The 56,411-nt window shown below is 43.6% G+C and overlaps 1 protein-coding gene across 4 annotated transcripts; it reads left to right on the top strand.

Annotated features, from left to right (window-relative positions):
* Nucleotides 1-17,534: 17,534 nt before the first annotated feature.
* Nucleotides 17,535-48,300, top strand: LOC115860028 (protein argonaute-1). 4 transcript variants are annotated; one of them, XM_030869406.2, is made up of 19 exons: nucleotides 17,535-17,762; nucleotides 22,715-22,898; nucleotides 25,163-25,283; nucleotides 25,716-25,897; nucleotides 26,296-26,432; nucleotides 26,657-26,791; nucleotides 26,942-27,029; nucleotides 27,688-27,835; nucleotides 31,893-32,012; nucleotides 32,384-32,506; nucleotides 32,642-32,775; nucleotides 35,921-36,105; nucleotides 41,382-41,541; nucleotides 41,727-41,817; nucleotides 42,915-43,109; nucleotides 45,299-45,433; nucleotides 46,047-46,148; nucleotides 46,477-46,676; nucleotides 46,915-48,300. In XM_030869406.2, the coding sequence occupies exons 1-19, from the start codon at nucleotides 17,738-17,740 to the stop codon at nucleotides 47,021-47,023; spliced, it is 2,574 nt and encodes an 857-aa protein (XP_030725266.1). In that variant the 5' UTR covers nucleotides 17,535-17,737; the 3' UTR covers nucleotides 47,024-48,300. The 4 variants fall into 4 exon arrangements, with proteins under 4 accessions (XP_030725266.1, XP_030725258.1, XP_060163885.1 ...); XM_030869398.2 differs by having other exon boundaries at nucleotides 32,384-32,515; XM_060307902.1 differs by lacking the exons at nucleotides 46,047-46,148; nucleotides 46,477-46,676; nucleotides 46,915-48,300 and adding an exon at nucleotides 45,657-46,016 and having other exon boundaries at nucleotides 32,384-32,515.
* Nucleotides 48,301-56,411: the final 8,111 nt, after the last annotated feature.

The raw sequence follows: 56,411 nt of genomic DNA, 5'->3' as shown, positions 1-56,411 counted from the left end.
CTAGTTGCAGCGAGCGGGGGCTACTCTTTGTTACGGTGTGCGGGCTTCTCCTTGTGGTGGCTTCTCTTGTTGCGGAGAACGGGCTCTAGGTACGTGGGCTTCAGTAGTTGCGGCATGCAGGCTCAGTAGTTGTGGCACATGGACTCTGGTGCGCAGGCTCAGTAGTTGTGGCGCACGGGCCTAGTTGCTCCGCAGCATGTGGGATCTTCCCAGACCAGGGCTCGAACCCGTGTCCCCTGCATTGGCAGGCAGATTCTTATCCACTGCACCACCAGGGAAGTCCCTTAATATTTATTTTATTTATTTACTTATTTGGTTGCTCCAGGTCTTAGTTGTGGCTTGCGGGCTCCATAGTTGTGGCTTGGCGGCTCCTTAGTTGTGGCATGCGAACTCTTAGTTGAGGCATGCATGTGGGATCTAGTTCCCTGGCCAGGCATCAAATCTGGGCCCCCTGCATTGGGAGCTCAGAGTCTTAACCACTGCGCCACGAGAAGTCCCCCAAATTGTATTTTATATTCTCGGAAAGATAAAAGAAGATACTGCATTCATTAAACAAGAGGAGACTATAACAATAGGAACAACTTAAATTAAAAGAAAATATTAAAATAGCAAAAATTTTAAAAATCATAAGTGAAACAAATGAAATCCATAGACTCCCACAGATATTTAAGGAAGTCATGCTTGAACTCCCCTCCACCCTAAACTTTGCTCACCAGTGATCCTGTCTCTTCTAATTCTGAACTCCAGTCTCTGTGATCTCTTTCCTTGACCCTGCTCCTGGCCCCTGGACTTGGTTGGCATTTGGACTTGGTTTCTCTCATGTTTAATCCTGCTTTCTCTAACTTCCTTCACTTGGTTGCCCTCAGAGTCTCGGTGTCCCATGTAACATTAACCCCCACCCCGAACCCACATGTGTGTGTGTCGGGGGAGGCAATTCAGACATCAGCAATAGTGAAAAGTTAAGAAAATTCTTGTTAAAAAGATACCAAACACAATGGCAATCGATTTTACATATCACCTTTCAATGCACATACATTTTTATATAGTTGTAATCTTAATGCGTACAGGATTTTGTGTTCTGTTATTTCATTAACTATTACATAACGAACAGTTACCCTTTTTCAAGACTGAAGTCATGTCATTTTGTGGTCATAGTTCATTAGGCAAGCATTTATTGAATACCTATTGCCTACTTAACATTGTGTTAAGCATCGGGGCTACAAAGGTAAGTATGGGTTTTTCTTCATGCTTTTGAGACTTTTGCATATTTAGAGGGAGGAGGAGGAGGAGGATGGAGAAGGCTATATCAACAAAGGAGAGCAGCTAAGTATTGCCACATGCATCACAGGAAGTGCAAGCAAGGACACATGGGAGGGAATGTCAGGAAGTTGTCATGAACACAGGAAGCAAGTAACTTCACCAGTCTGATGGAGGAGGTGTTGAGGTTTTAGGGGATTAATAAATCATACCCCCTTCCCTACAACAGTTCAGAACCAACTGAAAAATAGCCATAGATATCAGATAGTTGGATGAAGAGCAAGATGTCAGTTTTATTGCTGATAAGACTTAGATAAGAGGACTTGCTTAGAAGTGAGGGCAAATGGGAGTGTAACATTCCCCTTTACTTAACATGCTTGCCTTCCTAGTCATAGTAAGCACAGGAAAACCTTGGTTTTCCACAAAGGGAAGAGTCTACTTTTCCAAATGTACTGATTAAGCAATTTAGGATAAAATGGAAAAAAATTAAATCCCATTTAAATAGCATCAAAAATAAAAAGTGTTTAGGAACCAATTTGAAAAAAATGTGCAAGATCTATACATTGAAAACTAGAAAACATTGCTGAAAGAAATTAAAGACCTACATAAATGAAGAGATGCAATACGATCATGGATCAGAAGACTTGATAGTGTTATGGTGTTATTTGTACCCAAATTGATCTATAAATAAATTCCAATAAAAACTCCAGCAAGCTTTTTTCGTAGAAATTTATTGCTAATTCTAAAATTTATTTGGAAATTCAAAGGACCTAGAATAGCCAAAAACAACTTTGAAAAGAAAAACATATTTGGAACTTATCTGTGGAGGATGTAGTCTAAGATGGCCTTATGGTCCCCACATCCTGGTGTTAAGGCATTTGTATAATCCCTCCCCTGTTGAGTGTGGACAGGGCCTGTGACTTGCTTGTAACCAATAAAATACGGCAAACGTGATGGGATGTGATTTTTGTGATTACCTTAATTTATATACGATTCTGTTTGCTAGCAGACTCACTAGAAAGTCCTCCCCACCACCACCACCACCTCGCCCCGTCTCTCTCTCTCTCTCTCCCTTTCGGCTGTGTTGGGGATGCCAATGTGGCAAGGAGTTGTGATGTGAATGGGCTCTAGGACCTGAGGTTGGCCTCCAGCCACCAGTCAACAAAAACAGAAGCTCTTGGTTATACAGTTGCAGTGAACCAAATGACAAACACAGGAGCTGGAAAGTGGATTTTTTTTCCTAGTCAAGCCTCCAGATGAGAACCCAGCCCAGCCCACACTTTGACTATAGCCTGTGAGATGCTAAGCAGATGATCTAAGACATGCCTGGATCCTTAACCCACAGCAACTATGAGATAATAAACGTATATTGTTTTAAGCCTCCAAACTTGTGGTAATTTGTTATGCAGCAATAGGTAACGAATACACTACCTGATTCAAGACTTATTATAAAGCTACAATAATCAAGACAGTTGGCATCAAGATAGATATATGGAACAGAATAAAGTGTCCAATTGCATAAATGGCTAATTGATTTTCAACACAAGTTCCAGGGCATATTAACTGAAGGAATCTTTTCAAAAACTGGATAGACTTGTGCAAAAAAAAGATGAACTGATGAACCTGACCTTTACCTTTCACCATATATAAAAAGTAGCTCAAAAAGGATGATAGAACTAAATGTAAAAGCTAAAACTGTAAAACTTCTAGAAGAATACATGGAAGAAAATCTCAGTGACCCGGAGTTTTAAAACATAACACAAAAAGCATCAACTACAAAAGAAAAAACAATCAATAAATTGGATTTCATGAAAATTGAAAATCTTGCTCTTCATAAGACACTGCTATGAAAATGAACAGGCAAGCCATAACCTAAAAGAAAATATTTGAAAAATGTATATCTGATAAAGGACTTTATGTAGAATATATGAAGAATTCCTACAACTTAAGAAGACAAATAACCCAATTAAAAATGATTGACAGATTTGAACAGACACTTCACCTAAGAAAATATACAAATGAGGATCTCCCTGGTGGTCCAGCGGTTAAGACTCAGCGCTCCCAATGCAGGGGCCCCGGGTTCAATCCCTGGTCAGGGAACTAGATCCCAAATGCCGTGCCGCAACTAAGACCCGGCGCAGCCAAATAAATACATTTTTTAAAAAAAGAAAAGAAAATATGCAAATGGAAAATAAACATAATTTGTCATTAGGAAAGTGTAAATTGAAACCACAATGAGATACCACCGTACTCCCACTGGAATGACTAAAATTAAAAAGATTGTGGGTACCAACTGTTCAGGAGGATGTGGAGCAACTGGAATTCTCATAACACTTGTGAGAATGTAAAGTGAGGCAGTCACTTTGGAAAGCAGGTTGGCTACTTTTTAAAAAGTTCTTTAAGTTCTTTTAAAGTTATGCACCTACCCTAAATCCCAGTCATTTGACTCCTAGGTGTTTACCCAAGCAAATGTCCCAAAGACTTGTAGACAAATGTTTATAGCAGTTTTGTTTGTTTGTTTTTTTGCGGTACACGGGCCTCTCACTGTTGTGGCCTCTCCCGTTGCGGAGCACGGGCTCTGGACGCGCAGGCTCAGCGGCCATGGCTCACGGGCCCAGCCGCTCCGCGGCATGTGGGATCTTCCTGGACCGGGGCACGAACCCGTGTCCCCTGCATCGGCAGGCAGACTCTCAGCCATTGCGCCACCAGGGAAGCCCGTTTACAGCAGTTTTATTTGTAATGTTCTCAAACTGAAAACAACACAAATGCCCACCAACATGAGAATGAATAAACAAGTGGTCATATATCCACATAATGGAATACTCTTCAGCATTGAAAAGCAATGAACTCTTTCTTTTTTAAAATTTTATTTCTTTATCTATCTATCTATTTATTTATTTTTGGCTGCATTGGGTCCTCGTTGCTGTGCACGGGCCCTCTCCAGTTGCGGTGAGCAGGGACTACTCTTCGTTGCGGTGCCCGGGCTTCTCACTGCCGTGGCCTCTCCTGCTGCGGAGTGCGGGCTCTAGGCTTGCAGGCTTCGGTAGTTGTGGCATGCAGGCTCAGCAGTTGTGGCACACGGGCTCAGTTGCTCCGCGGCATGTGGGATCCTCCCGGACCAGGGCTCGAACCCGTGTCCCCTGCATTGGCAGGTGGATTCCTAACCACTGCCTCACCAGGGAAGCCAGCAATGAACTCTTGATACACACAACTACATAGGTGAATCTCAAAATAATTATGGTAAGAGAAAGAAGCAGCAAAAAAAAAAAAAAGAATTTATTCCAGTTATATAAAATACGAGAAAATGAAAACTAATCTTTGATGACAGAAAGAAGATCAGTGGTGGCAGGAGGGGAAGGCAAGGAGTGACAAGACGTAGGATTACCGAGGGTCAGGAGGAAACTTTTGAGGGTGATGGATATGTTAATTGTCTTTTTTTTTTTTTTTTTATGGTACACGGGCCTCTCACTGTTGTGGCCTCTCCCGTTGCGGAGCACAGGCTCCGGACGCGCAGGCTCAACGGCCATGGCTCACGGGCCCAGCTGCTCCACGGCATGGAGGATCTTCCCGGACCGGGGCGTGAACCCATGTCCCCTGCATCGGCAGGCGGACTCTCAACCACTGCGCCACCAGGGAAGCCCTGTTCATTGTCTTGATTGTAGTGATGGGGTAACGTGTATACTTATGTCAAAACTCATCAGATTGCCCACTTGCAGTTTATTGAATGTCAATTAAACCTCTGCAGAATGGTGAGTGAGCGGTTGCAAAAAGGCCAGCTTTCTGCAACCCTGAGGCTCTGAAATGAGGGGTGGGAGGAGGGGCTAGGTCGCGCATGCTCAGTCCTTCCTCCACGCTCACCAATCAGATCCCGGCTGGGCGACCTGACTAGTTGCAGACGCCGATAGACCTGAGAGGCCGCCATGATGAGAAGGAGCCACGTGAGAGGTGCGCAGCCGGGATGCCTGAGGCCTTCCAGAACTCGGTGAGTTTATATCCTGAGGGCACAGAAGCGCCATGGAAGTACTCTAAGCAGGCAAGTGATTTAAGCGGGTGTTCATTTTGAAACGATATTTTGAAGCTCTGTGGAAAATGGGCTCGAGAGGGTGGGGAACGACGCGTCGGGAGGCTGTGGTAATTTTTTTCTTTCTCTTCGTTGGTCTCCTTATTCAACCACGAACTCTTGGAGGGATAGGACTCTTTTGTACTTATCACCAAAGTACCCCTTCCCCACATGCGCCTCGGCCCCATGGCTGGTGGTCAGTAAGTTTTTGTTGAACGGGTTGAGTAATCCCAGGTCACACAAGCTTGTAAGTAAGAGCCGCGTTCGGCTTTAGCACTTTTGGACTCCAAACCCTGAGGTCTTTCTTTCCAAGCATAATGACAATCTAAAAAAAATTTTGGGTGTTCCTTTTGGGATTCAGTAGTCGAATCAATGAGTGACTTCCCTGAAATGCCTGCCATCAGTAATGAGGGGTTTCCAAGGGTGAGTGGAGAGATTGGTGTATTTTTAAAAATTATGCAAGATTGATTCAACGAATATTATGTACCTACTCTTCTCTGGGCACTGCATTTGGCTCTGGGTATTTCAGTGAGGAGGGTGGGCATAGTCCCTGCCGTCACGAAAAACAGACAAAATAATAAACAAGAAAGTGTGCTAAGTGCTCTAAGATCTTTCTTTCTCTGAAATTTTGAAATTTTACTGTGATCTGCTCTTGTGTGAGTTTTTTTTTCTCCTTTTTTTCCCTCTCAGTGGGTTGAGCACAGAATTGCCCCCTACAGGAAACTAAGCCTTTTAGGTCTGAGAAAGTTTTTTTGTATTAGATCTTTGATAATTTCTTCTCTTCCATTGTTTCCCTCCTCTCTCCTGAATTGGATCTTCTGTTGTTCAGCTGTGGGACCTAATGAGTGGCACCTCTAATTTTATTTCATTCTCTCTTCTATTTTCCATCTCTGCTTTTTGTTCTACTTTATGGGGTCATTTTCTCAACTTTATCTTTCGTGTATGAATTTAAAATGTTAGTTATCTTAATATTTTACTGTAAATTGGTCCTGTTGTTGTAGTCTCCTCCTGTTAAATGAGTTCAGTATCTTATTTTTCTGAGAATGTAAAATGCAGTTTGGGGGGAGGTTTTCTTGTGTTCCATTTGCGTGGTCTATATTGCCTTTGAGTTGTGTTTACAGTTTGTTTTGTTCTCTGACTTTCATGTTGGGGCCTCTCCTCAAATAATATTAGCTAACATTTATTGAGCACTTACAGCATTGTGGGCAAGTTTAAGCTCTTACAAATATTAACTTATTTAATCATCATAATAACTAATGAAGTAGGTGCTACTACCTTCAATTTATAAATGCTGAAATGAAGGAAATGAGAGCTTGAGTAATTTAACAAAGGTCACACAGTTGGAAAGTGGTGGAGCCAAGATATTAACTAACCAAGGCAGTCTGGGACATGTGTTCTTTTTTTTTTTTTAATAATTTTTTTAATTTATTTTTTTTGGCTGCATTGGGTCTTCATTGCTGCATCCTCCACAGATAAGGCTTTCTCTAGTTGTGGTGAATGGGGGCTACTCTTTGTTGAGGTATGTGGGCTTCTCATTGCAATGGCTTCTCTCGTTACGGAGCATGGGCTCTAGGGCGTGCAGGCTTCAGTGGTTGTGGCTCACAGGCTCTAGAGCGCAGGCTCAGTAGTTGTGGCGCACAGGCTTAGTTGCTCCATGGCATGTGGGATCTTCCCTGACCAGGGCTTGAACCTGTGTCCCCTGCATTGGCAGGCAGATTCTTTTTAAAAATTTTTTTTAATTAATTAATTTATTTTGGGCTGTGTTGGGTCTTCATTGCTGCACACGGGCTTTCTCTAGTTGCAGTGAGCAGGGACTACTCTTCATTGCCGTGCGCGGGCTTCTCGCTGCGGTGGCTTCTCTTGTTGCAGAGCATGAGCTCTAGGCATGTGGGCTTCAGTAGTTGTGGCATGCAGTCTCTAGAGCGCAGGCTCAGTAGTTGTGGCACACAGGCTTAGTTGGTCCGCAGCATGTGGGATCTTCCTGGACCAGGGCTCGAACCCGTGTCCCCTGCATTGGCAGGCGGATTCTTAACCACTGCGCCACCAGGGAAATCCGGCAGGCAGATAGATTCTTAACCACTGTGCCACCAGGGAAGTCCCCTAGGACATGTGTTCTTAACCACTATTCTGCACTGCCTCTTATTGATTGATTGATTGATGTACAGTTGATATACAATGTTGTGTTAGTTTCTGGTATACAGCAAAGTGATTCAGTTTTACATATATATATGCACACACACATACATATGCATACACATATATATGTATATTCTTTTTCAGATTCTTTACTATTATAGGTTATTTCAAGATACTGAATAGAGTTCCCTGTGCTATATAGTAGAACCTTGTTGTTTATCTATCTTATGTATAGTAGTGTGTATCTGTTAATCCCAAGCTCCTAATTTATCCCTATCCCCCTTCCCTTTTGGTAACCATAAGTTTGTTTTCTATGTCTGTGAGTCTGTTTCTGTTTTATAAATAAGTTCATTTGTATCTTTTTTTAGATTCCACATATAAGTGATATATGATGTTTGTCTTTCTCTGTCTGACTTCACTTAGTATGATAGTCTCTAGGTCCACCCATGTTGCTGTAAATGGCATTAGTTCATTCATTTTTAGGGCTGAGTAATATTCCATTATATATATATATATATATATATATATATATGCCACATCGTCTTTATCCATTCATCTGTCAATGGACACTTAGATTGCTTCCATGTCTTGGCTATTGTATATAGTGCTGCTATGAACATTGGGGTGCATGTATCTTTTCATATTAGAGTTTTCTTGGTATATATGCACAGGAGCAGGATTGCTGGATCATATGGTAGCTCTATTTTTAGTTTTTTAAGGAAGCTCCGTACTGTTTTCCATAGTGGCTGCACCAATTTACATTCCCACCAACAGTGTAGGAGGGTTCCCTTTTCTCCACACCCTCTCCAGCATTTATTGTTTCTAGATTTTTTGAAGATGGCCCTTCTGACTGGTGTGAGGTGATACCTCATTGTAGTTTTGATTTGCATTTCTCTAATGATTAGTGACGTTGAGCATCTTTTCATGTGCCTGTTGGCATTTTTTTAAAAATTTATTTATTTAATTTATTTTTGGCTGTGTTGGGTCTTTGTTGCTGCATGCGGGCTTTCTCTTGTGGCAAGCGGGGGCCACTCTTCATTGAGGTGTGCAGTCTTCTCATTGTGGTGGCTTCTCTTGTTGCAGAGCACGGGCTCTAGGCATGCGGGCTTCAGTAGTTGTGGCACATGGGTTCAGTAGTGGCTCACAGGCTCTAGAGTGCAGGCTCAGTAGTTGTGGCACACAGGCTTAGTTGCTCTGCAGCATGTGGGATCTTTCCGGACCATGGCTCGAACCCGTGTCCCCTGAATTGGCAGGCGGATTCTTAACCACTGTGCCACCAGGGAAGCCCCTGTTGGCCATCGTTATGTCTTCTTTGGATAAATGTCTGTTTAGGTCTTCTGCCCATTTTTTGATTGGGTTGTTTGTTTTTTTGATATTGAGCTGTATGAACTGTTTGTTAATGGTTTCCTTTGCTTACACTGCCTCATATTTAAGAATGAGACCTTGCTTCTGATTAAAGATGGTGGATTACACACCCATATTTACCTGTTTCTTCTACTAACCCCACAAAACAAAAATAAATGGATAAAATAATAAGTAAATAAATAATACATTGAAAAAAGGAGAAAACAGTTACAAAATTTTGGAAGTTAGAAAGCCTATGGACCTATGGTCACTGACTTTGCATATCCCAGAAAGCTAAATCCTAAAGTGATGTGGGAGAAAACCAAAAGGCAAACTATTGATAATTTTCCTTGTGGACCACCATCCTTTTCTCTCTCTCAAGCTTTCTTTCACACACATACACACACACACAGACACACACACAGGTTTGGAATAGGAGGCACCAGGAATCTCTGGACATGGGGGTGAAGTGGGGCCGAAAATAGGAAGATAGGTTGAAAGAACGGTAAAAATCTGTTAGATCCTCTCTGGCTTCACAATCGTCAGATGACTGCCCATCTCTGCTCCATGCAGCCTGATAGAAGATTGAAGGTTTATTCTCTAGAGAGGATAAAGCAGTCTTAGTCTGGGGGACAGTAAGTATCATTGAGGTACAGAGTACCACACTGAAAACAGGCAGTAAGTGAACGTTTACACATTAAATTGAGGCACTTTAATGTGTATCAATATTAAACAGTTAAATTCTCCCAACAGCCTTATAGATGTGGGTGTTATTGTTTTTCCTGACTTACAGAGGAGAAAACTGAGGCACAGTAAGACTAAATAAGTTGCCTAATATCACATAGATAGTCACAAGAGAATATTTATAACATACATACATATAAAGAAGAATGCTGTAACAGACACCTATAACCCAATCTCCTACCATTCAGTTTACCAAAAAAAAATAATAATAAAGAAAAAGAAAAGAGAATATTACTTTTATCTTTGTTTTTTTTTTTTTTAACCTTTACCTTTTGAGTTGTGTTCCTTCAAAACCCAGTCCCATTCTTTTCCCTCTCAGATGTAACTGCCATCTTGAAATTTGGGTTTATCTTTTCCTTGCTTTTCTTTCTTTCTTTCTTTTTTTAAATAAATATTTGTTTATGTATTTTTGGCTACATTGGGTCTTTGTTGCTGCGCATGGGCTTTCTCTTGTTATGGTGAGCAGGGGCTATTCTTCGTTGTGGTGCACGGGCTTCTCATTGCAGTGGCTTCTCTTGTTGCGGAGCATGGATTCTAGGCACGTGGGCTTCAGTAGTTGTGGCATGTGGGCTCAGTTGTTGTGGCTCGTTGGCTCTAAAACACAGGCTCAGTAGTTGTGGCACACGGGCTTAGTTGCTCCATGGCATGTGGAATCTTCCCGGACCAGGGATCGAACCCATGTCCCCTGCATTGGCAGGCGGATTCTTAACCACTGCGCCACCAGGGAAGTCCTCTATGAGATTTTCACAAATGAGGAAATTACAGTTAATAGTGGAACTATACTTTGCTTGAGATCACATGTTTACATGTGGTAGAACTGAGATTTGACCCAGGTTTGTCTGATTTCAAGTGTTGCAGTATGTAACTGGGTGGAATATTATAAGTCAAAGAGCAGAAACATGGTTGTTTCATGGCTGTTGATAAATATTGCCAAATTGCTTTCCAAAGGATCATACTGGTATAAAATGCCAGTGTATCAGTTCCATCACAATATCTTGATCACTGAGTATGTAATAAAAAATTTTAAATTAATAGATATAGGATTATTATTCTATATTGACTTTCTTAAGAATGAATGATAATTATATAGTCCTACTTATGCAGACAGTCTTTTTCCTTGGCCCATTGATATACTGAGGCCATATTTATTAAAAATACTTTTCCATTGAGCCCCCTTGTGTATTAATGGAGGTGAAGGAAGATAATAGGAGTTAATTCTGCCCCTATCCTTTCCACTGATCAGCAGCTTGGTAACATCCACCCAGATAGATTCTGGGTCGAAAGTTGAGTTGTTATTTACGTTCACTAAGGGATCAAGATAGGACACCACAGGTTGACTAACATCTTTGGGGTTCATTTGGTATAGTATATCTACATCTACTTTTATTTTAAAGAGGATGCCTTTCCTGGACATACCTGACCCTTAACTTCAATATCCCAGAGTTCTGTTCCTAGACATGGATGTTCATAAGATTCTCTAACCCACTCAGGGCCAGCCTATCCAAAGGACTCTCCTGTTCTGCCAGCCCAGGTGTAGGGTTTTGGGGCTTCCATGTGTGCTGCAGAAAGCCCAAAGAAATAGACTTGATCTGGGTCAGTGCCAGCTTGGGTGGAACTTACACTGTGAATCTGCCTTGGATGTCAGAACCAGGGACAGCTCCTTCCATTCCTCCCCCAGCTGCCCCTCCCCTGGCTTCGGCTGGGGAGAGAATGGGCAGATTTGGGAATGGTGTACTTCTCTAGCCTCTTCTCAGTGTTTCTTGCTTCCTTCTTTATGCTAGGATAGCACTACTGATAGTTCCTTGTATAAGTGCTCTTTCTTACTTTCATGCTCTCCGTTAATGCTGCTTAGAATGCCTTTCTCCCATCCTTCCTTTGCCTGGCTAATTCCTGCTCATCCTCCCAGGCCTGTTTAAGTAGGTATCTCTTGTAGGAAACCTACCCTGATTATCCCAGACTGAGTTAGACATATCTCCTCTTAGTTCCCATGGCACCCATGCTTGCCTTTGTCATACTCAAAATTGCATTGAAATGACCATCTGTGCTGTCCAGTGCAGTAGCCATTTGCCACATGTATTAAGCACTTAAATTTGTGGCTAGTCTGAATTAACATGTGTTATGAGTGTAAAATACACACCAGATTTCAAAAACTTATATAAAAAATGTAAAATATTAATAATTTTTATATTGATGACATGTTGAAACGATAATATTTGGAGGTTAAATAAAATATTAAAATCAATTTCACCTGTTTCTTTTTTGCTTTTTATAATGTGGCTGTTAGAAATCCAAAATGACAAATGTATCTCACAGGTATTTATATTGGATAGCACTCAACTGTATGTTTGTCTCTTCTTAGGGGTAGGAACTGGCTCTAATACATCCTTATCTCTTTGTATTTCTAAAGCTCAGTACACAGGGAATGATGGAAATACCTGATGCTAGTCCTCAGAACTTGGGGCTGGAAAACAAGGGTCCAACAGACATCATTACATTATTTGGTTTTTCCATCCAGGAACTTGGCATCTCTCTCTACTTAACTCACTTTTTCTATTTAAGAAAACTCTCTTTAAGAGTTTTTACTTTTAACTCTACTTAACTTACTTTTTTCTATGTCTTATTGATTCTTACAGATTTTCTTATAGAACACAAGCATCTCATTAAATTTATTTCTAAGTATTTTAAATGAGATATTTTACCCTTATAGTTTCTAATTAGTTATTACTTATACCAGTAGTGAATGCTATAGATTTCTGCTTATTTTCTTGAATCTTTCCACTTAGTCTTACTAATTTTAAAATTAGCAAGACTGTATATTCCTATTATATAATTGCAACAACTGCAATAAAGATTTTTTCTTATATACTTAATTTTATTTCTCTCTCTCTCTCTGTCTCTGACTCCCTCTGCTCTGGCTAAAATATCCAAAGCAGTATTAAAATAGTATTAGTGGTGAAGAGTGACCTCATTTATTCCTTAAAAACAGGAAAGCATCTCTGCTTCTCCACTAGCTAAAGATAGATATTCTATTATCTTGTTAATATTATTATTAATAATAATAATAAATATAATAATTAAATAAATATTAATAAATAATATAAATAATAAAATATAATATAAATTATAATTATAAATAAATATAATTAAATAATAATTAATAATATTATTATTATTCTATTATCTTGATTTTAATGATTTTTATTAAGAATGGGTCTTGGGCTTCCCTGGTGGCGCAGTGGTTGAGAGTCCGCCTGCCGATGCAGGGGACACGGGTTCGTGCCCCGGTCCGGGAAGATCCCACATGCCACGGAGTGGCTGGGCCTGTGAGCCATGGCCGCTGAACCTGCACGTCCGGAGCCTGTGCTCCGCGGCGGGAGAGGCCACAACAGTGAGAGGCCCGCGTACAGCAAAAAAAATAAAAAATTAAAAAATTTTAAAAAGAATGGGTCTTAAAATTTATGAAATATTTTAATCTATTACAATTATCCTGTTTATTTTTTGTTAATCTACCTATATGGTATATATTTATTTTTGAACCATTCCTGAATTACCCTTATGCTTGTGATATGCTGCTCTTTTAATAATAATGTCATATAGTGTTATGAAGAGTGTTGACCTTGGAACCATCCAGCATGGGTTCATGTTCTGCCTCTGCTAATTGTAAGCTGTGTGATCTTGAGCAAGTTACTTAGCCTCTCTGTGTCTTCATTTTTTAAAAATCTTTTTAATTTTTAAAAAAATTTATTTTATTCATTTTTGGCTGTGTTGGGTCTTCGTTGCTGCGCGTGGGCTTTCTCTAGTTGCGGCGAGCGGGGGCTACTCTTCGTTGCGGTGCGCGAGCTTCTCATTGCAGTGGCTTCTCTCATTGTGGAGCACGGGCTCTAGGCGCACGGGCTTCAGTAGTTGCGGCACGCGGGGCTCAGTAGTTGTGGCTCACGGGCTCTAGAGCACAGGCTCAGTAGTTGTGGCACACGAGCTTAGTTGCTCCGCGGCATGTGGGATCTTCCCGGACCAGGGATCAAACCTGTGTCCCTGCATTGGCAGGCGGATTCTCAGCCACTGTGCCACCGGGGAAGCCCTTCATTTTTTAAAAAATTAATTAGTTAATTTGGCTGCGCTGGGTCTTAGTTGCAGCACGTGGGATCTTTGTTGCGGTGTGTGGGATCTTTTTTAGTTGCTGCGTGCAGGATCTAGTTTCCTGACCAGGGATCAAACCTGGGCCCCCTGCATTGGGAACATGGAGTCCTAACTGCTGGACCACCAGGGAAGTCCCTCTGTGTCTTTATTTTTAATGATAGTATCTGCCTGTGCTGTTTATTTACCTATTGCTTCTTAGCCCAAGCTCACCTATATGTTCTATGATGCACCAGGATTTTTGTGAGGATTATGTGAGTTAACTTATGTAAAGTGTTGGAACAGTGCCTGACACTTAATATTAAGTAAATACTTAATAATGTTAAGTGTTAATATTATTATCATAATTTTAATTATTCTCTTACAGAATTCTGTAGGCTAGTATTTGACTTGTGATTTTTGCATCCATATTCCTGAGATCTCTTTTTGTAATATCATCATATGATAAGAGGTGTGGGTCTTTATCTGCTATTGTGAACAAATTGGGAAAATTCCCGTTTTTCTCATGTTCTAGAACCATTCATATAACATGGAACAGAATTATCTCTTTAAGGAATGGTTGGAAATATTACACAGTAAACCTTCTGGGCCAGATGTTGTTTGGTAATTTTTGATAGTTTTCTCAGTGTCCTCCTTAATTGTTGCTCAATTCTTGCTTTTTATTCTGTTTTGAATTTTTTAAAGGAAAAAAATTGTAGTTTAAACTTTTGATCAGGTATCAGATTCATTAGTCTATAGTTATGTAAAAAAATTCCCTTGTATTTGTTAAATCTCTGTGATGAGTTTTAAAATTGGGGAGATAAATATGTTCACTGTCTTGATTGTGATGATGGTTTCACAGATCGATACATATGTTAGAATTGATTAAATTGTATACTTTATGTGCAGTTTATGTATGTCAATGATAGCATAATTTTAAAAAGTCTACCAATTGCATAAATCTTTTCAAAGTACAAGGTAACATTTATTAATTCCATTGTTCATGATTTCTGATTTTTAGAAATATCTCCTGAAATATTATACAAGAAATACATTTTATTATAGATAAAAAGAGATGGTGCATGCAGGAGGTGTTAGTGATTCATTTTCTGATAATAGGGTATACGATTTGTTTTATGTCTACTATACTACCTTGATTTTATTGTTCCCAGGCTGTTCTTTTAATATTTTAAAAAAGGAAAATATAGATGGAGATACAGTTTTTTTCTTAGGCCATTCTTGTTGTTTTGGGGCCAGGAAACTCTGCGTTTAGGGAAGGTGTGTAAGTGGAAAGATCTGAGGTCTGGCCTACGTAGCAGAGGCCCTTGGGTGTGACTTAGCTATGGATTGAGGTGGAAGGATTGAACTGGAAACAGAAGGAGCCAATAAGCTTTCTGGGAAGGTACATCAGGAGTTACTGAAAGAAGTCTGAATAAGAAAACAAGATACTATCTGGAATTCCTTTATACTCTACCACTTTGCCTAGCCAAGAGTGAAATCCTTGATGATGAAGACACTCTGCAGAGAGACCCTGCAAGGCCAGGGCAAGGCTTGACTCCACTAGCCACTTTGGAGGTGGATCAGAATAGTGACCAGTGCCTTTCCACAAAGTTAAGTGTGAGGCTTCATATTTAGAACAGGGGATTCAAACTCTTCTTAAGGAATGCTGAGCTTCTAGCTTAGTTACACCAAGGCAGAGATCTTGCTATTTCTGAGGATGTTTTGATGCCATCTGTTTGACACAGATCAACCCAAATTTACTGATCATTCTGGGCACAGCTTGTGCGAACCACTAAAGGGGGACAGAAGTACATCTGATATGGTCCCTGCTCTTAAAGAATTTAGAATGTAGTACAAGAGACAGACAGTAATTATGGTAGTAGCCAATACTTCACCTGCATTCTTCTAGGTACTGTTCTAAGGTCTTTATATATATTAATAACAGTCCAATGAGGTAGGTACTATTTTCACCCCCTAAAATAGGGGAGGAGGAAATTGGGACACACAGAAGTTAAGTAATTTTCACAGCTAGTAAATGGCAGCACCAGGATTGGAACCAAAACAGTGTGGCTTTAGAGTCTTTGTTCTTAACTTTATCTTGTAGAGCAGTAGTTCTTAAAATGTGGTCCCCAGATCAGCAGCAGCAGCCCCATCTGGAAACTTACCAGAAACATGTATTCTTTGGGTCCCACCCAAGACCTACTGAATCACAAATTCTGGAGGCGGTGCTTAACATTCAGTGTTTTAACAAGCCCTCCAGGTGATTCTGATGCCTGCTATTTGAGAACCTCTGCTAGAGAAAAGCAAAGCATACTATGAAAAGTGTCAGAAATTAATCTTCCCAATGGGTAGCAACTGGATATGGTCTCTCTCTTAAGTTCCTAGCCTTCTGCACGGCATCTAGTGTAAAGTAGGCATCAAAAAATACAGATGGATGATGCATACATATGAATGAATATATGGAAAAGTGATGTTTGAGCTGGGGTCTCTTACCACCTATCAATTGATGCAGACCAAATAGGAGAAATGTTCCCCGAAACCGTGAGACCAGCAAGGAGGTGATTGTGATACTTTTGGCAAGGTATGGTAAAGGTCTGCACCAGCACAAGGAGCCATCAGAAGAATGTCAGGGAGATCATGCGAGAGCAGTTCAGGAGGTAAACATGTCAGGTCTTTGTGAACAGCTGTATAGGGGAAGAAGCAAGGGAGAGAGAGAAACTGTCATTTCTGGGATGAAGGTGCCCTTCACAGAGACAGGAGGTATAGGACAAGCACGTTTGTGGGGGAAAGATAGAGTTTGGATTTGGACTCTTGAAATTTGAAGTGCTGGTAGATCCAGGTGGAGCTGTCCAGCAGACACTTGGAAATATGAGTCTGAGACATGGTTGGAAATAGAGATTTGGAAGGATAGTTGAGTCATAAGAATGGATGAGACCTTTAAGGGAAAAGTGGAGAGTGGAATGAGAAGAGAGGTGGGTTTGAAACCATGGTGAACACTGTTATTTAATGAATCAAAAGCAAGAGGGGGGCCCTTGAAGAAGGCTGAAAAGGGCTTAGGCAATAGGAGACCTCAGAAAATGCTGAAGCCAAGTAGAAGCCTCAAAAAGGAAGGAGAGGCAAAGTGTCAGATGCTGCAGAGAAATAAGAGTTGAAAATTATCCTTTGAATTTCGACACAAAAAGTGTTTTAAGTGACATGGTGAGGGCAGAAACGGATTGACTGAGTTGAGGCGTGAGCTGTAGATGAGAAAGTGGAGACAGGTGTTTCCCAGGTCCCGCAGGTAGAGCTCAGGAGCTGCACTCAAGTTGAGACTGCGACATCTTCCAGGGTAGGCAGTCTCTTTCATATCTGTGGTCTCAGCGCCCGGTAGTCGGCCTGGAAGAGAGGGTGGCGTCAGTGAGTTCAGTGACTAGGGACGGAGAAAGGCTTCGCGGAGGCAATCGCTTTGCAGCCGAGGCTTGAAGGATGAGGGTGATTGGGAGGAGAGGTGGGAGGCAGGGCCCCTGGGTGACGGGGCTCTCGGAGTGTGTGAGGGTGACCTGGGAATGAGGTGGAAATGTGCGCGTGGCCCTGTGTGAAGGGGGGAGGCTGTGTGTAGGCTTGGAGGGACAGGTTTGGGGAAAAGACAAGGCCGGAGGTTGCTGCGGGGGGTTGTCCTCCCGCCCCGCCCCACTTAAGCCACTGCGTGGTTCCGCGGCGCCTCTACCGGAGCCCTCTCGCCGGGCTGCATGGCGACGGGTGACCGCCAGGGGCCGCTGCCTCCGGTCCCCGGTGCCCCCGCCCCTCTCCATTGGCCTTTGTTGCTGTCGGAGCGCCCCGTTTGACTCGTTCCCGTCCGCCCCCTGGGCCTGGCGGTCGCGCCTGCGCACTGGCAGCGGGCCGGGCGCTAGCTGGGGGAGCTGCTGCAGGCTCCGCGGCGGCGGCTGCAACGGAGGCTGCGGGGGCGGCGGCGCGAGCGGCCGGGCTTGGGGGGGTAGCCGAGCCCGGCCCGGGAGCCCAAGCAGCTAAAGTGCGGGGTACCTAGGCCCTTCACGCTGGACTCCACAGTCTCCGGGCCGCCTGACCTCCGCACGGGTATATGGGATGGAAGCGGGACCCTCGGGAGCAGGTAAGGGCCCCCGGCAGAGGGACACGGTGCATGCTCCAAGGACTAGGGGACTCCCGCGTGAAGAGCAGGATTTCCGAGTGAGGAAAGGTTTCCTGAGTGAGGAAAGGGGCTCTTATGAGATGGGGGGCCCAGTTTGAAGGGGGCTGTGTGCAGTTCCGGGGGAAACCTTGTGAAGGGAGCTCAGAGACGGGGGCCATTTATCAAAGGAGGCTGTATGCACTCCTGGAGGTGGGAGGTGCTCTGGGAGAAGGGCCTGAACGCACGTAAGGACACTCGGAGATCCCGGGAGGCCTAGGGAGAGGCCCGGCAGGTGGCAGGGGGCGGGCCCCAGGTGTCCAGGAGAGGAGGGGGTCGACACAGATGGGCCCAGAGCTGCCGCATGCCGGGGGCGGGGGCTCAGCCGGGCTGGGCTGGGCTGATGTCTTTTGGGAGAAGGCGCCAGAGCTGGGCTGTGAGCTCCGCCCCAGCCGGGCCTGACGCGGGGGCGAGGGTCAGGGGGCAGTGGGTGGGGATCCAGCCCCGGGATCCCCCCCCCAGTCTAGGGAGATGGAGCGGAGGCGCCGGAGCATGCGCGGAGGTGGCAGCTGGAACGGGTTGCCCGATGTGGTGGGGGCGTGGCCGCCCGAACCCCCCACCCCCAGACCCGCAGGTTGGATTGCAAAAAGGAGCGCACTGTTGGGCTGCAGTCTCTCTTAGGTTATGCTGGCAGAGTACAAGTGGAAATGGGCCCCTTCCCCATCTTGGGGCTCTTGCACTTGGCCCTGAAAACCTTCAGTCATAATTTGCCAAGAATAGGTTGAGGGAAACTGCTAAAGTGCCTTATTCTGCCACTGGGATGAGGAAAGACTGGGATGGAAGCAATGTTTTAGGTTATGGACGGGTCCCCCTTGAAGACAGGCCTTAAAAAATGTGTTGGTTACTGAGGTACCAAGGCCAGGACCAGGTTTACCTAGAAGGGGTTTTCTGCCTGGTTTGCACGGTCCAACAGTGAGCAGAATTGGGATCTTTTAATCCAAGGAAAATGACCTCTCTATTGAATGTCTCCTGAGTCGACAGCCTAATCTTTTTATACCTTAATATTTTTATGTTTGTTGTCCCCCACTGAGTATCTTTTCTTTTTCCTCTCTCTACTCCCCAGAAACTGTCAGGGCCATGTTATTAGACCCAAGGTCGTCAAGCTAGCCTTTTGTCACAAATACGTTGTTTGGGGTAGGGGGAAGTCTATAGCCTTCACCATGGTGTCCCAGGTGATAGCCTTAACTTCTCCTTATTTACAATCAGGAGAAAAGGTGGTAAGAATAGAGGAGAAACTGAGGCAAGGCTGCCCCAAGAAGACCAGAGTCCCTGGATGTGTTGTGTAGTGGTGGCACCTCCTGTGTCCTGTCTCTTACCCTTTTGATGGGAGGAGCAGTCTGGACCTGGGAATCCTTTAGGTCTTGTCTCACTACTTCCTTCCATTTGATCTTGGAGTGGGAATAGGATTTCCATTTGGGACAGGAATTTCATTTCTGGTTGAAGCATCTTTGTCTTTTATACCAGATCTAATCCCCTTAAGGAAATAGCTCCTGCCGACTCAGACTCATTCTTCGAGTCATCCATTCAGTGATCTATAAGTACTTAGTGACTACTTTCCCTGGGACAAAAACAACCTTGTAAAGGCTGTGTAAGCCTTAAGGTGGAATGCAGGGAGCAACTGACTTCAGAAAACTACTTCCTCCTTCCCGTAGGCCCCTTTCTCCATTCCAGGAGCTCTCGTGGTTTTCTGGGCTGGAGACTACTTGCAGCAACCCAGGGACTAGAGTAGTAGAGGTCCCAGAGGTCCAGATGGATTGCTGGGAGCTGGCACCCATACCAGATTGATCTATTATGATGAATTTCTAATAGCCTCTAGAGTGATGAAAAAGTTGACTTTTTCCGATTCATGTTACATATTTATAGCTTCTAGGGAAGGAACTAGAGCCTGGTATCTGGAGTTGGCTGTAGCCTAATGAGGCAGGCTTTACCTCATCAAAAGGTGTAATTGAAATTCATTCTGGAAGCTGTGAGTGGAGGGATCCCATAACTGCCTCCTTCCTAGGCTCGGACTATTTTCTTGGAGGTTTGAGGACACAGTACGTACACAAAGCAAGGTATTGTTGCTGGCTTCACTGGGCTTATGGCCAGGTGTGCCTTCTGTGCTCAGGTGTGTTACAAGTACATATACTGGACTGGGAGCTCCCAGAGGGTAGAGGTGGTGTCTGATTTATCTGTGGAACCAACCAATGTCTAGGCCCTGACACAAGTACGTCTTTATTTTTTGAATTGAATCACATTCCAGTGTGAACATAAATGGTTAAGCACGTGTGTGGATATTTAATAATTTGTGTGTACTCAGTGTGTGGACAAATTCTTTTTGGAGCGATTGGCCCTTTACTCTTTGCTTACTGGACAGCTAACCCAACCTTGAGTTTGTCTTTTGAGTGGGCTGTCTAGCTTATTGGGAGGTATGTGTGCCTCAGAACTGCAGGGAAGGAATCCCTGAGCCAGGCCTTTCAGCTCTGTTACTTTTCCTTCTCAGGGCTGGTTGAGGATGGGGGAGGGGGAGTGTCCTTTTCATAGCCCCTCCCTCCATGCTTTTGTCTGCAGGGAAGGGCCCCGCCCCTTTCCCCCAAGGCCCAAGCTTTGTCCTCTGTGCTGGGGCCCTCATCTGCATCACAAAGTGGCCGTCTGTCCCTGTCTGGCTCTGAAGGGAAGTGTCTCCCTTTCTCAGACTAAAAGCTGGGGGCAGGGTGGGGTTAGGGGAGGAACTTTGTACTGCTGTAAGGCTTGCAGGGGAGTGGAGTGGGAGAGAGGTTCTCTCTTCCTCCTGCCTTCCCTAGTTTGGGTATGAAGGGGAGGGTGGGGGCTCCTTGTTTTTCCAAAGCCTCCTAGGAGTGGAGGGTGCCTAAGGCTAAGTCTGGTGTGTAGTCCTGTTTCTGGGAAAGAGAAGGTTTTGAGGCTAGAGTGTCTGTCCCATCCCCCATCATTTCTACCCAGCCCCTAGCTCTAGGGGATGTCTTTCTCCCAAGGCTCCTAACAATTATTCAGCCTGGGAGGCTAAGGAGATGAATGGAATGTAAGAACTTGGGGAGGGAAAGGGTATCTCTTACCAGCTACTTCCACTAGGGTCATGTTTGTCCTGTGCTGGGTTTATAATTGTTTCTGAGCAGTGTGCAGGTGTTTGTGTGCTGTGTATGCTTGTGTGTTCTTTGTGGTGTGTCTATGGATCTGTTTGTTAATTCATTTAGTATCTGTATATTGAACACCTATATGCCAGGCGCTGGAGATTCAGCAGTGACCAAGGCAGATACAGCCTGTATCTTTGAAGATCTCACAATCTAGGCTGGTGAGGGGTATGTGTATGAAGGTACACTGTCCAGGTCTAAGTATGTGTTTGGATGTGTATGTCTATCTATGGCTTGTGTATAATTTCTGTTCAGCTCTTTCTGGGGTATGTGGCCAGGTGCTAGTAGTTAAGCTTTCACTTCCCCAGGTAGCTGAATCCTGAAGGCCTTTTCTCCCCAGACTGGGCTGCCATTCCCGTCTGTGTTTCCCTGTCTGTGGAGTAGGGTAGGCTTGACAGGTGGTTAGAAGGAGACACAGCAGCTTAGCTCTGGAAAGCAGGCCCCTCCCTTGAATGGTTCTGACCTCTTCCTGACCCCCCTGCTGAGGATATGCCCCATCCCCCCAGCCTCGCCAACTGTGAAAGCAGATCTCTGGTAATGGGAGGTTCTGGGCTGTTTTGTCCCTCTTTCCTCCCACCTGGGCTGGTCCTCTGCTGGCAAAGACAATAGTAGATGCTGAGGGAGGGTTCTCTTAGGCAGTTTCCTCTTTTCTTCCCTTTCCCCTCAAGCTAGAAAATAAAACCAGGGGCAGCAATCAGACTGGTGGCAATAGAGGAGAAAGTAGTGGGAGTTGGCCCTGCCCTAGCCCTTTCCCAAGGACTGCCTCTGTCTTAAACCCCTTCTGCTACTGTCTGGGCCCTCTGTGTAGAAGGAGCTGTGGGCCTGGAAAGAATCTTGTATTCTTCCCAGAAGCAGTAATCTCGTCTTCTCCAGGATGCTACTGTCTGCCCCTCCTTCCCAAATCCTCTACTCTAGTTTACTCTTGCCTCAGTCTCCTATATTTAGCCTGTCTTCATTCCCTAGCTTTTTCTTCTTTTGAACTTCTTCATTGTCTCCCCACTTGCAGCCTTGCTTCTTGCCCAGGCTCTCAACTGTCTTGCCCCAGCCCTAACTCCAGCCTTTCCTCCTTCCCAGTTCAAGCATTTTTGGGCTGTGACCTCCAGTTCCAGCCTCTTCACCAGCTCCGTGTTTCAGCCTCTCTCCTTTCCTTAGTCTCCAAAATCCATCCTTTTAGCCTTTTCTCCTTTTCTGCTCCATCCTCAGCCATTCGGTTGCCTTAATCTTTTCTCAGACACTGCCCTGTTCCTTGCGTGGCCTCCCCCCATCCGCCCGCCCCAGCACTTGGCCTTCTTTAGGTCTTCCTCCTGCCTGCAGTGCAGAGAAGCATTAAGATGATACTATTTTGTGTTCAGGATGGTGATGAGTGAAGTGAGCATCTGGCTGACAGATAATAAGGCTTTCTTGGTCTGCTAGATACCTGAAGGAGTCTTCATCTAGTAGAGGGAAGAAAGAGTTTTGTTACTAGAGCCAGATTTAGCCCGTCTACTTAACATGTAATAGGAAGATATTACATACTCATTTGATGAATTTAAGATAGACAACAAGGGTAATTTTCCTAACTGGAAAGAGTTTTTAAAAAATGAGCCTGGGTTGTTTCAGCCAGTGGAAGCCCTCAGTTGGGTTGGGTAGTCAGGAAAGAGGCTTTTCCTACACTTTGCTGCTCCCGTTCTAGGAGGCCTTGTGCCTTCTCTGATCAGAGTGGTAAGGAAATTACCAGACTCTACCCTCACCAGCCTCTCTGTCTTGTAGCTGCAGGCACCTACCTGCCCCCCCTGCAGCAGGTGTTCCAGGCACCTCGCCGGCCTGGCATTGGCACCGTGGGGAAACCAATCAAGCTTCTGGCCAACTACTTTGAAGTGGACATCCCTAAGATTGACGTCTACCACTACGAGGTGGATATCAAGCCGGATAAGTGTCCTCGCAGAGTCAACCGGTAAGTAATGCACGTTTAAGCCACTAAGTCCAGTAGTCCTTATTTTCCTGAGTCTCACAGCCTTAAAAGAGAATCCAGAGGGATAAAAGAAAAACTAGTAGAGGGTGATATCACCAAATTCAAGAAAGTTCTTGAGGAAGAGATTCTAAGTAAGGTAAATGTTGAAAAATATCACTGGATTTGGCTATTAGGAGACAGTTGGTACCTATTGCCACAGTAGTTTCAGTAGAGGAGTTGGGCTAGTAATCTAACAGTGAGTTAAGGAATAAATGGAAGGTAATGTGGTAGGGATAGTGAGAACAGATAGCTTTTTTCTAGATAGCTTGATAGTGAAGCATGGGGAGAGAGGGAATATGTTGGCTAGAGAAGATTATAGGGGCCAAGTATGGTGCCTACTGCATTTCATTATTTGTTGAAATGAATAAATGAAAAGTTTTTAAGAATGAGACATGGGTATGTTTATAAACCGAGAAGGAGCTAGTGCAGGAGAGGTTAAAGGTACAAGACAGAGAGGAGAGGAGTGAGTGGGATGTCCTTGCTGAGGCAGGAGGACACATATATATATGCACAATGTAAAAAAAAAATTTAATATTACAGGAAGAGTAGCAATGAAAAATGTCTCGTATTACCCTGGCCTCCTGTCTCCTAGTCCCTTTCCCCAGATGCATTCATTATTACCATTCTTGAGTACACTTCCAGATATTTTTCTATACATATGCAAGCCTATATGTTTACAGAACATTTTTAAAGCACACAGAATACAGAATCTTATATACACTGCTCTGCACCTTGCTTTTTTCCACTGAACAATATAATTTGGAAAGTAATATATATCAGTACCTACATATCTGTCTCATTCTTTTGCATAACTTCATAGATATTCCATTGAATGGATATATTATAACCTATTTAATAAATCTATTCAGGAACATTTAGGTTGAGTCTAAACTTTTGCTACGAAAGTGAAACTGTGTAGAATATTAATATAGATACATTTTTGCACGCAAATACAAGTGTATCTGTAGGATAAGTTCCTAGGCTGGAATTGCTGGCATAATACATTTAAAATTTTTGAGATGTTACCAGTTTTTTTTAAGGTAAGTTGTACCAATTTATACTCCCATCAGTAAGGTATCATCCCATATCCGCACCAATTCAGTATATTGGATTTTTTAGTTGTTGGCATTCTGATAAGTAGAGAATTGTATCTTGGTCTAATTTTAAATTGTATTTCTCTACTGAGTGAAGTTGAACATATTTTCAGATGTTTAAAAATTATATATGGAAGGGATATTTCAAGTGTGAGAGGAAAGAAAGAGGAAAAGAGGCAAGTGTATATAAATGTATTTGTCTATATGTCTGGGAACTTGAGGGTGGCCTTGCCTTCTATGTTCTACTCCTTTCAAAATTATTAAAGATGCTTTTTGATCTGAGGTAGGAGTGGATTCTGTCGTTAGGCGGGTAGTGGAGAAGGTTTGACACAATCTATGAGGATGGAAGTGATCAGAGATATGAAAAAGATTGCTGGGCAGCACTGAGGCCTAATTGGCATTAAAACCATGTGTTTACAGTTGCTTCCAATGTATAGTTTGAGTCTTTTTATCCAATAGTATTCAAGAGCTTTGGTTTAGAAAGCGAAGAGTTCAGATAGTTGGATGGACTGGGATTTTGAAGGCTAGATGGATACTCTGGAATCTAAGTAGCAGAGCACAGGAACTGAAATCAGGAAAGAGATGATAATGGAGAGAAAACAGGGTGGTAGGACTAAGGACTTCAGAGAGATGGAAGAGGTGAGGTTCTTCTTCCACACTTTATTCCTATTCCAATTCAGGGCTCTTCCCATCTACCTTTCTTGATTATCAGCTTGGGGATTGGAGCAGCCTAGATTTTGTTCCTGATTCTGGACAGACCCTGAGATTAAGCCCTTCTCCCCTCAGCCTCCCCCTCTGCTCAGAAGGCACTCACAACCACTCTTTTAGGTCCTTCGGAGCCTGGGTGATCCGAGGACCAAAAATATCACCTGGGAGCGTATTAGAAACGTAGAATTTCAGACTTTGCTCTAAATCTGCTGAATCAGAACCTGCATTTTAGATCTCTAGGTGGTTCATATGAATGTTGAAGCTTGAGAAGCACTGCTTAGAATAGAGATTAGTAGCTGGTAGGACAGAATATAGTAGATGGGACATTGCCTGGAGTTTAAATTACTTCCAAGAGCTTGAAGTAGTAGTGTTTCAGCTTCCACTGGCCTTTCCCATTCCCCACAGGGAAGTGGTGGAATACATGGTCCAGCATTTCAAGCCTCAGATCTTTGGTGATCGCAAGCCCGTGTATGATGGAAAGAAGAACATTTACACTGTCACAGCACTGCCCATTGGCAATGAACGGGTAAGGTTGGGAGTCAGGCTGGACCTGTCTGGGGAGGGACAGAACTCAACTAAGCCTGTTTGGAGTCTGGCAGTCCAGAGATCCCTTTCGTCTTTTGTGCTGAGAAAGTGTGTTTTAGGGTGAGGGATGGGTAGGTGCTGATGTTTATTTAGCCTCTTGTATGTCTGTCCCTGTCCAAACAGACTGAGATTAGACTTAAAATAGACCTAAGGGACTTCCTACTAAGTGTGGTTGAGAGGGACAGATACACTGAGCCAAGGTGGCTGGAGACTAAGGGGCTGGATTTACTCTGAAGTTTTCATTGTGAGTCCCTATCAGATTAAGAAGCAGATTCTGGGAAATCTATGGGGTGAAGGATAATAGGGGCAAGGCAGGGAATATTGGACTGTGGGACAGCATCAGCAATCTTTCACCCCTTTCTCTTTCCTGAAGGTTGACTTCGAGGTGACAATCCCTGGGGAAGGGAAGGATCGAATCTTCAAGGTCTCCATCAAGTGGCTAGCCATTGTGAGCTGGCGCATGCTGCATGAGGCCTTGGTTAGTGGCCAGATCCCCGTTCCCCTGGAGTCTGTGCAAGCCCTGGATGTGGCCATGAGGCACCTGGCATCCATGAGGTACTGGGTGTAGTTAGTATCTGGGCTACAAGTGGTGGCAGAAGTGCTGTGGGAGGAGGAGGGGAATGAGCGTATATTAAGGTCCCACCGTGTGCCTTTCAAATAAAAAATTCTTTGAAGCCCTACCATATACCAGGCAAGTGTGCATATACATTTAGATGGTTTAAAGCTTTGGCCCTGTCCCTTGTAGATATCTTTGGACCTCACCCCATCTGTCCCTGCAGGGCAGTAAAAGGGGAGAGACTTGCACAAGGTCAGTCACACAACTAGTAAAGGATCAGAGCTGGAATTAAAGCCCTGGTGTCCTGCCTTCCAGGCCAGGGCTCCTCCGTGCCCAGGATGCCTCACAGGGTGGGGGCCTGTGCCCGAGGGACCAGTTCTCTGCCTGTCCCTGCCAGGTACACCCCTGTGGGCCGCTCCTTCTTCTCACCGCCTGAGGGCTACTACCACCCGCTGGGGGGTGGGCGCGAGGTCTGGTTCGGCTTTCACCAGTCTGTGCGCCCTGCCATGTGGAAGATGATGCTCAACATTGATGGTGAGTGGGGAGAGCTATGGAGCCAGGGGCACCCTGAGTCCAGTGACCACACTCCCAGCCTCATCCCTCCCAGCTCTGTAACCACACTCCTAGTCTAATCCCTACAGCCCTGGGACCCCTCCCCCATCCCAATACCCTATAAAGAAGAGGGTGTAAAGAGCAGTGCTTCCATTTATTCTGGAAGACAGAACCTGAGCTGAGCTGTACTTACCATGTCCCCACAGTCTCAGCCACTGCCTTCTACAAGGCGCAGCCAGTGATTGAGTTCATGTGTGAGGTGCTGGACATCAGGAACATAGATGAGCAGCCCAAGCCCCTCACGGACTCTCAGCGTGTGCGCTTCACCAAGGAGATCAAGGGTGAGGACCCAACCAGGCGGGGAGGGGAATCAGTGCTACTTTCTCTTTAGTCCTAAAAGGAAATCCCCTTGGGATATATTCAGGGGAGAGGCCAAGCCTGGGCACATGAGCAACCTTTTCCAACCCTGACAAGCAGTGTGTGTGTCCCAGGCCTGAAGGTGGAAGTGACCCACTGTGGACAGATGAAGAGGAAATACCGCGTGTGTAATGTTACCCGCCGCCCTGCCAGCCATCAGACGTAAGTTGACAGGGCTGCCAAGCCATACTGTTGGTGGAAGAGGGCCGATATTTCAACATACTCTGTTCACTTTCTCTGCACCCACACCTGGCCCTGAGGATGAGCCCTGTTTTTGAAGATAAGCTGTGGGAATTTGGCATCCCTCCCCTAACCTTCCCAGATCCATTGATACTCTCCCTACCATTTTTACCTTCTTGGTCTCCACCTTTCCTTCTTGGGCCTTTACTGGAGAGCAGGTGTCTTTCTCTGGCTTCTTTCTCAGTTCTATAAATGTTAGGATCTCTCTCAACTTATTCTTCCTCCTGAAAAAGCAAGTTGATATCCTAGGCTAGACCCTTGGGAAAGTTGTCACTGATTCCATCTACGTCCTTCACTTCAGACTGTGCTGGACTGTGAGTGCCTACTGTGTGTCAGGCTTCATGCACAACACTAGACATACAGATGAGTCAGATATGATCTGACCGTTGTGGAACTTGCCTTTCAAATCTTTGGCTTCACTCTTGGAGCCCTGTATTTCCTCTGCTTTCCTGTGAGTGGTGGGAGTGCTCAAAGAGGTTGGATAGGGATGAAGTCAAGTCTGGCGCTTCCCATGGTTGTAGGTCTAGAAAGGTGTTACTGAATGCTAGGCTATGACACTTCTTTCCCTTCCCCCAAACAGGTTTCCCTTGCAGCTGGAGAGTGGACAGACTGTGGAGTGCACAGTGGCACAGTATTTCAAGCAGAAATATAACCTTCAGCTCAAGTATCCCCACCTGCCCTGCCTGCAAGTTGGCCAGGAACAAAAGCATACCTACCTGCCCCTAGAGGTGAGACTGCCAAGTAATGGCCTGGCTGGGGAACAAGCACGGTACCTGCACACTGATCATCAGAGGTCTATTCTTCCATTTGTAGTCTCTCATCATTTTTAGGTTTGGAAAATTGATGTTCTGAGAGGTCATTCTGTGAAATGTAGGCCTCATTCTTAACTGCTGAGTTCTTTACTTATCCCGCATCCTGCTCTCGTATTCTTTCAGGACTGCCAGGCAGAGGCGAAAGCTGTATTTACTGTTTAATAAGTAATTAGTTCATTCAGTACAGAGATTTCAGATACCTACACTCATGTCCTCTTAATTTCTCTTTCCCTGTCTGGAGCTCGGGATCTAAATGACCTAAAGATACAAGTATACTTTATTTTACAGAAAATGTACATGAACGTTACCTATAACGTGAATCCTGTATCCCCAGTGATCAATGTGTTCCTTTTTTTAAAAAAATTAATTAATTTATGTTTGGCTGCATTGGGTCTTCATTGCTATGCGCGGGCTTTCTCTAGTTGTGGCAAGCGGGGGCTACTCTTCGTTGCGCGGTGCGCGGGCTTCTCATTGCGGTGGCTTCTCTTCCTGAGGAGCACAGCCTCTAGGTTCACGGGCTCAGTTGTTGTGGCTCAAGGACTCAGTAGTGGCTCACGGGCTCTAGAGTGCAGGCTCAGTAGTTGTGGCGCATGGGCTTAGTTGCTCCGCGGCATGTGGGATCTTCCCAGACCAGGGCTCGAACCCGTGTCCCCTGCATTGGCAGGCATCAGATTCTTAACCACTGTGCCACGAGGGAAACCCAGTGTGTTCCTTTTGAAAAAGTTTTCGCTCCAAGATTTGTCATGTTTTTATGCTTCAGCAGACCTTTGAAATTCTGCAATTAAGGAAAGAATAGTAATGCTCTTAAGTCATTACTTAAGTCATTACTTAAGTAATGCTTTTAAGTCATTTGCATTAAGTCATAGAATGCAAATGGAGAACCACTGGGCTGTATTTGGTTTTCTATACACTAGCCAAAATGTCTAATGAGAAACTGTCTCTGACTGCTTCATTGTCTAGTCTAGTGCTGCTCAAAGTGTGGTCAGTGGACCAAGAGCATAGGTATTACCTGAGAGCTTGTTTGAAATGTAGAATCTCAGGTTCCACCTAGACCTACTGAATCGGTATCTCTTTTAACAGAATCTAAAGAGGATTCATATGAACATTTAAGTTGGAAAAGCACTAGCCTAGATGACCGTCCTCTGTTCTAGCAGCAGGAGTCAGATAGCTGGGACCAAAACTTAAGCCTTCTTTCTGTGAGCTTCTGGGATTTCAGAACTAACCAGAGGAAATTAGGCTGAAGGGAGAAGAGATCCCAAAGCCCAAGAACTCTGACTTAGTAATAGCTGCTGATGCACAGAAAGTGGGATGAAGACAGTATGTTCTCTGAGATGTAAACAGAAGTCTTTAATGGCAATTACAGTTAAGTAGATAGGCTTTGGGTAATATCTACTGCAAGCTGAGATTTGTTAGCAAATTGACATTACTTCTGTTTAAACAATAGTTTCCAAGGTGAATAACTTATGTGTTTTGATTTTTACTGTTGCTTGTTTATTTAACAAATATTTATTGAACTCCTACTATGAGTCATACACTCTTAGGTGTGGGGAAAGCAGAGATTAACAAGACAGATAAAGTCCCTGCTGTCATGGAGCTTATAATCTAGAAGGGGGAGATAGATAATAAGTTGGTAAATAAGATAGTTTCAGTTGGTGGTAAGTGCTATAAGAATAATAAAACAGGTTAAGGGGATAGTCATAAGGGTGGAGCGGGTTGGAGATTCACTTTAGTTATTGTGGTCAGGGAAGGCTTCTTTTTTTTTTTCTTTTTGGCCACACTGACGGCATGTGGAACTTCCTCAACCAGGGATCAAACCTGTGCGAGTGCGGAATCTTAACCACTGGACCACCAGGGAAGGCTTCTTTTAGGAGACATTTGAGCTGAGTCCCAAATTATGAGATAGAACCAACCTTTTACAACCTGAAGGAAGAGCCTTCCAGGCAAGAGTTTAATAGTGAGTACAGAGGCTCTAAAGCAGCAGGGAGCTTGGATCTTCTTAGAGAGACAGAAGGCTTAGTGGCTGGTATGTAGTGTATGAGGGGAGAAGTAGTAGGAGATGATTTTGGAGAGAGGTACAGGGTCAAATCACATAGGCTATTGTAGGTGATAGGTTTTTTTTAGAATTGCTTTATTGAGATATAATTCACATTCCATAAAACTCACCCTCTTAAAATGTACAATTCAGTGGGTTTTAGTTAATTCACAGAGTTGCGCAACCATTACCGTTGTCTGATTCTAAAACATTTTCATTGCCCCCAGAAGAAAGCCCATACCCATTAATAGTCACTTACCATTCCTTCTGCCCTCCTCACCAGCCCCTGCTAACCACTGATCTACTTCTGTCTCTGTGGATTTGCCTATTCTAGACATTTCATATAAATGGAATTATATAATATATGGCCTTTTTTTAAGTGGCCTATTTCACTTAACGTAATGTCTTCAGGGTTCATCTATATTGTAGCATATGTCAGAATTCCCTTCCTTTTTAAGGCTGAATAATATTTCGATGTATGTATATACCGCATTTTGTTTGTCTGTTCATTCATTGATGGACACTTGGGTTGCTTTCACCTTCTAGCTATTATGAATAATGCTGCTATGAATATAGGCGTACAAATATTTGTTCTAGTCCCTGCTTTCATTTCTTTTGAGTACATACCCAGAAGTGGAATTACTGGGTCATATGGTAATTCTGTGTTTAATTTTTTGAGGAATCACCATACTGTTTTCCACAGCAGCTGTACCATTTTACATTCTCACCAGCAATGCACAAGGGGTCCGATTTCTCTACATCCCTGCTTTAGTCTTTTTTCCAGTGTTGATTCTGTAGTTGAAATTATCCGTAAAGAGTTCCACAACTTAAAGTTACCTTCAAGAGAGCAACCTCACAAATTTTAACAATTCTGGATTTTCATTAAGGGAATTGACTAATTCTTTGAGGTACAGAGTCTAAGGGCAGGTGACCTTGTCCTGGTTTTCCCTACCATTGTTCAGCATGAACTCTGGAAGTTAGGCAGAGAAGCAGTACTTAGTGTATTGGCCCTATGGGAACAAGTTTTACATTTCATTTCATCTAAATCCTCACAACAGCTTCAGGAGACAGCTAGTGCTTTTTCCGGTGGCTAAAATTAAAGAAGCAGAGCCTTAGAGTGGTTAAGAGTCCTACCCAAGGTAGCATCTTCTAGAATTGGCAAAGCTAGACTTCAAACTCAAGTGTTCTTGAGTTCTCTCTACTTTGCCAAAAGGCTTCCTGTTCACTGCTTCCTGAATATAGTATATTGGGCAATGGAAGTCTTATATATCACTAGGAAGTCTTTTCTGATCTCCATTGTGTTCTCTTGGGCCCAATACAGAGAACCATGTGGCAGGATGTTCCTCACACCAACAGAGCACACTGTCAGTCAACAGACAGTGATTTCTATAGTCCAAGGGCTCAGTGATCATCTGTAGGCTCGGGCTCAAGAGTTGAGTCACTGCTGGTTCTCCTGGTGTGTTGCAGTGTGGAACGACTGACTGCCTGCTACCATTGGAGAGCTGTCTGCTACCCAGGCATCCAGTTTGTGTGTATTGAGTTTTTTTAGTCTTAAGAAGAGCTCTAGACTGGGTCCTTTGGTAAATAATAATTTATGCTACAACTTACTGAGTGTTTACAATGTTCAGAACTGTACTTGGTTCTTTAAGTGCTTTATTTAATTTAGTCTCCAGACAGTCCTAGGAGATTGTTACTGTTCTCCCTATTTAATATATGAGCCCTGAGCCCAGATCTGCCTCTGGATCCCAAGCTCTTAATCACAAAGTGGCTGTATTACCTTTTGTATTGCACGTGGATATTTTCTAACTTACCTGTCTATGAACAAGGGATTTTCTAGTCCATTTCCCAGGACTGACAGCCAAGTCCTCTTTCCTTACTATGGGGCTCTGGGTATAGGGTGAACTATACTCAGGCCAGCGGTACGTATTCTTGTTTCCTTAGGTCTGTAACATTGTGGCTGGGCAGCGCTGCATTAAGAAGCTGACTGACAACCAGACTTCAACCATGATAAAGGCTACAGCTAGATCGGCCCCAGACAGACAAGAGGAGATCAGCCGCCTGGTCAGTGAGGATGCAGAGAAACGTATGCTTGGTTGCTCAGTCATGGGAGTCCCTGGTAGCACAGATGCCTTTCTGCCCTGGCAGGACCCTTAGGAAAACAAAAGTCTGGATTTGTTACCTGGGACTCCATAGGACTGCTCTTGCTTCTTGACCCTGTAGCTACTTTGTTTCCTATCTCTTTTTCTCTCCTGTATTACTTCCCTATGTTATCCATTCCCACTTACCTCATCTTCCACTTCCCCCCAACCCCTTTTTTAGGGCTATTTCTTGCCAGCCTCAGCTGTTCTTCAGGGCTTTCTGCTTGGGACCTGGAAGGTGAGCAGTATTGCCAAGCTACTGCTCTCCTGAGATCCCCTTCTTTTGTCTTACAGATGAAGAATGCCAGCTACAACCTAGATCCCTACATTCAGGAATTTGGGATCAAGGTGAAGGATGACATGACGGAGGTGACGGGGCGAGTGCTGCCGGCGCCCATCTTGCAGTACGGCGGCCGGGTGAGCAGGGTCAGGGCCAGACAACATCTCTGGGACATGTGGGGGGAGGTTGGGTTGTATAGCCCGTGGCTTTTGCTCCCCTACGCACCTGGCTCTACTGAGGCTCACCTGGACGCCCCCTTTGCCTATCCCCAGAACCGGGCCATTGCCACACCCAATCAAGGTGTCTGGGACATGCGGGGGAAACAGTTCTACAATGGAATTGAGATCAAAGTCTGGGCCATTGCCTGCTTCGCACCCCAAAAACAGTGTCGAGAAGAAGTGCTCAAGTAAGGAGGTTGGGTGTATGGATGGAAGGGTGGGAAGGATCCTAGAGCTGCCTAACTTCCTCTACTCCCAGGGGGCCACGATTTGATCTGTAGTCTGTTCTTTCTGAGTCTTGACTCTCCCCACCTGTGCTGTCTGGCTCACACTTCTGCCTGCTTCTTTTCTGTCCATCTGTGGTCAGGAGTCTTGATAAGGAGCCATATCTGCGTCAGAGATGATGATTTCAGGACATGAATCTCCTAAGGGAGACCTGAATTGTTTTATTGTTATAATTATTAACATGGATGGTAAACAGTAGTAGTGATGACTATAATGTTTGTGCCAACATTGTACCTAATTTTATGTTCTCATTTCATCTTCACAGTGAGTAGGTGGTGGTATTTCCATTTTCAGGAGACTGAGGCTCAAAGAGGTTAAGTAACTTGTACAAGGTTTGCATATCAAGAAAGTGTCAGATTGGAATCAAATCAGTTCTGAGGTTTCAAAGCTTATATTCCTAATTGGAAATAAAAGTTCAGCTGGTACTCTGAGCTGTCCTTTCCTGTGCACAGAATTTGTTCATTCGGGTCCAAGTGACCTGAATTAGGTGAAAATGAATTGTAAGGGCCTCTGAGCCACCTGTGGCTGAGTGGCTGGGAGTAGATGATAGCAATGAAGAAAGTGATATAGCCAAATGGTTTAAAGGAACAGTTTAGGGGAGTAATGGTCTTGAATGAGTGAATAAGTAAGTGAAGAAGTCACCAACCCTTCCCCTGCAGTCTTCTTTTTTTTTTAACAGCTTTATTGAGATATTTTTCAAATACCACAAAATTTACCCATTTAAAGTGTACAGTTCAGTGTTCCTGCAGTCTTTTGAAGTGGTAGCTTTTTTTTTCCTCTGGATCTGGAGTAAGGTCAGTGCACTCTGGGGCTGAGAAAGAATCAGTGGAGCTGACCACTTCGGGCAGTGATGAGAATTAGTAGAGATGTGTGCCCTGGTGGGTTCAGCTGGCCTTGGGATTTTCATAAGAATTAGTTACAGCAGCTCCTGATGAATATGGAGACTCTGGCCCTCCTTCTCCCCTCACAGATACATAACTACTTCCACACAATTATAGTTTCTCTTAAATGTGTTCCTCTTGTCTCCTTTCCTGGGTTCTTGGGATTTTAGCCCCATTTAAGCCAGGCTGCTCTTAGCCTTGGCCAGGCTTTGGAGGGCTGGTCCTTAACCAATATTAGAAAGGCTCTCAGCGCTGTGCCTTTGTGTCACATTGTTGGTAGCTCCACTCTTGGTGTGTTTCTCTCTCATTCCCGTGTCCTTCCCCTGTCCCATTCTTTTGAGAAGCAATTTGTTGTTTTGGATATTTTGGGGTACAGAAACTGATAAACCTAGAATCTCAGAGTTGGAAGGAGTCAGTTCATCAGACAGCCCCTTCTTGCAATGATCCCTAGATTCAGGGAGTAAAAATGTGACTTGTACACCTGGGTCAGGGTACCCAGTTGCATGTATGGTTCTGGGCTAAAGATTAAGATTTGAGAGTTTTCGGCTGTGGCAGTGGATGAGATTGTCCAGGGAGAATGTGCATAGTGAACAGAGGCTGTAAATAGAACCCAGAGAAACCAGAAAGGAAATAGAACAAAGTTCCTACATGTGTATGAGGGAATGGGATCCAAAGCACAGGAAAAGCCATCCTTTCCACTGAGACAAAAGGGGAAGAGATGAGGTGGAGAAATTGGTAATTGGGGAGGTATAAGGGAGTCCTAGGGTCAACCCTCAGAATTTTCTTCTGGCTAAAGAAGCCGTTACCTCAGCTGTATCACTTTTAGGACAGGATTTTAAGACTTTCTCCATCCTAGAGTTCTCTAAACACTTTGTGGCCCCCAGCACTGGACATAATATCCCAAGTGTGATCTGGTAATAGAAGATAGGGAAAACCACTTTCCTGGAAGTAAAGACCCACTTATTGATGGAATCTGGTAACACCTTGGCTTTTTAAATAGCTATACTGTAGTTGTATACAAAGCAGAGAAATGGAAGAAACACTGTTAGGTTGTCCATCAGAGCCCTGGCTCTTATTTACATGAAATAATAGGTTATATTTTTTATTCTAATGTTTATTTGAAAGAATTTTTTAAATTAGAATAATATGGAAAACATCCATGTGTCCATCATCCAGAGTATTGTCATATTTATTTTATCCTTTTTAAAAAGTAAATAAAATAGTAAAGATAAATTTGACATTCCTTTATATTCTCCATTCTAGTCCCGTTCCTCCTTTCTGATGCAGTCACTGTCATGAATTATTATAACCTTCCTACCCAATTTATGTATTTTATATACCTATATGTATATAAGTGATTTAAAATTTTATACAACAGTGTTGTACTATATTAATCTTACGGGTTTTTTTTCTTTTTAACTAATAAGTAAAAAATTTATTTCCTCGCTGTATAGGCTTTTAAATCCATCTTATTGATATTTATATGCTATATAATAACATCCCCTAAACGATTGCTTTTATTCTCTATTTGTACATTGTTGCTTTTAATCTAAATGCAGGACTTTCACAATTGAATTTCCTGCTGCTCCTTTCAGTTTGTCATTATATTTATGTAGCTCGATTTTTTTTTTTAATCTGTTGCATGTGAACCCTCTCTTCCAGCTTTGTCTTCCTTTCCTAGGGTAAAGCTCTAAAGGCAAAAGAAAGAAGCTTGTTTAATTATTTGCTCTCAGGCTTCAAAGAACCAGTAGGGGAGGAGGGAGCTCATTTTTTTCTGAGCATCTCCTGTGCTCTGATCACTGTTGGAACCTTATTTATTTTAATTTGAGCCAAGAGGCCTTCCTCTTGGGCATCTTCCTATTGCTGTAGACTTGAAACATAGGAACCAGCTGCTTGAATGGGACAACATGGGGGACTTTGAGAATTCCCACAGATCCCTTCTCTGGGCTCCCTCAGCTCTCTGCTCATACCATTGAACACTTGGCAAGCTCTATCTTGTCCTATCCAACTGTAAATGTGCTTTTTACACTAGATGTGATGATGTCTCATTCATCTTATAATCTGTCAGTGCCTGTCATAGTGCTAGGCACCTAAGATGGAGGCATTTGGTTAGAGGTATTAAAGTGGGACTTACCTGCCTCCTGTCATGACCATACTTGTGCTGCAGGAACTTCACAGACCAGCTGCGGAAGATTTCCAAGGATGCAGGGATGCCCATCCAGGGCCAGCCTTGCTTCTGCAAATATGCGCAGGGGGCAGACAGCGTGGAGCCCATGTTCCGGCATCTCAAGAACACCTACTCAGGGCTGCAGCTCATTATCGTCATCCTGCCAGGGAAGACGCCAGTGTATGGTACAGTTCTGTTGGGACAGTGATTACGGTGATAGGACTCCTCTCAGGGTAGCTCCCTGGAAGATCCTAGGGACGACTCAGTGTGGATTCTTGACTCTAGCCAGAGCTGTTCCTTAGTGTCAGTGCTCTTCTTAGAGGAGAAATATTAGACTATATGAGCCAGTTAGTCATCTCTGGTCCTGTTTACCTGCTCACAGTCCTTCCCAGTAACATTTACTGGGGTCCTCTGTGTGCTGGTGTGTATGCCAGGCTAAGCTGAGCTGGATACAGAGATGAGTCAGTCCAGATTCCTATTCTCAGGAGTGCATTGTCTGTCAAGACATAGGGCAGCACACCCAAGCAGAATTTGTGGTGGTTCTGTTGGTGTTCCACTGCTGGGAATGATGGAGACTTTTTGAGAAGCTTTCCCTCTCTTTTCCTCTCTTTTAAGAATGAGAATGACTATATACATCTCTGACTCAGTGCTCTTCTCTTACTCTTTTTTTCCTCCACGTCTCCTCTTCAAAGGAAGAGGTGTCTCTCCTTTTATCTTACTCAACCCACGTGTGCTCTTGTTTCTATTCCTTCCTTTTACCTTTGGGACCCTTGAACCCTCAAACATCTTTAGATTCCCCACCCTAGAGCACTTTACCACAGTCATGCCATCTCCTTTAGCTTTTTTCTTCCTATTTTTTTGTTTTTCTTCATCAACGTTTTTAAATGAGTTCTCTACATTTTCTACCCCCACTTCCTCACCAGCCACTTACTCCTTAGCCTTTTTCATTTATTTTACCTCTGCCATTCTCCTAAACCTCCTCTGCAGAGGGTCACCAATGACCTTTCTCCTCTTGACTTCTTGATATTTTCTCCTGTCTCTCCTTAATTGTTTTTGTCATTACCAGGAATGCCTGGCATTTTCCAGATTTCTGTACTCTGCCCTCTCTGCCTTTTCATTCTAGTGAAATTCTCATCCATTTCAGTTGTTTCAGTCACCAACTATTGTTACTGTATGTTATATTGTATTATTAAAATCTTGATTCCACCCTTGACCTCTCTGCAGTTCCGATCTCTCCCTTTGACCTATCTCCTTTCCACAAGAGTTTATTGATCACCTACTGTGTGTGAAAAGAAACACCGCTAGATCCTGAATACATTGGTATATGCTCTCTGCTCTTACGAAGTGTTTTGGTGAACCATTTCTTTACTAGCTTGTCTCCTCTGTCTACCAGTAAGCCCTTCTCTTTACTTTTCTCTTCTGTGTTGGCATCACAGTTGCTTCTGGGTACCTTCATCCAGACTTTGGGGACAGTCTGTCTTCTCTTTGCCTCACCTCTAATGCTCTTTTTTACAGTATTAAGGTGTATTCCCTGCTCTCCACCCACTCTTCTCAATTTAGTTCTAACATTTCTTCTTAAATCTTTCTTGTATAGGTTACTGGATGAGACTTTTTGTGATTGTACTCTCAAAAAAACCCCAAAAACCTTCATTAGCCCCCATTCACAAAATAAAAGTTTTTTAGGGCCCTGATCTTAGTTTAACCTTTTCAGCTTCAGGTACTGTTCCCTTTGCCACACATACCAGAAAGATGACTTGTTCTGGAATTAGATAGAACTGGATTTTAATCCTGGCTATGCCAGATTACTGTCTTAGGCAAATTATCTAACCTTTCTCAGCCTCATTAATTAATTATATAAAATGCAGCATCTAACACAGTGCCTGTGACATAGTAGATGCTCTAAATGCTCATTCCTTGTCTCTGCTGTCTAGTCTCTGGTTTTGCTTACATCATTTGCCTTTGCCTAGAATATTTAAGTACTCTTTTTATCCTCCACCTTGCCCTTAAAATTCTCTATCCTTCAAGTCCTAGTTTAAATGTACTTATTCCTGGAAGCTTTCTCTTGTCATCCTACCTACAGTATTAACTTGTCTCTTTTTGGATTCCTCTAGAAATTGTATCAGGCTGCTGATCAATTACGGTCTTGCTTGATATTGTTTTGAGCATGGAGTGGATCTGATTCTGCTCTGAAATCTTCTTCCCTCTGCACATATATACCCAAGGTAGAGCCTTCCGCTCACATGATACTCAATACTTATGGAAGTTGGTTCACCTCCAGTCCATGTCTCTCTTGGGCCATAAATTGGTGTCCCTTGTGATTGATAAAGTGGAGTGTCTTTTTATATTTCTATTGGCTGTTTCACTAGCCTCTTTTGAGAAGTGCCTGCTCAAGTCTTTTCCTTTTTTCATTGGCTTCACTACCTTTTTCTTATTGATTTATCGGATGTTTTTTAGGAGAACTGCCTTGAGTAATTATCCATGTTTCTGGTTTCCTCCATAAAGGGAGAATCCAGTGTTTTTGGCCTGCATGTGGAGTATAGTGCGGCATGCTTGGAGAAGTCAGTGCTTACTCAGAAAATTTTCCCTTCCCTGGGCTCAGTCATGTTATACCTCTCGCCAGTCTCATACCTTGATTAGGACCTTGGGTTTCTTCCACTTACATGCTGTTCTTTGATTATATTGAATACCACTTAGGTAATGGGGGCATTGCCTAGGAATTAAGCCTGCAGATAAGAGGAACAGTCAGATTCTTTTAAAGATCCTTCATCCTCCTTCCTGGTAGGCCAAGTGATGGTCAAAGCAAGGTCCATATGCATTGTGATTGCCCTGAGAGTGTAAAAGGATAGTGTCACATTTGTCCAGTTCTAATCTGCTACCATACCTCACCCTGTTCTTAGTATTTTTAACTCCTTCCTCTCCACTAAACTGGTACAATTTTTTTAATGTAAACTTTTTATTGAAGTACGGTATACATATAGAGATCTTTTGTGTTCAGTCAATTAATTCTCACAAAATGTCTTAGCAAGGTAACCAGTACCTAGTTTTGATAGTAGAACATTACCACAATCCCAGGCTACCAATCACTACAACTCCCCATCAGTGTTAACCACTATTATTTTGGCTTCTAACACCATAGATTAGTTTTGACTGTCTTTGAACTTTATATAAATGGAGTCATATACCATGTACCTTTTCTTGTGTCTGGCTTCTTTCACTCAACATTATGTTTGTAAGATTTATCCGTGTTTGTTTAGTTGTAGTTTGCTACAGTTTTTCCATTATATGATAATAACACAATTTACATGTATTTATACATTCTACTGTTAATGGACATATTTGGGTTGGTTCCAGTTTTTACTATTATAAATAATGCTTCATTGAACATTCTTGTACATGTCCTTTGAACATATATGCCCATTTCTATTGGGTGTGTAACTAGGAGGGATTTTAAGTGTACAAATGTATACTTCCAACAGCAGCAAATGAGAGTTGTAGTTATTGATGTCCTTACCAAACTTGGTATTGTCGCTTTCATTTTAGCCATTCTTATGGGTGTTTAGTTATACTGCATTTTGCTTTTAATTTGAATTCTCCGGTGATTGATAAAGTTGAGTATCTTTTTATATTTCTATTGGCTGTTTCACGAGCCTCTTTTGAGAAGTTCCTGCTCAAGTCTTTTCCTTTTGTTGCTGGCTTCACTATCTTTCTCTTATTGATTTATAGATGTTCTTTATAATTCCTTTATTTAAATTTATATGTATTATACATATCTGTGGCTTGCCTTTTTACTTTCTTAATGGGTTCTTTTGTTGAACAGAAATTTAAAATTTTAATGTAGTCCTATTTGTCAATATTTTTCCTTTACGCCTAGTACTTTCTGAGTCCTGTTTAGGAAATCCCAAGGTCATGAAGATACTAGTCTGTGTTTTCTTTTAAATGTTTTTTTTTAACCTTTCACATTTAGAACTAGCCTGTGTTCGCCAGAAACTGTTGCTTTCTCTGTCCCTTGGCAGTGGTTCCTCTTTTGGTGCAAAGCCTAGAATCTCAGCCTCCTGCCCACACCTAGAATCAGCACATGTACCCAGGGCAAAAGCAGCTGCAGCAGATGGCTCACCTCTGTGAGATTCTCTCCCTCTCTGCAGTGTTAACCCTTCCAGTTCTTGTTGTCTTAGCACTTCTCTACTGCCTACAAAAAGATGATTTCTATATTTTATTTGGCTTTTCTGAATGTTATGTGCAGAGACACTGGTTTGCCTCTAACTTTATCTATTAGAAGTAGAAATGATCCCTTTAGCTTTTTAAACATTCTCAAATCTCTCCCATTGAAAACATATCATACCGTTCATTGATCCTACATCTCCTCCTTGGTACTTTGTATTACCAAAAACAGTTTTTGCCTCTATACATTAATTTTTGCCTCACTATCACAAAATTCTGGTCCTCATTTTACCAATCTCTTAGCAGCATTTGACTTAGTTGAACACTTGCTCCTTCTTGAAACACTCTTTCTTCCCTGGCATTCATGATATAATACTGTCTTGATCTTTCTCTTGGTTCTCTGAATTTTTGTCCTTTGCAGACTCATCTTCTTCCTGTTCTGCAAGTATTGTGAGTTCAGAGATACAGGTCTAAGCCTTCTTCTCCTTTCATTCTGTTCTCTTCCTTGGTGATCTCAAGATCATGTTTTCAATTACTGCCTGTACCTAAATAGCTCATAAATTTACATCTCCATTTCAGACTACTCCTGAACTTCCAACTACTATACTCAGTTGCGTGATGGATATCCTCACTGGGATGACCAAAAAACACTTCAAACTCAAAATGTCTCAAAAAGAACTTATGATCTATCTGTTCTATTATAAAAATCTAGAAACTCAGAGGTTATCCATAAGAATTATTTTCCCTTACATATATAGTCTCTTGAATCTGTTTCTTTCCATCTTGACAGCTGCCTTCTTAAGCTACCCTCATTTCCCTAGATTGGTCTCATGACCACATTCTTCCTCTCACACTATGGTTCCTTTTTATTCTCCTTTGTAGTTGCTTTGGCCTTTCAGTTTCTCAAAAGTATGTTGCTTTCTCCTATCAGCGTACATTTTTGCACGCTCTTCCCTCTGCCTGGAATGCTCCTTCCCATATTCCCTCTCCCTTCTAAGTTCTCTTCTACCTTTAGATTTCAGTTCACTCATTACTTACTCAAGAATCCTTTCCTGACTAGGTTATTACCCCCACGTTATATGCTCTCACAGCTCCATGGAGTTTTCTGTTGTAGCATTTGTCATTGTTATACTTTTCATAATTTTTAAAATTAGTCACTGGATAGTAAGCACTATAAGAGTAGGGACCCTGTGTGTTTCTGGTCATCATTGTGTTCCCTAGCACCTCATATACTTCGTGGCATCTAGGAGGCATTCAGTAAATATTTGTTGAATGCACTAATCAGTTCTCTCCCTGCTCATAGCTGAAGTGAAGCGTGTTGGAGATACACTCTTGGGAATGGCTACACAGTGTGTGCAAGTGAAGAATGTGGTCAAGACCTCGCCTCAGACTCTGTCCAACCTTTGCCTGAAGATCAATGTCAAACTTGGTGGCATTAACAACATCCTAGTTCCACACCAACGGTATGAACTCTATTGCCCACTTGCCCTTGTCAAGCAAGGTACCATACTGGTGATTGATGAAAAGATAGGACCCTGTCCAGGCCAAGTGAATCACACACAAGGGAGAGAGGACCAAAGTGGGTGCTAGATGGTGCTAGGAAGAGAAGACCCAAGTCCTCACCATTTGTTTTCTCTTCCTTGTTTAGCTCTGCTGTCTTTCAACAACCAGTGATATTCCTGGGAGCAGATGTTACACACCCCCCAGCAGGGGATGGGAAAAAACCTTCTATCACAGCAGTGAGTGTTACTTTCCAACTTCCTCATAAGGTTCTTCTCTTAGCTCTGGGCCCCCAAGACTACACATGATTTCCTTCCCTTAGCTCTGGTGCTTGACCCTTCACAAGATCTTTTTATTTCAGCTGATCATCCCCATTAACCACTCCCTTGGTTTCTTAATAAAACTAACTCTGCATGGCATTTTCTTTTCAGAGAGAGAGCAGTGAGAGTGTAGGCTGTGGCCAGAGACTTGGCCCTGTCTCCATCACTTTTCTTCTGTGTTCGAGTTTCCCTCTCTCTCTCTCTGTGCCCACTTTTGGAATATGAACATATCTCTTCTCTGAAATCCCTTTTAAGAGAGTTACTTAGTTGCTGCGATTGTCCTTTACTCTTCCCCATCCCTACCCCTGATCCACCTAGTAGATTAGATAGCTCTCCAATCCCTCTCCTGACATCTTTGCTCCCTGTCTCATAGGGGCTTCTGAATTGGCTAAAGGGACCAGGCCTTCTTTCCCACTTCTCTTTCTTCAACCTCAAGTTTCTCTAGGCAGACTGGGCCTCTCTCAGTAAATGTGGGGAACTCTATACTATGCTTATCTTTAATTTCCTTGTGGCCATCCATCCTAGTAGGCTTTGGCTATTGTCCCCTTAGAAAATGATGTTATTCCACCACCCACAAGAACACTCTTCACTGTGGTTCCTAGCGTAGATTAGCACTTGAATTGAAAAAAAAAGATAAACTTGTTTTTGAATGAGGTCACTCTTTGAGCTAGTAGTGCCAAACCTTCACATGCCCCTCTGCAAGAAGTAGGGAAATCAAACTTATCAAGTACCTACTGTGTGTTAGGCCCTGTACAAGATGACTTATATGTGCTTCAACAGCACTGCAAGTAGGTGGTATTCTTATCTCCATTTCAGAGGAGGAACAAGAAGATCACGTGGATTAAGTAACTTCCACACGTGTGATAGAACAGAGATTGAACCAGGGCTTATTGAATCCAAAAAACCTCATTCAATTGCATAGTTGTTTTGCTAAGAGGCCTTTCCCCAAACCCAGAACCTAACAGTGTTGGGAGGGTGGAGGTTCTGGGAGCTTATCCTGCCTCTTTGGTTATCAGGTGGTAGGCAGTATGGATGCCCACCCCAGCCGTTACTGTGCTACTGTGCGGGTGCAGCGACCTCGGCAGGAGATCATTGAAGACTTATCCTACATGGTACGTGAGCTGCTCATCCAGTTCTACAAGTCCACCCGCTTCAAGCCTACCCGCATCATCTTCTACCGAGATGGGGTTCCTGAAGGCCAGCTCCCCCAGGTAGGGCCCACAATAGGTCAAGAAAACCTCACATTGAGGCCAGGGGGCCTGATGGTAGCAGAGAGTACTGCTGTCTTTTCTGAGCTGTTGACACTGGGAGGTGCTACTACTTAGGGAGGTTTGCTAAATGGAGTAGTCTTGGAAGCAGAGATCACAATTGAGAGATGGCGTGTACAATCACTGATAGACCTTTCTTCTTGTAATAAGTGTAATCAGTGCCTATTTACTAGTTGGTCCATGTTGAAGACTGATTCTTTAGACCAGTGGTTCTCAAACTTTAGCATCCATCAAAATCTTTTGGAGAGCTTATTAAAGTAGTTTGCAGAGCTCTACCCTTAGAATTTCTGCTTCAGTGAGTCTAGGATGGGGCCCTAAAATTTGTAGCTCTGACAGGTTCTTAGGTGATGCTGCTGGTCTGGAGACCACACTTTGAGAATCACTGCTATTGACCTTCACGATGTTCCTCCTATTCTTTCTCCCTGCTAAGCCTTCATATTCTGTTGTTTAGATTAGTGTACTGAACTGGTCTCCTTGACTACCATTTAATACATAGTAATATAACTACCATTTATTGGGTACCTCTTATGTGCCGTAAACTGAGCTAAGCACTTTGTATGTATTTCTATTTAATGCTTACAATAACCCTATGAAATAATTATTATTCCACTTGATAGATGATGAAACTGAGGCTTGAAAATGTTAAATGATTTCTTCAGTGTCATCCAGGCTAATAAGTGGTAGAGCTGGGATTCAGACAAATTGGTTAGATTCCGAAGTTCATGCTCTTAACCATTATGCTCAATTTCCTCCAAGTCATACAGTGTTTCCTAAAATGCCAGATGCATTTATCATAACATGTCTGTGTTTAGAGATGTCTAGTGACCTCACATAGCCTGGGGTTAAAATTCAAACTGCTTACTAAGCAAAGCAGTCAGTGGTTATTAAGCCACTACTAGGTTTTTTGTGTTTTTACTTAATTATTTGTTTTAGTCTTCACAACAGTTTTGTGAAGCTGATCTTATTAGTAACTTTAGTCAGTATGGAGAAAATGAGACTTAAAGGGGTTAAGTAACTTGCTCAAGGTAATAAAATTAGATAAAGCTTGGGTTTAAACCTAGTTCTAATTGATTCTAAATTGTATTTACTTCTGCCATACAGTTTTTACTCCCTATACCTGACATCCAAGGCCACAAGGCAACTACTGACTATGGTTTTTCACCTGTGGCTTCTTGAGCTAGTCCATTTTTGTATAATACTGCTTTTTTTCAGGACTGAATTTATCTAGTCCCTCTACACCCATTTCTGAACTATGTGTCTAGTCTTCTATGGTGGTCCCAATCCTGTCTGCTCTTAAAGCTCATGGGTAACTTCCATTTTCCTTCTGATCCTAAATTCAGCCTTACTTTGGGCATTGTGATTTCTCTCTGAACCTTGGTTCTGTGTCTTTATGTTAGGTCTAATTATACATAGGAACCAGGTGAGTGCTCTCTGCTGATACTAAGCCTCCCAGCTAAGCTTTATAGGAACATATCAGGTGAACTGTCTACAGGCATACCTCGTTTTATTGCACTTTGCTTTATTGTGCTTCGCAGATACTGCATTTTTTACAAATTGAAGGTTTGTGGCAACCCTGCGTCCAGCAAGTGTGTCGGCACCATTTTTCCAACAGCATTTGCTAAAACTTCATGGCTCTGTATCACATTTTGATAATTCTTGCAGTATTTCAAACTTTTTTTTTATTATTATATTTGTTATGGTGATCTGTGATCAGTGATCTTTGATGTTACTACTACGACTCACTGGCTCAGGTGATAGTTAGCAATTTTTAGCCATAAAGTATTTTTTAATTAAGGTATATACTTTTTTTTTTTAGACATACTGCTACTGCACACTTAATAGACTATAGCATAGTGTAAGCATAACTTTTATATGCACTGGGAAACCAAAAAAATCATGTGACTTACTTTATTGTAGTGATCTGGAACTGAACCCACAATATCTCCGAGGTATGCCTGTATAAGGCTGATTTTGGTAGGAAGGGCTTATCATCTCTAATGGTTGGGTATCAGCTTATAAAGAGAGGCTGAACAAAAAGCCGTATTACAAGTGGCAACCCCTTAGTTCAGAAAGCTGCGTGAACTCAAGAGGAGCTGTATGTCTCTTTGTCTCCCTCCTCACCCTGTGCCTAGATCCTCCACTATGAGCTGCTGGCCATTCGTGATGCCTGCATCAAACTGGAAAAGGACTACCAGCCCGGGATCACTTATATTGTGGTGCAGAAACGCCATCACACCCGCCTTTTTTGTGCTGACAAGAATGAGCGAGTGAGTGAGGGATTGAGGAAGCCACCCATACCCTTATCTTGTCTCCCTTCTCTTAATATGGAAGAAGCCCTTGAAATAAAATCTGGGGATTTAGTCCTTGGCCTGTCCATCTTCCCTGGTCCCTTTCTTCCCCTTAGCTCTTGTGGTCCTTCCTCTGCTGCTTCCTTCCCTTTGTTTCCCCCTTCTCCCCTCCTTCCCTTATACTTCATCTCCCTCCTCCTAGCTCCCTGGCCTATAGACCCCATATATAGACCAGCTCCCAGAGAAGGGAAAGGGAACTTCCATTTATTGAACTTCTCCTATGTGCCAGACACTGTACAAGGCGTCTTCCTCACAGCAGCCCTGTGAGGTAGGTACTGTTATTATCTCCAGTTTAGCCTCAGAAAGGTTAAATGACTTGCTAAGATCACACAGCTAATAAATGGTGAAAGCAGCACTTAAACACAGGTCTGTATGACTTTAGAAGCCTATTATTTCAATTCCCAGTACCCTCTGGGAATAGCAGCTTCTACTTTACTCTTGGGATTCTGATGGAATCAGATTAGAATTGAGTCGGGGCCCTAGTTAGGGTCATGCAGGTCTTGGGATCTCGGTTGTCTTTGTCTCTATACAGATTGGGAAGAGTGGTAACATCCCAGCTGGGACCACTGTGGACACCAACATCACCCACCCATTTGAGTTTGACTTCTATCTGTGCAGCCACGCAGGCATCCAGGTAGCTGGGCTATGTCCTGGGATTTCCAATGGGTCAAAGATTAGTTGATTATTCCCACTGCCTCTAGAATATATCATTCCTCACTGAGTGGCATTCAAATCAGGATTGTTCTCTTAATAAGCCCTTCGTGCACTTGAACATGAGTGCACTTTGAACGTCTTAGGCAGGTTGCCCATAAGATGAGTGCTTTATGACATAGGTGGCTTTGTGTCTGCCTTTTCATAGGTGGGTCTTCCAACCCAGCCATACTCTTAATAGTGAGCCTGTTCCTTATCGTCAACCATCCCCTCTGCCCAACCTGGGGCCCCTCACCTTCCTATCTTCCCAGGGCACCAGCCGACCATCCCATTACTATGTCCTTTGGGATGACAACCGTTTCACAGCGGATGAGCTCCAGATCTTGACGTACCAGCTGTGCCACACTTACGTACGATGCACACGCTCCGTCTCAATTCCAGCACCTGCCTACTATGCCCGCTTGGTGGCTTTCCGGGCACGATACCACCTAGTGGACAAGGAGCATGACAGGTGAGGCCTGGGATCAGGCTGGCTTCCTTTTTGCTTCAGCCTCTGGTACCAGACCCTCTCAATTTTCCTTGGGTAGTAGGAAATGAGTATTGTCCGATTTGATGTCCTTGGGCTCGTCAGCCCAAATCTGGGTTGGGGTTTTCTCTTAAATTGTTATGGGAATTGGCATCCTAGGGGTGGGGGAAGGAATTAGCAGCTCAGTTCACCAGGAAGGACTTCTTTCATTTTTCCTTTTCAGTGGAGAGGGGAGCCACATATCGGGGCAGAGCAATGGGCGGGACCCCCAGGCCCTGGCCAAAGCCGTGCAGGTTCACCAGGATACTCTGCGCACCATGTACTTCGCTTGAAGGCAGAACGCTGTTACCTCACTGGATAGAAGAAAGCTTTCCAAGCCCCAAGAGCTGTGCCGCCCAAATCCAGAGGAAGCAGGGAGGAGGGAGGTGGGGCAGGGAGGAATGCAGAAGGCCTTGTTTCCTCTACAGAGGGGGCGAAAGGGTGGGGAACAGGGCCAGTAAGCCAGACCACCAGCCAGAAATCTCTGATATTCACCTCATGCCCTCCACCCCTCACCCCATCTTGTCACATCTGGCCCTGACTCCACTGGACCAAGAGAGGCAGCCCCGGTGCCCACCATACACACAGATGTCGCATGTGACTCACAGTGCTAAAGACTCATGCCTGACAGCTTGGTAAGGTCGGCCCTGCAGCCCTGCAGACAAAAGCTGGTAGGTTTGGGTTTGATACTTTAGATGGGAAAGTGAGGGGCTTGAAAAGTGGGTGGGAGGAGGGAAGGATTTTTTAGGAGCCTTAATCAGAAAAGGTCTAGATTTGTTTAAGAAGAAAAACGAAACCAGATGCAGATCAATATTTTAGGATACTAGATGTTTTAATGGGTTGAGAATCCAGCTTGTAGGAAGATTTTTAATGCTAATGATTTGGTTGCCCCTCCCCCAGCTGCCACTCCTCTTTCCCTTATTCCTCTTTTTCCACCTTTTCTACCCCACCTTACACCTTCTCCCTGACAGACATCCAGCCCCTAGTAAGACTTAAGGCACTATGGCACTTAGCTCTGAAGTGACACGACCCTGTCTTCCTTCCGCCTGCTGGTGGGTAACCAGTGCCTTCCCTGTAACGGTAATGCTGCAGAACTGCAACCTTTTGTACCTATTTTTGGGGGGGTGGGGGCGGGGTGGGGGTGGGAGAGGAGGTAGGTGGGGATGAAATACCCCTAACCCAACAAGCCTCCAGCCAGAGCGCCAGCTACTTTGCATTTGAAGGAGTTGACTTCCATATTCATTGAGCTTTTAAAAAGATCGCCACCTCAAGATGGTTAAAATCCATTGACATTTGCACTTTCAGACATGACAAGTCTCTCGGAGCTGCTGAGGTGACTGGCCTCTGGCCTTTCCACTTACGTCTCCTTTCTTCCTGTCCCTGCTTCCTCCCCACCTGCCTGGGTCTGGAGTTACTTTCATAGCATTTCTCACTCTTGGCTTCTTTTTTTTCCCTGACGATCAAGTCTGTTTATGTTTCAATATTTTTTAACTGGGGTGTCTTTTAACAAACGATCCTTAGGTCTAAAATAAGAAAAAAAAAAAAAAGCAAAAACTAAATGTTATTTTTATACCATAACTTGAGTCTATTGCCAAAATCTGGAAATCCCTCCCATGCCCAATGAGTTTACATCCCAGAAACATTGAGCCGTCAGAAGGAACTATGTACCTGACTTGTTCTTTGGCCTGGCTCTGTAGGGAGTGGTTATCTCCCCAAGGTGGGGCTCAGTCTCCACCCTCCTCTGTGCAGATAATATCTTTCTCTTGCTGCAGGCACCCCTTCTGCACTGCCCTGCACTCTTTTCTGCAAGTGCATCTTCCCTTCCTCTGGAGTGTCCTCTGACACTTTGGCTTATCCCAGATTTCAGTGTGTCCTGTGGATAGGCTGGGGAATTTTGCTGCTCCCTTTTGCTTCTGTTTACACAAATGAATTTTTCCTGATTTCCCACTAGGGCATGTGAGTGGGTGGCATGGGCTTTTTAAAAAATTTTTTCCTGTCTTCCTGGGTAGAGATGGGGTTTGGCTGTGTTGCAGAACTGGAAAAGTAGGGGGTTCTAGCTTGGGGCCTGTTGGCCTTGAAGCAAGGCTTCCTCATTTCTTGACTGTTCATTTTTTCCTGTCCCACTGCTTGGGATGAGGAGTTGCAGCTTCAGTGTGGAAATTCCTCTTTTTGAGGAGCCTGGGCTTGGGCTTGCCCCAATCTGGTGATGAAGCCACGACACTTTAGACCTAGCTCAGGCTTGGAGGCCAGCCAGAGGAAGGCTGGTCTGAATATGGGCGTATGAAGTTAGAGCTACCATTTCCCCTCCCCAGCAGCCTTTGTACAGACCCAGATTTGCTATGCAAAACAGTCTATCCCAGGTTCTGTTCTGGTTGGCTACTTTGTTCAGCAACTTCACAAAACGTAGCACAAACATTGATTATGGAGAAGGCATCAGGGCTGTTGAGTAACTCTTCCTTTACTTCTTTCCTGCTGGCTACAGTGTGGGGTGCCCCATGGGCACAGCCCAGCTGAAGAACAGAATGGAGGGCTCTGGGAGGAGGCAGCTCACTGGAGAGCCTACATTCCTTACACAAGTGCCTAAAGAGAGTGATGCCAACACTCCATCTGCCCTGTCCATCGCCTTCATATACTGTCTATTTTGTGTTCAGTCACCCTTTGGGGAGGGGAGTTCTCTTGGGACAGTGGGCTCTGAGTGTTCTCTTCTCGGGTATGTTTTGGGGCTGGGATCAGGGCAGTATTCCTGGAGGGTCCAGTCATTCACCAGCATTTTGCAAATGTCCATTGAGAGCTGGTGGCAGCCACCTACTCTTAGCAGCAAGTTTGTGTTCTCTCCTTTTTGTCTCTTTGCCTCACTCTGTCCAGTTGGGTTTTGAGCTGAGGCTTGACATGCATTTTTTAGCCCTTTGGCATTGTACATGCCATTTAAGAAATAAAAGCAAAAGAAACAGCTTGGGCAGTGGCAAGAATATGACATCTTGCTGTGATTTTCTCTATTTCGTTTTATCTTTGAAACTTGAAAAACACCCTTGACCTTGAGGATTACTCTTGTTTGAAAGGTGGTGCATGCAGATTGAGAAGTGGTGTTGGCAACAAGCTTTGGCTTTCTTTGATTTCGTTCAAGTGGTGCTTCTTACTTAGGCTCTGAAGAAGCTCTGGGGAGACCCCAGCCTCATCCTCTTAGAGAAGTCTCCTGCTCCCTTTGTTCCACTCTTTTACCTTCCTTTTCTTCTTCTCTCTTTCCCTGGCCTCCTTTTATTTTATTTTCTGTTCACTCAGCTTGCTTGCTGGCCTCCCTGCCTGTCTGCCTTTGTGATGATGAATTCTCTGCATGGCTAAAATGATCGCACTGTTCGCTGACAAGGTCAGGCTTAGCTCCTCGGCTGCAGAAGACCAAGAATCTTCTTCCCAAGCCCAGTGATGTCCTCACTGGGCTGGACTGCCCCCAAACTTACGTGAGGGCATAGCAGAAGGCCTGCCCAACTGGCATGAAATCAGGAGGGCTTCTGGCAACTTCCACACCTGTCCACTCTTTGGAGTTGGTTTCTCTCATTGCTTTTTCTAGATCTGGTTTCATTTCTCTCTACCTGGGACCTCCCTTTTCTGAGGATGTCCTAGGGTTGACCTACTTGGTTATCCAGCGTTGAAGGGTTAGGGGATAGACATGGGGGAAGAAGAGAGGAATGAGAAGAGAATGGAGAGAATTTGGCTAAAATCTGGGAAAGGAGAGCGCTGCTCATTGATCACTTTTCCAGTCCAGCCTAACTCACTGGGGCTGAGGTGCTACTGCTGGCCGCTGGGGATAAGCCTAAGGCTGTTGTTGTGGGAAACTTAGGCTTAGATTAATGCTGAAGAAGGTACCTAACAGTGTGAAACCTCCCTAAGAAGCTCCCACCTACTCAGTAGCTCCACTGCAGCCTCCTCTTTGGCTCAGCAATGATGTTCTTGGATAGTTTTCTTGTCCAGAATTCTGTAAATGAGGCCAGCAAGATGGGCAGCCAGGGGGACACTGTGACTTCTTAGCTGGCCCATAGGGTATCTGCAAGGCTGGTGGGACAGTGTTTTAGACCTGGCGTCATGTGTAACAAAGAAGGATGAAAGTTCCTTCCCCTTCAGGGTAGAGAGACATCTCTAACTAAAATGCAGTTTTGGAAATTACATTGGGGGAAGTTATTTTTATTTATATTTGCTGGGCGTAGGCCAATCCAGGATGGTAGCTGGGATGCCTTCCTTCTTAAAGTCTGATCATGGCAGGGTTATGCAGGGCACTCTTTCCTCTTTGGCCTTCTAAGCAGACTGGGGAGAAGGGATTCTCTGGTTTTCTCTTTTCGCCCATTTATTAGGACTTGCCTTCTCCCTGGACAGGGAGAGAGGCTAGGTTGGTGCTCTCCCCTTACTCTACTCCTACTGACTTAGAACCTCTGGCTGCTGTTTGGGAGCCCAAGAAAGGTAGTGGAGGTTATGGGCTCAAAACAAAAGAAAACAAAGCAAAAAAACAATAAGGTGGGGAAGGCAGATTTCCTTCTTTAAAAAGGAAAATAGGAAACCCTCCAAGGATTGTGCAAGTAAAGACAATATGTCAAATGCACTGACCCCCCTGGTGTAGTAGCAATAAGGAAAAATGAGATGACTTTCCTGTGCACACAGTCCAACCTGATTGGTGTGTGATGTTGCACTTAGCAGCCATCTGGTGGGCATGTGTGTCTACTCTGGGTTTCACTTTAGTTTCTAAACTTTTTATCCCTCTCAAGTCCAGCATGGGTGGGGAAATGTCCCTGGAGCCCCACAGCTGTGTACTTGTTTGCATTTGTTTCCCTTTGAGACTTGTGTTTGTGTCCTGCTTTGAGCTGTACCTTGTCCAGTCCATTGTAAAATTATCCCAGCAGCTGTAATGTACAGTTTCTTCTGAAGCAAGCAACAGCAGCAGCACAATTCTGTGTTTTATAAAGACAACAGTGGCTTCTATTTCTAAAGTGCGGTCTCTCTCTCTTTTTTTTTTCTTAGCAAAGCAAACTGTTGGGATTAATTATAATCTCTGATAGATTTTACGTTAGAATAACAGATTGTTAGAAGAGCAGAACCATCACTTTCTAAAGGAGTAAAGTGGGTAAAACAAATTCCGGAGTGTTGAAACTGCAGATTGTATGTAATCACTTCACAGGGCCTCCATTTATTCTTCATTCAACAAACATGCAAAGCACTGTGTCTAGAAGTATTATGAGGGGAGTAAGCAGGCACAATTCAAAAATGAGGAAAACAGTGTTTCTCTCTTTAAGGAGTTTAAAAAGTTTGGTGGTGGACATCAGTAGCCAGATGGTTCTCTGGTACCATTTAGAGAGATTATGAGGACTGGAACAAGGCTCTAGGGCTGTATCAGTGAAGATAGAAAGGAAAGCACAAATTGGAGAGACACTTGGGGAGATAGAATTAATAGGACTCCATGGATGATGGAGCAGGAAGAGAGTAGAGGCTAATAATGTTCACTCTTCTTGAGCAAGTGAGTATATTGGGACATTCCTCTAGCCAAGACTGGGGGGAAAGGGAGACTATAGAAGGAAGGTGGTACATTTTGTGAAGAAAGACAATTAGCCTTGTTTAGACTGAGTTTTGAGGTTCCCATGGGGTAACAAGGTTAAGGTTTCCAGTAAACATTTATGTTTTGGTGCTCAGGGAAGACTGCAAAACTGTAGTTATAGATATGGAATTCATAATCATATAGATGGTAGTTAAAACCATAGGAATGAACAAGATGGCTTAGAGAAAGAGTAGAGCAAGAGAAACCTAGCGTACGAATGTAGGAAACGAGATGAGGAGAGGAAGTAGAACCTAAGATGACAGATCACACGTAGATACCTTGTATGTTTTTGACTGCTTTAATGAGGTGGGAGAATAGTCAAGAGAGTGGAATAGGATTTAGGAAAGACAAGATTAACAACATGAAAACTGCAGTGAAGGGGGAGGGTTATTTTTTTCTACTTAGTTTGCTGTCTTCCACCCCATCTTGTCTGGGATCTCGTAAGTATATGGTCATTCTCCAGTATTTTTTGAAAATGAGCATTGGAAAACCTAACTTAAACGAGGCTAAGACTGGGACTTCCAGGTTGTTCACCACAACCACCAGCACCATTTCCACCTCCAGCTTCCTCCTATCCTCAGGAGATGCTTGTAAAAGAATAAAATAAACAAACCTAATTTTGTTCCTAACTAGTGTCATAGGTGGTGTTCCAGTGCACTCAGTAGCACTTAGCAACTTGCTCTATTTACTCTCATGACTTGTTTTCCCCAGAGCCTGTGAATTTCTAGGAGCAGAAGCTACATTCTATTCATTTTCATCATCTCAGGGCCATAGGGTGTATCGGCGGGGGCGGTCAATATTTGTGAGTAGAAATGAGCTAGAAATCTGTGGTTCTTGAGTACAGAGGGGAGAATTAAGAAGTGATACTGAGTCTACAGGATGGGCTCAGTATTCCTGAATCTTCAGGTAAGCAGAAACAACCAGATTATCATCACCTTTTCTTACTCTCACCCCAGCTTCAAGGTTCTATGATTTTGTGCCTTAAACTGTTGGTGCAGTTGTCAAGCATGTAAGTTCAGCATGCCTCCCTGGTACTCCTAGATTATTGTTATTTCTGTGTATTGGGGGAAGATGGCACAGAGAATGATTCTGGCACAGGGCCCAGTGAGAAATTTCAGTGGCAGTTAGTATGTACAAAAGTGGGCCTAGCATTTCTCTGGAGGCCAAGTGTTCAAATTGCTAACCTGTGGCTACCCTGCCAGATTTGCTTGGAAGCAAGCCAGCCAGACCCATGCTCCTTTTCACCAGCAAGGAGTAGTGAGGTTGGTTGGACTTGAAGAGCAAACTGGAACATGGAGGAGATTTTTCCCAGTTGAAACAAGACAAATTTTTGACCGTTAATGAAGCAGAAAGTGTTTAGCAGAGCGAATGGGAAGATAATCATTATACCACATTTTGGTTATAAATTTCATTGCCATAAATGAATGATGTTAAAAAGATTTCAGCATTTGGCTGTTGGTTGCTACTCAAGAGAAAAATACGGTGGGAGCCCAAGGCCTGATTTATCTGGTCCTAGAGCTCAAGGTTTGATTTAAGGCTTGTCCTAGCACCCCTGGATATCCCTTTTCAGGACTGGTTGAGCAGCCTTCCCTCTGCCCTGTCAGTTGGCACCATATACTGTAGCACATTCTTGTCTGTCAGGTGCCTTTAGGGTAGAATGAGGCTGTGTATTTGTTGGGTATCACTTGGCTTAATAGACCCCAGAATCACATGACAGTTAGGGTTTGGTGGCTAAAGGAAAGGGTTATAGTGCAAAAAGAAGAATATTTTCAAGTTCTGAGCCTGGGCCATCCTCAGACTACTGTCTGTACTGCTTAAATGTAAAGAAGCATCCAATTGGGAAATTAGCTCTCCATTTTTCTTCCTAGTTTTCAAGATATTTATTCCTTTGGCTGTAAGCTAAGGAGACCTGGAAGGCTTAGAAAGTGCACAGAGCATGACAGAAGCACTCTTTTCAAGCAGCAGTGTTGAGGAGCTGGAAAAGTGGACTTGCTGGAGGTGAGGTGCATTTAGAAGCTCTCCATTTAAGTACCACAACTACCTTCCCAGGATACCGTATCAAGAATTTTTTAGGCCACTGTGGCTTACCCTGCAGGAACACACTGTCCTCTTATTCTAGACTGCAGCAGCTTCACCACTGTCCTCTTGGCAGTGTCTTTTTGGGACAGAGAAATTTTGAGGAACTTTTCTGGGGACCTTCCCCACCTTCTGAAGGCAAGGAACTTGCCTTGTAAAAGAGGCAGTGGGAGCTCCTAGCCAGGTTTTTGGGTTGTTAATGGAAGTGAACTGGAAAAGGAATAGGGACTTTGGGTACTTTGAAGTACTTGGCTAGGTGTTCTGTACAGTATCCATTATAATTTGGTTGTATCTTCATAGCATTCGTGTGAAGTAGTTTATCAGTTACCTTCAATTGCAATAGCAAAACCCAAGTAAATTGGCTTAAATAAGGAAACTATCACATGACAAGAAGTCCTGATTTCATATGGCTCCAAGGTTGGATAATTCACTGGCTCAATGATAATATCAACATAACAGATTCTTGCAATCTTTTTGCTCTGCTATCCTTTGTGTTGTTTTATCCTCATGCTAGTTCACCTCAGGATCCCAAGATGGCTGCTATAATTCCAGGAAGGAAATGCTGACAGAACAAAGTCTAGCAGAAGAGGGACTAATTTTTCCCAATGTTTCATTTTAAAGAAAGGGAATCCCTGGAAGCCCCAGCAGATCTGGCCTAACGTCTCATTTGCTAGAAATGGGTCATCTTCCCACTATTCTGTCATTGGCAAAGCAAATGAGATCATCCATCATGAGTGGCTTAGATTAATTACAAGTTATCCTATGAGTCATGTGGATTAGAAAGACAAATCATGTTTGCTAGGCAAGAAGGGATAAAAGGCTCTTGGGTAGGCATCAAGCAGTGTCTGCTCTACCTAGCTACTCTGGTTTTTACAGATGAGGAATGTGATGTTCAGAGAGAGTGTCTTTCCTAGAATCACAGATAGTAGCAGAGGGCCTTCAGTGTCAGCTCTGACTGTCCCTAAAGCCAGTATGTTTTATATTGTGTTCTGCTGCAGTACAAAGTAGCTTCCTTTCTGCCGTGTAAAAATTGCTTGTCTCGGAGAAGAGATTTCAAAGTGTCAAGTCGGCTAACTTCAGCCCATGCAAGAGGAAAGGGTTCTATCCAGTTGCTTTCCTCATCCAGTGATGTTTTTCTAGCACAGGAAGCTTGGAATGCAACTTTCAGAGGGCACTGATTTCTTTGCCCCCAAGATTTCTGTACTATTTTACAGTTCTCCCTTCTGAGAGCAACCAGTACCACAAGGGATGAAGGCAGAGTTGCCATTCTTGAAGCCCACTTATTATTGGTCCATCCACCTGCCCCACAGATATTTATGGGATGCTGCTATGTACGAGGCACAGGCACTGTTCTAGGCACTGGGGCTATGACAGTTAAGATACACAAAGACCCTGCACCATACCCTTAAGAGCAGACTCATTTGGGAATGAGGTTATCCAAAACTAGGATGTGCATGTTGTCAGGGGAGAGCCTCATACAGCTTGGCTTTGGGCAGAATCATTCAAACTTTTTTGCCTTCCTACTTCGTGATATTACAATTCATGAGCCTTTCATAATGGGCTCACAGGTGGGGTCCATGGATAGCAGAGGTAGATGGGAAGGGATCATTGACATTTATTAAATTGGGCTGAATTAGAAGGTCCCAATCCTGTTAAATCCATGTCAACAAAGCCAAGAAGCTTGCAGTCATTTAGGGAACCAGTTGAGGGGGTTGAGGGGTGAAAGACTCTATTTACCCCTGTTGAATGCTGCTAAGGACTTGGATTGTGTAGAGTCAAAGATTGAAAGTAACTTTTAAGATACAGTGTTTCATCTAGTGACATTTGATAGTTTGAAATTGGGGAGGGCATTTTCAGTATAAGGGGTAAGGATGGGAAGGAAGAAGTGAGGCAGAATTGGAGTCAGATATGGGTTTGAATCCCATCCATTAAGTGTTTACTGTAGGTGCATCTAATAAGTGCTTTAAGATGATAACAATAGTAAATGCCCTCACTAACATTTAGGGAGGATTTTCTCGGTGCTTTATGTA

Source organism: Globicephala melas, chromosome 1 (genome assembly GCF_963455315.2).
Source record: "Globicephala melas chromosome 1, mGloMel1.2, whole genome shotgun sequence".
NCBI lineage: Eukaryota > Metazoa > Chordata > Mammalia > Artiodactyla > Delphinidae > Globicephala > Globicephala melas.
The sequence above is the reverse complement of the archived record's forward strand: the minus strand, read 5'-3'. Positions and strand labels throughout refer to the sequence as shown.

Coding starts and splice junctions, on each gene's coding strand:
- LOC115860028 (XM_030869398.2), top strand. CDS start 17,738: ATGGAAGCGGGACCCTCGGGAGCAG. Junction 26,792..26,941: donor CTTCACCAAGGAGATCAAGG/GTGAGGACCCAA, acceptor TGTGTGTCCCAG/GCCTGAAGGTGGAAGTGACC. Junction 46,149..46,476: donor GCAGCCACGCAGGCATCCAG/GTAGCTGGGCTA, acceptor CTATCTTCCCAG/GGCACCAGCCGACCATCCCA.